Genomic DNA, 72,089 nt, shown 5'->3' with positions numbered 1-72,089 from the left:
GTGGCTATTTTACTTTTATTTATTTTTTTCAAATTTCCACCTTACTCTCCCGTGTTGTTTATTTCACGTGTGGCTATTTTATTTTTATTTATTCTCTTCAAATTTCCACCTTACTCTCCCGTGTTGTTTATTTCACGTGTGGCTATTTTACTTTTATTTATTTTCTTCAAATTTCCACCTTACTCTCCCGTGTTGTTTATTTCACGTGTGGCTATTTTACTTTTATTTATTTTCTTCAAATTTCCACCTTACTCTCCTGTGTTGTTTATTTCACGTGTGGCTATTTTACTTTTATTTATTTTTTTTCAAATTTCCACCTTACTCTCCCATGTTGTTTATTTCACGTGTGGCTATTTTATTTTTATTTATTTTTTTTTTCAAACTTCCCGGGGTGCTGCTGCAGGGGCGCCGCGAGGCGGGTCTGCACCCTGCTCTCTCTATGTTTTTATTTCATGGGAGGCTATTTTTTTTCATATTCTTTCAGATTTCCCGGGGTGCTGCCGCAGAGGCGTCACGGGACGGGTCGGGTCCGCACCTCACTCTCCCTATGTTTGTATTTCATGGGTGGCTACAGAATTACTTTTTAAAAAAAAAAAATTTTTAAACTTTCCAGGGCGGCCACCGGGGGGGGGCGCCGCGGGACTGCACCTCACTCCCTCTATGTTTTTAATTCATGGGTGGCTATACAATTTTATTTAAATTTTTTATTTTACCAGGCGGCCACCGGGGGGCACCGCGAGGTGGGGCGGGTCTGCACCTCACTCCTCCTGTGTTTTTTTTAGTCTCATGGGTGGCTACATAATTTTTTTTTTTTAAATTCCAGTGGCGGCCACCAGGGGGTGCGGGGAGGCGGGGCGGGTCTGCACCTCGCTCACCCTATGCTTTTATTTCATGGGTGGCTATAGAATTATTTTTTTTTTTTTAATTCCCGGGGCGGCCACCGGGGGGCGCTGCGACTCTGCCCCTCACTCACCCTATGCCCCTCACTCACCCTATGTCATTTTATTTTTTTTTAAAAACATTTCCCGGGCGGCCACCGAGGGGCGCCGCGAGGCGGGGCGGGTCTGCACCTCACTCCCCCTATGTTTTTATTTCATGGGTGGTATATAATTTGTAATTTTTTTTTTTTTTTTTAAATTCCCGGGCGGCCACCGGGGGGCGCCGCGCGGCGGGTCTGCACCTCACTCTCGCTATGTTTTTACTTCACGGGTGGCTATTCAAATTTGTTTATTTTATTTTTTTTTTTCATTTTCCCGGGGGGCCACCGGGGGGCGCCGCGGGGCGGGTCTGCACCTCACTCCCCCTATGTTTTTATTTCATGGGCGGCTATTTCTTAAAAAAAAAAAAAAAAAAAATTCCCGGGGTGCTGCTGCAGTGGCGCGGGGCGTCCACCGGGGGGCGTCCACGATTCGGGCGGGCCTGAACCTTGAACTCTCTCCCTATGTTTTCATTTCATGGGTGGCTACTTTAAAAATTTTCATTTTGTTATTTATTTTTTAATTCCCGGGGCGTCCATCGGGGGGCGCCGCGTGGGGGGGCGGGCCTGCACCTTGCACTCTCTCCCTGTTTTCATTTCATGGGTGGCTACTTTAAAAATTTTCATTTTGTTATTCATTTTTTTGATTCCCGGGGCGTCCACCGGGGGGCGCCGCGCGGCGGGGCGGGCCTGCACCGTGCACTCTCCCTGTGTTTTAATTTCATGGGTGGCTGTTTTTCATTTTTTTCAAAATAATAATAATAATAATAATAATAATAGTAATAATTTCACGGGGCGCTGCTGGTGCAGCGGCGCGGGGCGTCCACCGGGGGGCGCCGCGGGTCGGGGCGGGTCTGCACCTTACTCCCCCCAATGTTTTAATTTCACGGGTGGCTCTATTTTTTTTTATTTCAATTTTTTGCCCTCCCGGGGTGCTGCTGCAGCGCCACCGGGGGGCGCCGCCGTGCCGGCGGGCACCGGCCTTCGCCCCTGCCCCCTCCCCGGCCCCCCAGGGGCCCGTCAGGCCAAGGGGCGGCGGTCCACGGGAGGCCGACTCCCCTCTGCGGAGGCCCCGATGAGGTCGGACCGGGGTGCCCTCGTCCGCCCTGCGCTTCCGAGGCTTCGGGGAAGAGAGGGAGAAGTCGCCGCTGAAGGTGGCGCGCAGCACCGGTGGCGTGACCCGTGAGGGAAACCCTCCGGCGGATTGTTAGGAGAGGGAGAGAGAAAGCGAGGCGACTGGCCGGGGGGCCTTCTCCCACCCGAGGAGGCCCAGGCCGGGCTCCAGGAGAGCACGGGAGATTCTGCGAGCGAGGCGTCCCGGCCAGGGCTCCAGGAGAGCACGGGAGATTCTGCGAGCGAGGCGTCCCAGCCAGGGCTCCAGGAGAGCACGGGAGATTCTGCGAGCGAGGCAGCCCGGCCAGGGCTCCAGGAGAGCACGGGAGATTCTGCGAGCGAGGCGTTCCGTGCCAGGGCTCCAGGGGCGACCGGGGAGAGAGCCCCCTCCGCCAGCGCGGGAGCCCCCGGAGGTCTCCCGGCAGGGCCGAAGGGGTACGGCCCTTCCCCTTCATCCGTTCCCTGCGGCGCAGCGCCACCCGGCGGCAGACAGGGGAACTGCAACCTCTGGAAGTCCCGATGAGGTCGGGAAAAAGGGCCTCGTGCCGGGACCCGGTTCCAGGAGGTCGGGTAAATTCCGCCGGCGCCCCGCAAAAGGTGGCGCACAGCAGCGACGCCGTGACGTCCGAGGGAATTCCTCGGGCGGATTCATAGGTGGCGAAGAGGCGAGAGAGAGAGAGCCAGGAAGAGATCCGTGGGGGGCGCAGCGCGAGAAGGCTCGATGCGCCCCCCGAGCCACCCTTCCGATCGATGAGGCACCCCGCGTCCCGGCGGGGAGGGACGATCGCTCGGCCGGAACCCAGGGGTCCCGGCCGGATTCACGGGCGAACCCGACCCTCCCTCAGCCCACGGCGCGCCCGGCACCCCTCCGCCGCGAGGGCGTCCGGTCCACCAGGCGTCCGCCTCGCGCTCCGACCCCCTTTCACCGGGGGGGACCGGGAGGGCAGGCGGGCCCCGTCCGACTCCAGGCGGTCGCGGTCTGCTCCGTCCGTCAGCCCCAACTCAGGCGTCCGACACTGCCAGGGGCTTCCGGGGAGGCCGTCCTCGCTCCCGGGCGAGGCGCTCACCCCCGGGCCCCGGCGGAGCACACGATTTCCCCGGAACCGCTCGAGCGTCGACCCGCGAAACAGTCCCTTTCCCAGAGAAGGGCCCGGCGCGCCGCCCGTCGCCCCGACGGCGCGGCGCCCGCACAGGGCCGCGGCCCGGCCCGCGGAGAGAAAGGCAGAGAGAGACGGGGCCACCACCCCCGCGAGAGCGACAGAGAGAGAGCCGGGGCGAGTCCCCGCGGCCGGAGGGCGCGAGAGAGAGAGATCGACCGAGCCGCGGAGACGAAGAGCGAGGGCGGCCGAGACGGAAACACGGCAGGAGGAGAGGGGAGTCCTTTTCGGAGGGAGCCGGTCGGAAGCTGCGCGCCGAGCGGGCCCGGGCCAGTCCCGCCTTCTTTTTGAAATAAAAGATTTAAAAACACTAATATTATCTTCAATTATCTCAAATCTCAAATCTTGAACAGTACACTTTAATGTGAATGGCAAACTGTAAATGCGAGCCGCAAATGTCCAACTACAATTCAAACTGGGGTCTTTAAATGTTTGTACCTAATGTTTGGAACCCCTCCCCCCGCCCCCAATATACAATCTAAATTTTCAAGCTGCTCTAATGCTGATCATTTAGTAGGAAGTAAATTCAGAATATATTAGTCAGCAGTGGCGACTCCAGAGGTGGGGCTGCAGTGCAGACTATCGGCCAGCCGGGACTCACTGGCAGTTGGTGTGGCTCCCCTATTTGAATTTTGGACTGAGCTGCAGCCCCACCTTTGGAGCCGCCACTGTTAGTCAGTATTATAATTTTTTTTTGCCTTGCCTGATAGAACATATAAAAGATGAGCAAATTTGAGGCTGAATTAAGCTGCACAATGAAAGAGTTCACTTTTTGATTTTCTATTCCACATGCAGTTTGTAAATGTCACATTATGCACTTCACAGAATATAATCTATAAAAAGAGCTGGGGAAGTGATTTGTCAAAAAATCCGGCTATGTGGTGGTTGGAGTAGCATCAGCAACCAAAAATTCCACGTGGGAAATGTAATTCCACAATCTGTGGAGAAATATGGGAAATGTCACTACCAAATGCAGAATGAGGTGAGTATAGAGTTAGAATCTTAGAACAGTTTTGAAAATTCCATTTATTTCTAGTCTAATATTACATATAAATAGAAAAAAATCCAGTAATCTCTTTGAGGGAGAAAATATATAAAAAGTCTAATTTTAATGAGAACATTATTTCATAGTTATAATGTATAGGAAGGAATAATTTACTAATGGCCGATTTTACCGTTGAATTCAGACATGTTGCACATTGCCAAAAAATTTATTATTTTATGTATTAACCAGCGATTTGGAGGTTTAATACTTAAATTCTAAGCAATGTGCTATAATGTATGCCTTGTTTGAAACCCCTAAAGCATCAACAGTTGGCCAAACACTGACCTCAGTGAAGCAGAAGTTCCACGGAAATGTTTTGATTTCTAAGTGGAAATTAAAATAGTTTCTTTAATTTGATTATTCAGTATATGGTGGAATAACAATACATGTATGCACTTATTATAGCAACAGGTTTTAGAAGAAAGGAGATCAATATTGAAGAATATAATAGTATACAACTACATGATATTTATCTTAAGCATTCACTGACAATATTCACAAATGTGTTTATCATTTAAATTTCTTCAGTGTTCTGTAAATTTTCTAATTAGAATTTTTCATTCAAGAATATTATTTAGAAATATGTTTTTCACTAAACCAGATTTTTAAAGTTTCTGTATGAACTAACTCTCTAAAACAATAAAACACAAACTGCAACATATTTTTGAACCAAACACATTACTTCTCTCCAGTATATAAAAACTAAGGTCCTGATTCAGCTTCAGACGGAATAGCTAAGCTGCTCGCAAGCAGCTTAGCTATTCCATCAGTGTTAATATGGTAATGAAGCAGGAGGCATCACTCCTCCTGCTGCATTACGTATCCGAGCTGCATTGTCCAACGCAGCATTGGATACTCTGCAGACCATCGGCCGGCTAAGGTGACCCTTGGGGTCACACAGCCGGCCGTCGCAGCTGCGAGGAAGAGGCTAGGAAATCTCTGTCAGCCAATGGAGATCCTGGCCTCTTCCCTCCCCCCAATGGCGGGGACACACCTCCGTTTTAGGAAACAGATGCTGCCCCGTCCCCACCCCAATCACTGACAGTCTGCTGCCAGTTTAGGTTCCGGCTCGCAGACCCGTTCTATTAGGCCCTAAGCCTATTAACATATTTATTCAGTATCTGAAAATTACTCTTATGATGCTAACATTAAAAACAACAAAAAAGTTTACGGTGTTTAGATATAATGAATGGAGTTATCAAAATGATGGTGAATAAGAAAGGGTTAAAATTATTTATCTCTATTACAAAGGTCTAACAACATCTTGTAATTAACTTCCTTGAAACAGAAGTTCAAATACAGATTATATAGGTGTTCAAAGAGATTAGCTATTCCTATTGTATAGGGATCTATAGCAGATGGTCGCTAATCTATTACTCATTAAAGGACAACAGAAAAAAACATGGTTCATTAACTGTGACTTAACCCAGTGCTTTGTGAGTAGTGAAAGTCTGGTGCGACGGTAACAACAAGGTGCAAAGTGACAAACCCCTAACCTCAGTCTGTGTTGTATGTGATGGATATCTGACCAGGTGGCCACCTGAATACATGAGTGCTTAGCACATACATTTACAGGAGGTGGAAGCAAGTGTTGTCATATTGTACAGTGCAGATGTTGTACAGATGTTGGATGGCAAACTATCTCGGGATGCAAAAATACCAGATTTTATTGACACACCTTTTTCCCCAGCATGTAAATATTAATGGTTGCAGAACATCACATATATTTACATTTTCAATGCCAATGTCATACAGCTCAAATTTCAATAGTTGCACGTACATCTTAAGCATTGCCACTCCTTCAGCACAATACTTTGATGTTATGTGCTGGTCTTCAAACACAGTCTCCTCACTCCACCATAGTGACACAGAATTATAGTACCTTCCCTACACCAGGGATCCATGTTAGCTTATATATATAGTCATTTATTAAATTCCAGGAGATGTTCCTCCAAATACATGTAAATATTTTGTTTGTGGGTCACCGAAATCTGCTACAGACAAAACTGCCTACATTAAAACCATAACCTTATAGATATCTTTTAAAATAACTTCCTAAAAGCTTTTAAACTGTCTAGTTGCAAAGTATAGTAAATATTATAATTAAATAACAAAAGACAGTATACTAACAGTGATTGCTCCAGTAAATACTATAACCTCTCAATTATCCTGAAATTGTTATTGGAAATTAGATATCAGTTGTGCTAATGAACCTTACTTCTCTAATTTTATCTGTGAATGTTTGACCCAAACTTTGACAATTTTGTCTTGCTTTATTACCTTTGACGAAGCAAGACAAAGCTGTTCAGCGAACCGCCTGAGTTTCTGGCTGCACAGAATGTATCACACTGGAAGGAATTTGGTACATGCAGAAGTAGCAGGTTAGAATGCGGCGCTACACCTGTGAGGATAGACCAGACTCCAGAGATCTGATAAGTGTGTGATATAGTGATTGATTAATGGGATACACAAAACATAGAGAAATCCAATGTGGGTCATAGATGAGCATCATAGAACCATCTGTATCTGTATGATGAAAGCTTCTAGCTCCATATGGATCCTCAAACATCGCTCTAAATGCTGTATGCGGACCAAAGTCTTACAGTATATATTATACATTTTTCACCTACAAACGGCATCTGTGCCTAATATGTGGCCTCCACATAAGTTTTGGAGAATGAGATAAAACATTAAAAGTTCCAACTAAGGATTTTACAAATACAGGAACACAGTCTATGATTGAGGAGTAGATGGATAATCATTAAACAAGCATTGAGATACTAGTTTTCTCCACAATATAAACATTGTTTGGCATATGTATAATGATTCAAAAAGAGACCTATCATTTTTAGACAATTAATGCCTGTTATCACAAATTAGAATTGATTTTATTTGCCATACATGTTGACCATATATATATATATGTATGTATATATATATATGTATATATATATGTACATATATATGTATATATATATATATATATATATATATATAAATCCATTAAACGGCAGCACTCCACGGATTTTTAAGTAAAGAAGAGAGTCACTCCGGGCTCACACTGAAGTCAAGCAACGTTTCAGACTTATTTCAAATCTTTCGTCAAGCTAAATATAACAAACAAGTCTTACCTTATATACTTAAGCACCCAAGTGTACAGTGTACACAGCGCCGGGCGGGCATCCTTACCTTTTCTATATATATATGTGTATTTTCTTACCCCTAAAGCAGCCCATGTACGGTGCGATTTTTTGCACGATATGGCCAGTTTAGATCAATTGTAATGACCAATCGTAGATCTTATGGTAAAACTGTAAGATTTCGACGATGTGATACACATTGTATGCTGTTTTGCTTGATGAACGATCCGATGTACGAAGTACAATGTACGAGGTCTTGCAAAATCCCTGGCCACTCTCCACCTCCATCTTGTGAGAGATAACGCATCGGTATCGTATAACCGTATGTACAATCATTCACCATTTGACCAAATCATATAGAGAATTTCAAAGGAAGAATCTCAAGGGAAATCATACAACACATCTTAACGTTAGGAAATCGCACCGTAAAGGAAAACTAAAAAAAAAAATTCAAACATTAACAAAAGTTTTAGTAAATGCACATTTATGTATTATTTATTTTAACTCGTATTGCAAAATATAATTAATAATATTAGAATTTTTTAAATTAATGATTACATTAACATTACTGGATAAGGGTACAAAAAAAACCTCTTATTCCAAATTACTTATTCCAATCATGCCAAAAATGACAGAATCCATGAAGCGAAAAAAATAAGAGGTAAGATTTTGATACATATGAATATTAACCCAGTTTAATTCATTCCTATGGTTCCAGAATTTTTCTGTTATTACAACAGATAAAAATGCAGTAACACATATAATACATCTGTGAAAAAAATAAAAATGCACTAAAATCATAAAAAAGCCTTTAAACAGCATTTTAGCGCAAAAACCTTTAATATACTCTATATTCTCCTGTGTCAGATACAGTATAAAGACACAGATATAGTCTAATCATTGGAGAAAAAGCTGGTATTTGGCACAAAGTTTATATCAGCTGGGTACACAATATACGATTATCATAGGGCCGGCTCCAGCGGTCGGAGCACCCTGTGCCGGCTCAATCAAAAAATGGGTGCGTGACCTAATTACCATAGGCCACACCCCCTAAGTGATGTGATTTGGAGGTGTGCCCGCATGGCACGCCTCCATATAATGTCAGACAGGGGGTAAGCCCAGCACTCTGTCACTAGCTGGGCTTCCCCCAGTCCTCTCCCAGAACTGAATGGATGCCGCGTACATGTGCGCAGCATCCATTCAGCTACTCCGGGGTCAGGCACTGCCACACAGCTGTGACAGTGAGGGCTCCCAACATCCATATATGACCACCCACAGGACACTTCGACCCATGGGTGGAACAGTGGGACAGTACTTTGCTGAAATCGGGATGTTGGGGAGGGTTGCGCCCTCTATGGGGTGGTGCCCCTGTTCGACCGCACTGGTAGAACACCCCAAGAGCTGGCTCTGGATCATCATATACAATATACGATCATCGTATAGTGTGCACCCCAAGTTCATTGTTCTCATCTGTTGTTTATTGAATCATCCCATTGTATGTTCTGCATGCCCAGTGGGACAATTCCATGGATTATGTGGTGTTGTTACATGCAGCATGTAACAATATATTGCATTGTCATATAACGGATCGTGTAGTATGTACAGCGATGCAATTTAGTGTTGCTTGGTCGCACCATCGTTCAGGTGTGTATCCAGCTATAGTCTCTCCGAATTAGCAACACTTTACTTTATCAAATATAAAATACATACAGTATCATAGTGTTTACACTGGGGAGAAATGTATTAAAATATAACCAGTGAAATTATGTGTATATTAGGAAGATAGATGTCTACTGACTCTTGAGTGACTAAGAAGTTAAGAACAATATTATCTTGGTAGATTATTAATACTCTGGGACTGATTCATTAGGCATCATTCATTATGCTCGTTGTACATGCATAAACAATACTTTCTGCATGTTTTATGTGACGTGCCCATTCACCATTGGAGTCCTGTTGTGGTTGCCGTCTTTACATCAAGCTTGACTATAAGTATGAACACCATCTTCAGAAGGCATTAACCCACTGAGCCTCACTTATTGCTATTGGGCGGAGATCCGAAGCATGAAGAGGGTCAATTTTAATTTGATTATACAGTTCACAGACTAATAATTAATAATTATAGTTTTGCTATATATCTCCACAATTGAAAATACAATGTACAGTGAGTTTTACTTTTTAAAGCACAATTTTTCTTATCTGTTCACACACACTATTTTTTAATAGAATTTTTCTAAAGTTATACTATTAGGTGGATCTTTATGCCATTTAAAAAAATAAACTAAACAATAATACAAGTTAAGTATTAAACAGAAGACATCAATTATGTTGTGGCCTAAGACAGATTGATTAAACTACAATCCAAATACTAGTTTCATGTGCACCTCCATATAACCTTGTTCCTTTCTTTTTGTTGTGACATTTCTTTCTAGTAAATTATCAGACTGTTGGCTACTTGTTAATTGTTGAGGTCCTGTAGACTCCTTTCTATGTTTAATACTAACACACTGCCTTATGCATTATTTCAATGTTATTTTATAATTGTTATTCTTTGTTCCTGTCATTGTACAGTAACTATAATTTAGCTGATATTATAATGCATATATAATTTCTTTAACTTTTTTCATGTATTTTTTTTTCTTATATATCTATGTTTACATATATGCCTTAGCATAACAACATAATTATGATATCATAGCAGTGATTATTTTTATCATTTTGACCCAAGCGGAGAGGACGGGTGCATTGCGCAGCTCCGTTCTGGTCGGGCTGGCTCTGGATGCTTGGAGATGATATCATCTCCAAGCGGCGCTGAAGCCAGCCAATCAGCTAGCATGCGGCGTGGCCCAGGTCATTGTTATCAAGGTTGCACCATTTACACTGCAGGGTGACACGGGAACGACCTGTGCTCAACCCTGCAAGCTAGCCGGATTGCACTGAAGCTGCATAATCATGTTAATGCAAAGTATACATACTTTCAGGAGCTATGCCCATGTTCTTGTTCATCAAACTGAAGGGTGACAGAATTACACTACATGGAAGTTTGCAATGGAAGTACATCTAAAGTGTTAAAGATTGTGGGAAGTTACAGTTGATTCTGGTGACAGTCCAAGCCCAGATGATGTAGAAAGAGCCATGTGTACAATTGGCTTAAGTGTAGAGCAACACACGTAATCTTTCATATATTGGATAATGTCTGCAAAAGACATGTGGACAGGACTGCAGGCAGCATATGAAGATGGGGGCCTAATGAAAAGAACAGATTTAAGGCATGTATAATACCAATTTATGTTACTGCACCATTATGAGTAATTACATTGACATAATGATGTCCATATCATGGCAGCTAAGAAGTGTAATGGCAGAGATGTCAGCTTTGAGTGTCACATGCAGCTGCAGAGATGTTTGCTGGTATATTGACTCAGGAGCTACCAGGCATTTCACTTGCAATGAAGAGTGGCTCACCACATTAACCATGTGTGATCTTATAACAATCAAAGCAATTGGAAATTAAGTTTACAGCTATGAAAATTGGAACAGTCACGTTTCACTTTAAAATAGGGACTAAAATTAAAGCCACAGAATTCCAAGATGTGCTTTATGTACCAGAAATGGAAACAAATCTCATAGCCAGCAGTGTCATAGAATAAAGAGGTCACAGAGTTCATTGTGCAAGAGGAACAGAAGAGGGACTGTAATAACAACAGGTGATCGGTGTTGTCAATTATATGTCCTTGATCACAGCAGTATTATGTGGTGATGATGATGACAACTGAACCACAGTCTATGGAACTCTGTCACAGAAGATTTGACCACCTTGAATATGACAATGTCCAGTAATTAGTGAATGGCATTGTTACAGGAATATCTGTGATTGATGCAGAGAAACCTGTATGTGAAACCTGTATAATAGGAAAGCTAAGCTGACAATCATTTCCAAGTCAGCCAGCAAAGCTGAAGCACCACTACAAATGCATACAGGTGTATGGGGTCTGATGGAAGTGAAGTAAAAAATGAATACAGATACTTCATAACATTTACTGATGACTACACAAAAATGGCACACATTCTGTATTCTTCATTAAAGAGAATTTTGCAGTAGTGAAAAAGATCAGACTACAAAAAACTATTTGAAAATCTAACCAATCAACGACTAAATATCTGGAGATCTGACAATGGTTTAGAATATGTAAACAAAGATGTGGAATTCTTCCTAAAGAAATATGGAATTGATCATTAATTGACAATCGCCTACACACCAGAGCAAAATGGTGTAAAATGGTATCAGCAGCTGGAGACGTATCTGAACCACAGGCTACCAGCTGGACAGAAGTTCTGCAAGATTAAATATTGGAAAACCATAGAGAAGATATAGTGAGAAATTTGCAAATATTGTTTTCTGTGAACCTCAAAATATCTGAGAACGAAAGTCAAGAGCTGACTGGTGTGAATGGATGTCAAAAATAGAAAAAGAGACTTTGCATAAATCAAGTTTCAAGTGTGGAAGACATCAACAATGTTGAGACTGTTAGTATAGCCCATACAATCAGTGAGAGAAGTCTTGCTGATTTCCCTACCAAGAAATGTGGACTAGAAATGTTTGTTTCCTGCTTTACCCTCATTTTTTTTTACAGATTTCTAGAAATCTAAAAGTAAATGTTTTTGTAACATGGGGAAGCTTGTAGAGAAGTGGGGAGTGTTTAAACCAGTAGTGCACTAATGCACAGTCTCCATATTAGATCCCTTAAGGAGGCTTCATTCACTAACCAAGATGTACACCGTCTGTACTTCTGTGCATGTGTGGTGCCATCTTGTCACTGTGCTGGAGCATTGCAGAGGAACATGGAAGCATTTCAGTTAGCTCAGTGAGACTCTGCAATAGACTACATCTGAAGCATGGTTCACCACTTGCATCCTGCATCCTTTCAACAAACAGTCCCTGGCTGTTGGTCTATTCTGTGACTTGAGGGTATCTACTGGCTTGTACATTTACTCTCATACACTATCTGTAACAGTACACACATATTCCAACAGAAACGTACTGTACATAGCACACAGCCTTGAATGGCTGTTGCAACTTGGTGTGTACAGTGTATAGCTTGGAATGGATGCTGGAACTTGCTATGTATAGCATACGGCTTTGAATGGATACTAAAACTTGCTGTGAATAGCATTTAGCCTGGAATGGATCCTGGAACTTGCTATGAATTTCACTCATCCTTGAATAATGGCAGAGAAACTTACTGGAACAAATGTAGGCACGCAGAGCCAGGAAGCAGGTCTCATGGAGAGAAGTAGTCCTGGTAATGAGTGCACTACCAGAGGTGGTCTAAATAGGGCACCCTTGTCCTTTATAGGCTGAGTGAACCAGATGAGCAAAGTGTGTAACTGGTTGGCAGTTAGTTGGGTGATAGCAGCCAAGATGGTGACACCCATGCTCTGCCAGCACAGGAGATAACTCTGGAAGAACACCAACCACCCTGATGATTGGCAGGCATGGAAATCAGGGATGTCTCCGGCAGCTAGCAGTAGCACCGATGGCTGTGAGGTGCTACCACCAGTCAGGAAATAGGGTCTGGAACACAGATGTGACATTGTATGGTCATGAAATGTTGCACATTGCTTTAGCAGAATTTGGCAGACTTAACCCAGCCACAACATTCTGCATTATTAATTTATTTTTGTCACAAAATTCTTTTTGTAGACTATATTACACAAAATGTGCATACAAAACAGTGATGAATAGCTCAAGATAATCTGAACTCAAGGAGATTGCTGAAATGGCTTGTTCCCCTGCAAAATGATATGCATGACATTTTCAGTTATTTTTGTAACCAATGATGTACAGTACCCACCAGTGGCAGCGCTAACTAGGGTGCAAGACATGCAGCGAGGCCTAATGCTTGAGATTGCTGACTGTACTTTTTTGGAGTCAGTTACTGTTTACTACCATTACCCTAAAATATGTAAAAAATAGTGCCTCTGGTCTCAAAAGATTAAACCAGGTAGCTGTCTAAACCACAATTACAGAATTTGCTTTTCATTTTCCAATTTTAATCAGTTTTAATTAAATAATTATAACTGTCAGATTTTGACAAAGTAAAAACTTTTTACTTTACTTTTTAGTACAGATGTTTGGTTTGGTTTTCCTAAAAAATTAACACACCCGAGTTCAATCAAGTCCCAGTTCGGAATCACTTTGGGGTTTTGAGTGGAGCCAAGTCCCATTTTGGGTCTGCTGTCAGTTCGGAATTCTGATTTAAAAACGGAACTCGGATTTTGGATTGCATGTAAACAGGTCCAAATTACATGGTTTTAGCTGGGTGTTTTTTAACTGATTTCTTATTGATATTTATTGATTTTTAAGGAATCCAAAACCAAACCAAAACCGAATCTGAGCCAAAGCACTTGAGAGTGATTTTGCCAAAACCTGATGATGAATTAGAGCCAAAACCAAAACACAGGGGTCCAGCCACATCTCCACTCTACAAATATTGCATTCAATAGATGTACTAAATCACGCAACATTAATAATAACAATAATAATAATAATAATTTTATTTATATAGCACTTTTCTAATAAAGGACTCAAAGTGCTTTACATTTACAGTACAAAATACAAAATAAGCTTAAACAAGGGACATTAGTGAAATGCTTGGGTGAATAGGTGAGTCTTGAGTCTATTTTTGAAGGATTCTAGAGTGGAGGCCTCTCGAACTGTGCGGGGAAGTGAGTTCCAAAAGGTTGGAGCCACAAAACTGAAAGCTCGACCCCCAGACAAATTCTGTGAGATTCTAGGTACTGTTAATAGTCCTTCGTCAACGGATTGCAGTAATCGAGTTGGACAGTAAGGAATCAGAAGCTGCTTCAGATGCCCTGGGCCATGGTCATGAAGGGCTTTGTAAGTTATTAATCCAATCTTGAAAGCAATTCGCCATCTGACAGGCAGCCAGTGAAGGGAGTAGAGAATGGGTGTTATGTGGCTGGAATGGGGCTGGTTGGTTAATAGTCTGGCAGCTGCGTTTTGTACCATCTGCAAGCGGTATAATTCTTTTGCTGGGAGACCGAGGTAGAGGGCATTGCAGTAGTCTAGGCGTGATGATATAAATGCATGTATGACTTTAGGCAGATCTTCTGAGGGAATTAAGTGCTTGATTCTGGCTATGTTCCTCAGATGAAAGAATGAGGATTTGATTGTGGCTGATACCTGATGTTTAAGTGTCAAGCCACTATCCAGGACAACATCAAGATTCCACACATGTTTAGTGTTTTGTAATTGTGAATCCCCAAGCGTAAGTCCTGTTGGTTGGCTATGCTGTAGCCTTGTCCTGTGACCTATCATAAGTACCCCTGTTTTATCAGGGTTCAGTCGCAGCCAACTGGCACTCATCCACTCCTGAAGCTCAGCTAGGCAGCCATTTAGGGTTGTTATTGAGTCCTTTGTACCTGGAGGACAGGTACAGTTGTGTATCATCTGCATAGCAGTGGTAGACCAGGCCATAACGTCTTATTATTTCACCCAATGGTAGCATTTATACTGCAAAAAGCATGGGAGTTAGTATAAAACCCTGTGGGACACCGCATGGAAGTGAACCATCTAAGGACTGTGCCATCCAGTCCACAGAAATTTTTCAGGCGCTCAATTAGAATCCCATGGTCCACAGTATCAAATGCTGCTGAGAGATCCAGGAGGATTAAGATTGAACAATCACCTCTGTCTCTTGCCATCAGAAGATCATTAAGCACACATACCAGGGCTGTTTCAGTGCTGTCTTCTCCTGAATCCTGACTGGAATGGATCATAAATATCATGGGTAGACAGGTGGGTTTCCAGTTGCATTGCCACCACTTTCTCAATGACCTTTCCTAGAAAAGGAAGGTTTGATACTGGTCTATAGTTGGTCATGCAGTCGGGGTCTAAATTAGGTTTTTTAAGAAGTGGTCTAACAATTGCTTCCTTTAGTGGTTCTGTTATAGTAATGGACAAGGGAACAAGGATCTTCACAGGCCCCCATTACTGCAGAAAGATCTAGGTTTGCTGCAAGAGCCTGGGGTGTCATGCCCCTCCTTGGACGATACCTTGTCAACTCCATGGGTAAAGTTCTATTTTGAGGGGTTGCAACTGAGAAGTGAATTGAGTGGTGGTCTGAACACGTGACTGGTTTTATATTTAGGTCAGAGACATCTAATCCAATCTGGAAGACAAGATCAAGAGTGTGACCACTTATATGAGTAGCCAAAGGAATGACTTGTGTGAGGCCCAGAGCATTCATTGTGCATAGGAGATCTTGGCCAAGGTGTGAGAGCTCATCATCAACCCATGCATTGAAATCCCCAAGCAACAGCCATCTTTGATGCTCCAGAACTAGTCCAGCAACAATATCTGCAAATTCTTGTAGAAATATCTTTCCATCTCCAGGGGGGCGATAAATGAGAAGTACTCTGAATCCTAATTCTGTAGAACTCTGAGCAGTGATGCACTCAAATGAGTGAGTCATTTCCATTGGGTGGACCCTAAGTTTAAGTGCTTACCTAAAGCAGATGGTCACTCCCCCTCCCCTGCGGTTAAGTCTTGGGTTGTGAATGACAGAATAATTTGTTGGAACTTCAGCTTCCAAGATAGGTGCTGCATTTTCATCTAGCCAAGTCTCTGTAAGATCTGCAGATTCAGTAAGGTCAGCAATTGTGGCAGTCTTGTTTCTTATAGATCTGGCATTACAAAGGACAGACCTGATTCGGCATACCGGAGTGCCTGTAGTGTTCTTTATATTGAGTGTGGGAGCTCTGGGGATGTCAGTCACAGAGCGGGAGTTTAATGATCTGTTCTTCCAAGCACAGGGCCGTTTGATAGGTACAACTTCTATTTGTCTTCTATATGAAACTGGTGAACCTGAAGGCAAGGAACTTACATGGTTACAGCGAATAAGAGATTTTTGTCCTCGATTCCCACAACTGCCCCGTTGAGTGTTTTTGAAAATGCCAAGGGATTTAAGAATGGAAGCCTATGCTGGATCAATAGGAACTGCTGCTCGTGGTGAGCGGAGTGAAAGCATAAAGCTGGAGGTAAAAATACATTGGGTCATTGATGAGAGAGCATGAATTGCATTTGATGATGAGAGAAGATCAAGTAGTTTTTTTTTTTTCTGTTTTCTCAACTCTGTGTATGATCCAGAAGTTATAATGGGATTCATGAGCAGACTAATTTAATTTCTCCATTGCTATGTCCAGTTGCTTCTCTCTTGTACAAAAGGTATATTTTGAATAAGGAGTATCTAATAAGCTAACTTGTCTTTTCAGTTGATGATTTAGTTACACAAAGTATTCCATGGCAAACCAGGCTTGTGGAAAGGTGTTAGAAGCCATTCCTATTGTATAGGTGTGAAATTCCCAGTGTGAGACTCCTTTTGAATTAGATATTCTGTGGAAGGGTAAAGATAACATGTCTCCAGGGAAAAAGAAAAAAAATAATGGGATCCTGTGTTTTGAAATGACCAGACTTCCAGATTTCAGAGACTGGGGATACTGTATTTTAGATTATTAATGCAAGAAATCAGCATTATTTGCTGAGCAGATACCCCTGAATGATGTCTTAGGGGGGAGCTGGAGCCAAAGATAATTTGTATTCCACAGTACCTTGCTCTGGGGTGTCCACTGCAGAGGTAATGCCAGTCTGGGTTCTGGTGGGGAGGGTAGAGGTTTCAATCCAATCCAATGTGAATCTCAGTGCAGGGATGCAATCGGTTGATTTTGGAGAGATGTCCATGTAGTGCAGTACAAGATAAAGGTAAGTTAACACAGTTTCATTCTGTCACTGATGTCAAGTAGGAATTCATTAATTTATTTGAAAATCACAAAATGTTTTACTGTAGTTGAAGTGTTTCGCTTATGTGTAGTTGTGACAAATGACATTTATCAAAGGATTTTAAGTCAAGTATTTTTAGACAGGTGATAAGATGACCTTGTAATGCAACTGTGACCTTTTATTTTATGTATGATCAAGTTAGGTCCAGAGGAGAGGACTGCCTCAGAGGCACAAATCACCTTTTAATGAACAGATAGAAAGTGGCATATAGAATGCATAATTATAGCCTATAGTAATCCATCTGATAATACTTGTTAACCCAAAATGTCTAAACATATTATGTACAGAGCATCCATACTGTTAAGAACTTTCAGAGCTCTTTGTATTACTCGCTATTTATTTAGATTATATATTTTACATCATTATACATTCTTACATCATACATGTGACATAGTTTACATTTTGTTTTTTAGCTTAATGACTACAATTATAGATAGCAGTAAAAATGACAGCCAAATAATATAAGGCTGATTGGGCATAATACAAAAACGAACATGTAGATCAAGTTAATAGAAACCAGAATTATAATGCTCAGAATAGCAAGGAAAAGTATGTAACTTTGGAGGAGGAAATGTGTTTAGTCCATAAAACTTACACAGATAAGGAAAGGTGCACACTGGTGATAGAACAGTGCAAACAGCGGTGGCAGAAGGCATGGAAATTCAAAAAGAGATAAGGATTAAAAAACAAAACATATTGGTTTCAAATAAGCATCAGAAATAACTTCAGTACTGCAATTATGGAGTCTGGTCCAAAGTAGGGATGTGCAGGCTTGGATAGGTTCGAATTTCCATGCCGAGTTCAGATTTTTCCCTCCAAAAATCGGGTCTCAGAAAGAGGCAAAACGTCATCTTTCATGGACAAACATCATCATTCCTGGACAAAAGTCCATGGAAAATGATGTTTTTCCATGAAAGATGAATTGAATGTCTGGGCAAAAAGAGTTGTATTAAGTTAGTCCAACAAGAGCCCAGTAAAAACTGTAAAGAAGTTACAAGCTACAATGGCAGACATGGCAGTAACTGTGCAAAAGCACTTCATACTGTAAATCCGTGTTGTATGAGAAAGTAACAAGGAGAAATACAAAATACCGTGTTGGAACAAACTCTTATCAAAGCCCAGCTAAGGTATGTCCACCAACATTTGTAAGAAATGACCACGTACTGTAGGTAAAGATTCTATTGTTTGCAGAGATCGAACTTGAACTATTCAGTGACAGTGCACATCACAGTGAAGACATCATCCAGTGAAACTTTGTGTTAGTTGCTCAATGTATGAGATAATGGAAAGCTCATTAAAATAGAAAGGAAATGAGCAAAGTACGGAAAAATCCTAGAGAAAAACCTGCTTCAGCCTACAGTAGCGCTTGGACCTGGAAGAAGTTTTATTTTCCAACATGGCAATCATCCAAAACATACAACAAAGGCCACACTGGAGTGATGTAGCAAGTTTAGTGTGGCGAAGTGGTCAGATCTCAATCCAATTGGGCACTGTGGCAACACTTAAACATTGCTGTCCACCAGTGATCATCTTCCAACCTGCTGGAGCTTGATCAATTTTGCAAAGAAGAATGGACTCAAATTCCAGTTTCTAGATGTGCAAAACTGATAGATACATACATATCCAAATAAACTTTATTGCTACAGTATACAGTAATTGCTGCCAAAGGTGGTTCTACTATGTATTCCCTCGGGGGAGAGGGGATAACACTTGCAATCACCCTTTTTCACTTTGTGTTACTAAATAACATTATCAAGTACTTTTTGCTTATTAGTAAAAAATACATTCCAATTAAAACCACCATTGTTCCCTGTTGTTGCACAGTAAAATGTTAGAAAGCCCATGAGGGGTGAATACATTTTATAGCAACTGTATATGTACAGTATATTTCCAGATCAACATACAGTATTGCTTTGCTTGTGTATACTTAAAATATGCTCATGGTTATGTCTAGTCTTATTATCAAACTTAAATTTTTCCTGGTGAAGAATTGCAATAAGAACACCATCATTATGAAACATGCAGAGTTAAAGTGCACATACTGCTTTACTTTTTAGTTTTAAGTAGCACTATATTAAATGTATACTTATCAGTTGTTGTTATTATTATACAGCTAATTAAGTTTAAGAATACACTACAATAATATCTTAACACAATAAGTGGCAAAGCACTGTCAACACTGGCAGCTGCAACTCTTACATAACACTTATTGGTAGAGATGAGCAGTTTAGTTTTGCTTAACACCAACAAGTCCTGGCTTGGATCACTTTGGGGTTCTAAGTAGAACTGAGTCCCGACTCTGGTCTTTTCGCAAAGTTCAGTACTCATAACTAAAAAACAGATCTCACGTATTTTGGATTGCATTGAAGTGCCTCCCTCATGATTTCAGGTGCTGCGAGGTGGTAAAAACTTACTGCAAATGAATGAAAATTAATGTTGTTGATTGTAATAAAACTATAAGAACAAAAACAGGTCAAAGTTACATGATTTTAGCTGTTTTTAACAAGATTTGCACAAGCATAGTTTGGCTTTGCATTTCTTCTCAAAAATGTCTTGTTTTGTTTGCTGGTTCATCTACTTCAGCTTTGTCCATGACAATTATGCCTTTTCCATCCATCAACTGCAGCTGCATTCTTCCCAGCGCCGTAGCTAGACGGCAGTGCGCCCAGTGCAGCACTGCCACCCCTCTCACTCCCTCTCCGCCCCCCCCCTCTGAGTGCTTACCCTAACTTCTGACACCAGGAGGAAGGGCGGGATCTTCCGCCGATTTTCAATGTCCGGCGCGCACCACTGCCGGAGGTCTCTATCTGCAGACCTCCGGCACAGAAAAGTGTGTGGCCGGTGCTGCTGGAGGATGGCACCCGGTGCACATGACCCCTCAGCCCCCCCTAGTTGCGGCCCTGCTTCTCCAACCTATTGACTTCAGCCTCATGACCTACTTCTCAAGACTAAGCAGCTTGACTGATTATGGTGGTTCTCTGATAGTTACCACTGACTAAGGAATTCTATCTTGGAAGCAAACAACACTCTGATACTTGTTTCCAGCCCAATATATATCAGAAAATTCCATGTAACCAACTAGCCATATGAGCCTGGGAGCAGTAAGAGCTGATATCTCAGGATGGACAAGTATCTTGGAAAGTCTTTCAGTAGAGTGACATTAGCAATATAAACAAGATATTGTTCAGAAACCAGGCAACATCATTTAATTTTCTTAAAATGGTATGACATACCCATTTAACAGAAAAAGGGACACAAATAGTTAAATATATACTATTTCAAAGATGACTGTTCTACATACATGACAAGGAGGAGCTAACGGTTCTTCACTCCCTACCAGGTGTTGCTAAGAGGGATATAGTATTAACTTTTATCAATTCAGATCTCAAAAAATAAAACAAGATCTAGGGATCCAGTATTGGGCTAGAATATGACATAACTTGTGGAGAAAAAGGTCTGTGCCCTTATGCAGGATAACTGAGAAAGTTTTACAATAAAACTTTTTAAATACTTAGTTTAAAAATAAAAATGTTTCAACAAAACGCCAAACAGCAGTGTATTAATACACAAAAACTGCATTGATGCCAGAAGTAATCTACACAATCTATATAACAAAAAAATAGAAAGTCCACAAATCAATAGACCTGATTGAGGCAGGCAAATTTGTGAAAAGCGCTGCACAGATCACTATGGGTCTGATTCAGAGCCGTTCGCTATTTGCGGTCGTTCGTTCAAAAACAAGGGGTGGCTATTCAAATGATCCGTTCGCAAATTGCAGTCTGTTCACACCTCTAAGTCTGAACGAGCGAGCAAAACATACGCTCGTTTATTTGATAAAAACGCCCCCTGGCCGCTCGCACCATACGTCATGTCCGCTATTTATTAGATTAATCGAGTACATCGTACAGCGTATGAACTGCTCGCTATTCTTGTGGTTGGTTTTTTCAACCGCTATTTTGCGAGCAGTTCTGAGTTAAAAAAAACCAAGTGACGTGGTCAATGACGCTGCTGTATTAATTATGCACTCCCTTAAAACGCCCGTTTTGACCTTTAAGCACGCCTGCGTTCGGATCTCCACTCCCCGTTTTCAAGCACCTTCCCCTCTTACCACCCACATACGCCTCTTTCTGTCACTCAAAATAGCAGGCACTCGCTATATAGCGTACAAATGATTTTCGGCCACACTGACAGGTTCGCGCATGCGTACTAAAAACCGTATGCATGCGCAGATGTGCGAACATCGCTCGGAACGAGCGTACTGCCGATAGCGAGTGGCTCTGAATGAGGGCCTATGATCTGTGCAGGCTTCATTAGGTGTAAAAGCATAGAAATAAAAAAAAAATGTGTGTCCTTCCCCCACCAATACTTAACCAGCCTTGGACCTCTCAGCCTAAACTGGTATGGGAAAATAAGGGGAAACATGGAGTGGGGTTTTGATGAATTTCCTATAACCAGCACCAGGCTGAATCAGCTGGGGTCAGTTGGGATCCCCCTGCCATAACATTAACCTGCCATGAACTGGTTAGCCCAGGGCTGGAATTCCTCAAAAGTTTTCACCCCAAAATTAAACTGGGGTCCCCATCTCATGAACAACCAGCTATTCCCTGTATCCCTGGTGGTGGTGGCTGCAGGGTTAATGGTTAAATAATAAATAATAATATTGTTTATTACTGGTGGACTAGATGTCCCAGGGATGTGGGGACAGACATGCTATACTGTATGGAGGTTTGCGCACTAGTTGACAAAACCCACATTGGTTCCTGCACTATAGCCATGATTTGCTAAGAATCAGACTGCTCTTAGTCAATCAGCTGGCACTGTAAGAGAAAGTGGCCAATGATTGGGTAGGAGCATTCTGAATCCAAGCAAATCATGGCTAGAGTGCAGGAAACCTTGTGGGTCCTGTCATTTTCTGGGGAAACACAGTAAAGTACAGTAAGTACTTACACTGCTTCTGTGTCCATTGGAATTGCAATTTCCATTTTCTTTATTTTTAGAAGACCATGGATTCTATTTGGACAAGGGGACTAACCACTTCCAGGGTGAAGGTAAGTATGTAGTGTCAGTTCTAGTGCGAGTGTGCATAAATGTGTAATAAAGGCATAAATCCTTCAGTGTCTGTGTACTGTCTTTATTATATTTTCTTTACAGTGGGGGTACAGTGCCAGTAGCCTTCTGGCACTTGTGGTTCTACAAGTGCCGCAGGGCAGGCTTGCTGTGACCTGTAGTCCCATTGTAAAAACAATATTATTTCTCTATTATTTATTTATTTTACACAATTACTCCGCACCCACTTCCACAAGGGGCATGGGGAAGAGTACTGGGCTTTCAGCCCAGGGCTGGTTGATCATTGAGAGGGGGGACCCAATCTTCCAAGGAATGCCAGCCGTAGGCTGACCAGTTTTGGTCTGGAGTACATTATGGCAGGGGGTCCACACACTGTCTGTCTACTTGCTATACTGCAAGCCTAGTGCTGATTACTGCAAATGAGGGGAAGCCCCAAGTCATTTTCCCCAATATTTACAGTACCAGACTGTGCTCAGAGGTCCGGGGCTGGTCACGCATATGGGGGGGACCCCACACTGTTTTTTTTTCAGATTTTAAACCCTTTATTTGCAATACATACAATAACAGATTTAACTGGTCTGTGCAGTGCTTCGGCTGCTCACAGGTACTTCTATTCATCTCCATGCTCTGTCATGTTTTTAAACACGATTCTTAGTAAATCTGTGAGTTGTATTTATGTCTTTGGAAAGTACTTACATGTTGGTTCGATGGTCTATTGACATCTATTCGCACGTTTGGTTATCTATTTCTGTGCGTGATCATGTTTTTGCACTCATGTTTGCCTTTAGAAAATCTCTGAGTTGCAAAAACAGGGAAAACTCGCACGGGAATGCTAACTCAGCCAGACACAATTCTTAGTAAATTTAGCCCTAGGAATCAGTAGCCAAACAGCAAAACCCATAATGATGCACTAAGCGGCACTGAAACTTTCAGTGGATAAGTGTTCCAATCTTGTATGAGACAGTGACTAGTACACTTCCATAATTATATTGACGGTGTTCACCATTGACACACCCTCCCCCCACAAAGAGGTTTGGAATTAGCTGCAATTGGTTAGTACCTTGCATAGCAGGCTGGAGAATTGTTAGATAGCAGGATTTAGTACACGGAGCTAATATACAGAACCCAAAGGGATAAGCAGAGAATAGTGTATCACAAGCTGAAATCATATACAGGAATTGCTGAAACAAAGCCAAGGATAATGCGAGGAACAGGTCAGGAACAAACTTGGTCATGTACATGTATAGTAACTGTAGCAGGAAGCAAGGTATGCTGGAGATTAGGAGTGAAACCTAACACGCTGACAACCATTTCTTGCCAGAAGCTGGGTTTTACAGGAAAAGGATTTAAAATTGTTGCCTTTTGTGATGTCATCGATCATATGATTGCAAGTATAAGATGGAAAGAGAGAAGTATGCTCTATTTAAGTAAGTAAGGTTCTATTTAAGAAAGAACCTTAGGGCTCTATGTAGTAAGCTTTGGAGAGATAAAGTGGATGGCGATAAAGTACCAACCGATAAGCTCCTAACTGTCACTTTGCAAGCTGTGTTTGAAAAGTGACAGTTAGGTGCTGATTGGTTGGCACTTTATCTCCATCCACTTTATATATACATAAACCACACAATCCCTTAACACTTGCTAAATGGGTTATGAACGCCATTCAATATTTAGCAGTTTGTGACAGTACCACTTAAGCCATCTATAGACGGCTTTAGCAGTATGGTCCCAATAGCCCGGCATTTGGGACCCAGCAAAAGCCTTTCCAGGTTTTCCTGTGTTGCCAACAGTTTGAAGCACAATGTGAATGTGCAGATGTCCGTCGCTCACACGCATTAGTTAGCAGCCTGCTGCTGGCAGCATTAGGCTGCTAGCAACTCAGAAGACAGGGCTGAGGAGGGAGACATCACAGGAGTTTGCCAGGCTGGTATGTTTTGTTAAATATCTTTGGTATATTTATTGGTATCACTGGTAATAAGTACCATTCTTAAATGGAGTCCCAAGAGAGAGAATGCTAAGCAGGAACCCCATACACACTGCATCATATGACCTGGTAAGAACTTGTTAAAAGTCCCATGATTTCTGACATTTGGTTATTGATGACAGGTTGTGTGTCATTATGGAGTTAAACTGGAAGTCAATAATACCTCTTTTGCACCAAAGTGTTGGGTCTGATCTGGAGTTGAAACACTGTTCAAATCCGGATCAGAACGGGCACAGAACCCTTTCATATTGTGGCGCCAACCCAGGATATTCCTAAGTTGGTGCCATTCACAACTCCTCCGGCGTTGCAATGGACGCTTGGAGATGACGTCATCTCCAAGCGCCACTGAAGTCAGCCAATCGGGCGGCATGCAACACGATCTGGGTCATCATGACCCGGATCGCGCCAATTACACTGCAGGGTGGCATGGGAACGACTCATAGCCAACCCTTCAAAATAGCCGAGTTGGATCCCCTGGTCCCTGGACCCAGGTGGCTCCATTTACACTGACAACAATCCCAGGTTGATGCACATCAAGCCACGTGTCGTCTGATTGGCCAGCTTCAGTGTCGCTTGGAGATTACATCATCTCCCAGCGTCCACTGCAATGCCGGAAAAGCCGGGTCACTGCAGACCTGGCTCTGGTGTGAACAATGCCAACTTGGGAATATCCTGGGTCAGCGCCACAGCATGAAAGGGGTAAGTTCTGGGTTTGATCCAGATGGAACTTTGTTATAAAAGAGGTATTATTTGGTACTTTTTGGTGAGTTTGGCAGCGTTATGTGAAGGCCTACGTTATTACATCCAACCATTTGTATTTAGAACATGGTAAAAATTGGCAGCAACTTGTGTTTGCAATTCAGTGTCCTGGTAACTTTTAAAACATCTGGTGATTTTATATATATATATATATATATATATATAAACAAACTGCGGTCTGGTGCTCCCTTTGTATAATACTTAGCCGGGTGCCTTCACAGGGTTGGCTAATATAACAGGCATAGGTGCAGCACTCCGGGCAAACAATTCAACTCCATGGGGCATCTTATGTGTCAACGTTTCAATGCACGTTGACTCATAAGACGCCCCACGGTGTTGAATTGTTTGCCCGGAGTTCCGCACCTATGCCTATATATATATATATACTGTATATATGAAATGTAAAAAAAAAAGTAACCATTACATTACCCACACCATGTATTGCACCATATCATAGGCTATATTTATAATATTACTATCAACCATAAAAAAGAGGTGGAACAAATATATTTTGAATATACCAAAAGCTACCTAATCACATTTAACTGATAATCTCTGACAGTTCTAAAGATCACGAGGATACTTGACCATTAGCCACTCTGCAGGTACATCTGGTTATGAATAGACAATCAGTGTATACGTCCAGTCTTGTACAAGCTCTAAATTCAGTTTAATGTTTATGCTGTGCATTACATTTTTTTACTACGGAACACTTTCTTTTACCTAATATAAATAAGGAGCAGTTTAACAAGGGACCTTTCAAATTGTCATTTACACTTTGAACAAGACTGACAGTTCATCGTTGAAACTCCTTACATTGTCCATTTACATCCATCACAGCAAAAACTACTTCTATGGCAAAATTCTACTGGTACAAGGAACTTTTGTGTAACCTTGCTGTCACTGTAAGGACAAATCATCATACTGTACTTTTAGTATAGCATGCTTAAAATTAAGAACAGAAATTGTTATCTTTAGAATAGTTTCCCTACTGCTTGTTTTGCCCTAATTTGGCTATTATGTTGGCAGGGAGGATTGCTATTAATTTGTCTATTATATTGGTAGGGAGGATTGCTATTAATTTGGCTATTATGTTGGTAGGGAGGATTGCTATTGAGTCTACAATTAAGGTATACTTATTTGTTAGTAGGCATCATTCCTTATGTTTTTCTTTTTACAGCTCATTATTTTTTCATTACATATTAAAGGCTAAACATTTAATGCTCTATAAACTGTTGTTTCTTGTACATACTTTAAAGTTTTGTAATTAAAAAAAGGAACAGGGAAATAACAAGGTATCTTATTATGACATTACCAAAATAAATATATGCTATAGCAGCTAGTAAAAGTCACAAACAGGTAATTATTTATAAATATGAATTTTACCCTTCAGGCTTCTTCACTAGGTACCAATATATGTAAATACATATTCTGAATGTTCTTGTGCCTTCAGCAGTATATCAGCCAAGAGCCAGTAAGTGTGAAAGTAGCAACATACTGATAGCAAGTTTGTCACAGTCGAAAGAACTTTATTCAATAACTGAATTGTGATACATTAGATGTTTGGATAAAAGCGTCTCTAAGCCAATTGCATTTATTTCCATTGGAAAACATGTAGAAAGAATTGTAGTGCTAAAAACAGGTAGTTTATTTGAAAATTACATATAACATTTACACCGGCCGGTATATACAAACAAATACAATAAAATCTTTAAAAAGATTAGCATTAATTGCTCAGAACTCAATATGTCAATCTGTCATGCTCATAATGAGAGCATGGTGAGCGCAACACGTGCCCTGGGCGCCGTAGCAGGCTGCTGTTGACCAGGCCTGTGCTTCGAGCCTCCACCCCAATCCCCGGAAGTCTCACGATTTCTCTATGCTACAGCAGATGTGGAGTCATCAGACAGCCCCACTCCCACGCCAGTGCTCAGCTTCTCCAGTAACGCCCAGCAGCCAGCATCACTTGAAATTTCCCATTCCAGTGGCTGCAAAAGACGTTCTAGTAAGGTAAGTGCACTCCAAGGTGAGGAGAGCTGTTTTAATCCCACAGGCTGAGCAAACTTTATGACTCATGCAAGTCATATTAAATCCAGAGGTAGTCTTTTTTTAAAGTGACCATATATATATATATTAGTCAGCCCTCCATTTTTTCATGCAAGGGCATAACTAGAACTTTGGGGGCCACATAGCAAGATGTGCCAGTGCTACTCTTATTCATTCCTTGGCCGGCTGACTGGGTGCCTTGGACTCACAGGAGAGTGATGACCAATCTGTGCGTGACTACTGGGTACAGGGGGAGCGGCAGGCCCTGGAAGCAACCGGGCCCCATAGCAGCTGCACCCACGGTAGTTACGCCACTGGTGACTGGCCTTTGCTTGCTTTTTGGGGGTTCCACACCCCAGACTTTGAATTACAAGTAGAAACCTCCAGTAATTGGAGAACCCATGACGTGGCCTGGAGGCTTAGCCATATTTTTGCAAATATATGCAACTAAGATCTCTGAATTATCTACCACCATGTAGTTTTTCAAATCTTATTGCTGATATGATTCAGAGTGCTGGTGGGTACCCTTTGCAGCAGGAGAAATGTACATACAGCGCTGGTGCAATTTGAAATTGGTGCTAGTCACAAGTCAATTGGAGATTGAGGACCGGCAGCCAATGAGGAGCCACCACTGCTGAATGGCTGTCAATCCACGAGCTATGATTGCCTCTCGACCGGTGGTGGCAGCACCAAATCAACATCACTGACACCTGGGCACTGACTAGACCGGCCCACCTTGTGTGCGTGACTGGGTGCAGTGTAGCAGTGGGCCACAGATGCAGCTCGGCACCATAGTAGCCCCACCTCTTGTCCCCATGGTAGTTATGCCACTGTTTGCATGCATGATAGCAAACAGTGGGGTCCTTTTCAGGATCAATAGAATGGGGTTATAGGCGAGGACAATGTAACAAAGGCTGCAGATGTACTTCAGGGTCAAGTCTTCAACCCGGGCAATGCCCGTTATCTCAGCTACTTTATATAATAAAGTAAAGGTATTTAACATTTATATTGTGTTTGCTCCTCAGCCTGAAAGTTGCTGGTCAGCCCCTGGCACCCTCCTGTCTAGCTATGTGTTTGTGTGGCTTTGACAGGACTTTGGCATGCTGCTAAGTCAGCTTTCATTTAATACACACACATTTTTATTTATTTATTTTCTCTTAATTTGGTCTTTCACTTTCCCATGCTTGGGCTGTACTCATTGCACTGTGCACATTACCATTGATGTCTGATTTTGCATGACTTTCTTCTTATAGCTATTGCAAAGACTCATCTGAGGCAGCTTTTAGTTCTTGGTTTTAATTAGAGATGTGCGGGTTCGGTTTTACTCGGATTTACTCGGATATGTTCGGATCTCAAGCACAGCATTTTATTGACTATCTGCTATCACATGTTTTGGATAGCCAAAAAAATAAATCTGAACTAATTTGAACTTGCGATAATTTTGGCGTAAAGAACCGAGTAAATCCAAATAAAACCGAACCCGCTCATCTCTAGTTTAATTAATAAAGGTTATTTGCTGCTCTCCCAGATACAAGCCAACACAATTTGGTACAAAGCCATGAGTAAGTAGAACATTTTCAAGATACACTATTTAAAAATCAATTTGATTTTAATGACCTTTTCGTACATTAGAAAATGCAGCTAAAGCACATCCTAAGACAAATAAAAGTCAGTGCTACCATTGACACTATTGTATTCTAAAGTTTTCATGCTGCTTTTAACATTTTAGAATACATCATGCCTTAATTCTCATGTTAAGCTGAGCTACAAATAGATTGTATTGGTAGAAGTGCATCACATGAAAAGTACATGGTGCATTAGTTTTCATGTATTTAATACATTTGTACAGATCATATGTGTTAAGGTACATCCAAGGCAATATTTTGTTATTGCTGAAAAGATCTACAGATCATCCAATAAGTAAGTGGGCAACTCCAGCTGGTGTAATAGGGCTTCCTTCTGAGGAAGTCGCTGAGATTTACATGAGGTGAAGAAATGCATAAAGATACCCCAATTACACCAGCTGGAGTTTCCCACTTGCTTCCTGGATGATCTGCAGATGTGTGGCACCTACATTTTGGAAGAGGCTGCAATATAGGACTGTAGCAGCAGCCTTGAGATGCACATACTGCTGTTTAATCTTCTTCCTATTGAGGCTATTGGATCCACAAGCAAAACTAGCTGTTAGTACTCAGCTTACCTGGCCAGGAATGTTCAACAAGAGGAGGTAAATATACATCACCTTAAAAACACCTGTTGTAGCTGCAGGCTTTTACTGATTCTCTCTCCCTTCACACACAAACTAACTCCCCTACTGACACTTCCATTTTCACCTATTGGTGTGCTCTGAAGTTGGTCCTGAAGGCTCATTCAGCCAAAACCCAATCTGATCTTGAAGCCTCTCCTAGGGATTTAGAAGTTCAAAGCCAGTCTTGTCCCATGTAGTACGGAAACAGCTTCAGAAGGTCCATGCACAAATACAGAAGCTTTTTGTGCAATGGATGCAATCAGCCCTGGCGCATCTCCAACAAAAACTACCGTCTTCTGGCATGCAAGCTTCGAGGCCGACAGGTGTGACATAGAATTAAATGCCTTCTCACTCCATCTGGAATTAAATGACTTAACCTATTAGATATTGCCAACAGGTTTTCTGTATATTATTCCATTTTATATAATTTGAAAAACCCCAACCCTCTGTGGGCTCTATCACTTCTTTTTGTCCCGATCCTTTTGCAATTATTTAATGAAGCTTCCTCAACTGGATCCTTCCCGAAGGAAATGGTAGAGGCCAAATTATTACAATTCCCAAACCAGGTAAGGACCCCACCGAATGCGGAAGCTACAGACCTTCTTAACTCAGACATAAAAATGTATGCCATTTCAATCCCCTACTTCCTTATTTAATTCATCCAGATCAGGTAAATTTTGTTCATGGCCATCAGGCCTCAAATAACACATGTAGGGTTTTGGATTTAGTGAAATGGGCATCGAACTCACAGACACATTTATTACTTCTTTCTCTTGAGGTTGGGGGCACATGCAACAGGTCCTCTCTAGATTTGGCTTTCGGGGGGGAAATCTTAAATTCTATCTTTCCTCTTTATAATGGCCCATCAGCACAAGTTTTTAGCACGGTTTTATTTCTTCTTCTCTTTCAATTACCAATGGTACGAGACAGGGCTGCCCATTGTCTCCTATAATTTTTGCATTGGGTATTAAACCTTTAGCACAGACAATTAGCCATTCTGCAGACATCCCAGGTACCCCGATACATTAAATGGATATGTGTTCCGTGATAAGTAAAGTAGCTGCTCCGATGAGAGAGAGGTATCAATAGATATAATGGGTGCGCTTGTGGTGATAGTGTATATGGGCAATGCTGAAAACGCAGTAAAAGATTATTACAATTTAATCTAGCAAAAAGATAAAAAACAATAGTTTTAGCTCTTTGAGCAAGGTGATGGGACCCGTGCAGTGGGAAGTGTAGATGGAATGTTGCCGTGGTGAATAATGACTTCAGCTTGAAGTTGGAGATACAGGGAGTTACTCACTAACTTTTCCTACTCCTACCTATCTTCTGGCAGCAGTCAAGTCCTCGATGCTTCGGCGTTCTTCTCCTCCCACTAGCGCTTGTCCAGAGCACCGGAAGTGGTGTGGTTAAACACTTCCAGTTTCAGCGCATGTCTCAGTGTCCTGGTATCCAACGCCTCCCTGTGCACTGCTATACTGTGTATAGTAGACATTACACTTCATATAAGCTTTGTCTCTTTGCAGATTCCATTCTATTGTTTGTCTTCAGCCCTAAGTCCTCATTATTAGCTCTTCAATTCATTCTAGAGCGATTTAGTGCAGCTTCATACTATAAACTCAACACCACTAAAATAGAGGCTTTGCCAATTAATATCCCTTCTTCTGTCCTTCTGTCCTTGAAGAGATGTTTTCCTTTTACATGGAAAGACTCCTATATGACATCCCTCCCTGTATAATGAAGGTTTTTGATGTAAACTATACTCCCTTACTAGCCCAATTGTCATCCTTAGCTGCAGACTGGATGAACTATGAGGTCTCATGGTTGGTCCATCTGGCAGCATTCAAAATGATGCTACTACCTAAACTGATGTAACTGTTTCCAGCAATTCCATATACAATTCCTCGTATTTTAATAGATGCAATGAAGAGACTGATGCTCTTCTATGTCTGGAAGCGCAAGACTCCCAGGTTAGCCTTCAGCAAAATGAAATGCTATAAAAATTTAGGAGGCCTGACGTGGCTCTCCTTACACAACATAGTGATTGGTCCCTACCCCCTTGCTCAAAGCCCTGGGTTGACTTGGAGCATGCTATATCCTCAGGTTTTCTCCTTTTGGACTTCCTTTGGTCTTCCAGTTGGCCTCAACCAACCTACCGTATACTTCCCAGGGCTGTTACAGATGTCTTAAAAGTGTGGGATGCCAGACTCACCTTCCTCTTTAACTACTTTTCCTACTAAAAATATTTCCCTGCAAGCTTTAGATATGTTTTTGCCACATCTCCATGTCTCCTTCTGGTCTCGTAGGGGAGCTGCCACTTTAGCCAACTTGCTTTCTCCATCTAATACTCTCCCCTTCTCCAACTTATGTATTAAACTTGGACTGGGACCATTTTTAATCCTCTTTCTCATTTTAGCATCCCACCATGCTAAACTATATTTAGTTAGAGCAGGCCATTCCTGAATGCAATCTTGCTATGGTTGCTTTCAATTTTGTGACCAAATAAAAAGAAAAACAAGATGGGCACAGACTTCTGTGTTTTGGTTTTGGTTCTAAATCCTCGTCGTGTTTTGGTTTTGGCAAAAACGCCCTCAAGTGTTTTGGCTCAGTTTTGGATTTGTTTAAAAATTGATAAAAACAGCAAAAATCATGTAACTTGTAGCTGTTTTTGTTCCTATAGTATTACTAACATCAATAATATCAATAACATTAATTTCCAGTCAATTTTGACCACCTCACAACACCTAAAATCATGAGGGAGGGATTTACATGCAATCCAAAACAAACCAGATCTGTTTTTTAGATCTGAGTTCCGAACTTGGCAAGAAGACACCCAAGTCAAGATTCAGTTCTACTTGGGACCCCAAGTGATCTGAGCCGGGACTCGGTTTGACTCCAAAGTTCGGGTGTGTTCGGTTTTCAACAAACCCAAACCACTCATCTATAATTTAAATAAGCTTTAAGGGGTATATTTGGTGGGTCATTCTGAATTTAGCCATTTTACCAGGAAAGATACAGTATCAGAGGTGTATTTTGGCAAAATTTTTACCAAGCACATTCATACTGCATACCTGGTAATTACTTTAATAACTTATTCAGAAAGAAATGTTTACTATGACAAGGATTCAATCTGTGTTGCTTACATATAGTTTTCCAAACATTGAGATTGTTGAAATGCGACTTCAGTGTTGTGCATCTGAAAAAACATAACTTCCTGTGATATCACTGTCCAGTCACGGTATTATGATTTCTGTGGTGCCGAAAAATGTCTCCAATATTCCTTTTGATTGTTGTGGTGGTGGCTGCAATTTTAAGGAAACAAACTTAGCATAAAAGAAAATAATTGTTGTCCATTACAGTATAAATAGGTGCTAACCAAATACATTTTTTCTAGTTAATATATTTTTATTTGTTGTTTCATTTTGTTTTTACTGTCATTGCACTACAGAGCTCTATAGCAATTGGACACTCTCCAACCCACTACCCAAAACAAAAGGACAGACATCATGTTCAATGGTACAGTGCAACAGAATATGTGCCGCTATATAAGTAAATACTAATAAACTAGCTGTTGCCCGCGGCTTAGCCCACAATGAAATTGGTTCTTCCAACATTTTGTTATTTGAGGTGTTCTAGTTGTATTGCTTTGCATAGGGGCCCTGTGTCGGGAGTGGTCCACATGACCAGCAGCGCTATACAGACTGGTAGCAGCAGCGCCTTCACCCACCACTCACACCAATGTCACTGTGTTCCCTGTGCACAGACTGCTATGTAGCTTATCCTTAGCCCAAAACCCCCCTCTCCCCACCCTTTACTGGCCACTTGCATGGCGCCACACCTATCTCCTGCATTGATGATGTCAATAAATTTTGCTTTTGTTATTTCTTGGAAATAACATGAAAATCGGTAAAGTAATTTTTGCACTGACTTGGATCAAACAGACAGACACAACGTTCTTATTATATTAGTATAGATAAATAAATGTGGAGAGAGTGGTATACACACACTGCAGAGTTCTAAGCTCACTGGATTCTGATGTCACAGGAAAATTACATTTTGCCTGGCTTTTAGTTCCCAGATGAATGTGAAATTTTGAGCCAGATTGGTAAAAGTCAACAATGTGGGACTATACAGAATTCACACACTTCATTTCCAATATATAAAAACTGCACATATAATTATTTCATTATTTTTTATTGATTTTAATTTTTTTTTACAGCTTTGATGAATTCATTCTGTCTGACATTAAATACATGAATATTTTGTCCCAATGGCAATTTACCTTGCGAGTGGCAGTAATTTACTTTGGTATCTTTATAAATCATGTCTGCTCTGATATAAATACCCACTAATAAGTTTCAATATAAATGATGTATATTTTTATCTCATACCTGTGTCATCATTGTACATAATTTTACATCATATCATATGAGAATCCCAGCCACTTGACATAACAGACTTCACTACCACAGGGATTGAATTACTTCTTTGAAATTGCTTCTTTTATTTATTTATTTCGACAAATGTAATTTTATTTAACTTCATTTTCATGAAATGTTAAAGTTAGTATGGAGGCAGACAAAGAACAGAAGACAAAACACAAGACAACAAAAACATTCATGCAACTCCTATGTTGGTACTCAACTCTCCAAACAAATAGCACACCTAGATGGGATTATATTAATTCTCTGGAGCGGCATTTGCTTGGCCATCACAAAAACAGGAGGAAAGCGCACCCAGTGATAGCTGCTATTCAAATCTTTCTGCCGTTGTAAACCGCCACAGCAAGGCAACTAAGTGCCACCATACACTGCAACTAACTAAACCAATTTTATAAGACCTCTAAACAAATGTTCACCAGAGAGACAAAATACTGCGTCAACTCTGACCTCTCTGACTCATAAGAGCGAAGAGTCCCCGGAGCTACTGAGCACCACACTACTTCCTATTATACAGAAATCCAGACAGATTACCTGCCAAATATAAGGAGGACAGATATCACCAATAAGCCTGGCATGAGAAACAAACACTCTAAGTTATTCTAGAAAGAGCATCAGCAATAGCATTTTCAACCAATAACAACACAACACAAGCTTAGTAATCAAATAAACCACTGTTAATAAGGAAGCACCTAGCTTGAACAACTCCAAGGTTGTCACACCATATGAATATGCCAGAAGAATCACGCAAATGATTTAAAAAAGTTAAAGCATGAGCATGTTCCTGGGTAAACCCTCTCAAACGTTTTCTTCTGACCGAGAAGCTGCACACCATGTACTCCAAAAAAAAAACAGAGACATCAGTAAAGAGCTGAAAAACAACATTAATTTGCATTGGGAATGACCACAAAAGTACACCCTTGAAATAAGAATGAAGTATAGACCAAATGCACAGATCTCTTCTAATTTCTGCAGACTGGTATAGAAAATGATGAGGTCATAAAAGAAGAGACAAAGAGCTTTCCAAATTTCTTGAAAAGATTCTGTCCATAGGTATAACCCTACAGGCAAAATTAAACATGCCCAGCAATGACTGGACCCGCCACAATGTAACTTTTCCAGCTGCAAGGCTCAATGCAATGGTTACGAGCAACTTAAGTATTTTGTCTTGGGGTAAACGACAACAGAAAGAGAAACAGGTAACAGGTCCCTCCATCTTGTAATGGGCAATCAGAACCCTAAGATGTGAGTATGCTGGACCTATGCAAGGGAAATCATTGCGGTACAAAACTGCCCCAGTTTCCCCCGTACCCGCAACCAGATACCAATGAGAAAAGCTGCTAAAGCACCCATAGAAGATACAATAAATACACCATCCCATTGGTAAAAATTTGTCAATTAAATATTCTCCTTGTAAACTGAATCCCATGAAACAGAAAGAAACAATATATTGGGTCAACAGGCAGAATGCAGATTCAACATCTATCTTTGGTAAGAGGGCTTTAGAAACCAACAGACAAACCAAAGTAAGAACATCATCAAAAGATTGATAGAAAAATCGACTCAAATCAAAAGGAATTGCATCATTTACAGATTTTCCAAATAAGACAGATGTTGAATCAATGGAATTTATCAGGAACTTTTTAGGGACCACCCCAATAGGGGAAAGTACAATATCCACCAAAGGAGGAGAAGGAAAAAGGACAGCCATCCAGCCTAAAGTAACCTTCTTCATGACAGCCCTTGTAAAACCCATCTGTAAAAATTTGCTCTGTCTCTATCTTGGTACATAGCCAGCCATATTTTTACTGGCCATAGGCGAATTGGAGATGAGGCTTTACTTACAGTTGCTGGCTTTTGCAGATCACATGTTCGAGTGCATTCCTTGGCAGAATGGACATCACAGACAAAGGTGTTGAAAATGACAGTGGGGTCCATTGCAGAATACTGATCCGTTGAATGACGCAGTCTCGCTGATGCAAAAAATCATGAAAGGGGTTCTCTTTGGGGGAGGCCCACGTGGATTTGAACACTGAAACAGGTTGAGTGACCTCTAAACATACCTCGACATTCTTATAACCTAAATCTAGAACCACAATGCTGGATTGCTTACGATGTAACTCTTCTTCATAGGTATACCATGTCTACCCCTTGGAAGCACAAATATCCAATGAATTATGTGAATATTCTTTAGCATGTTGAGATGTTCAGAGGAACAAGTCTCCAAATAGGCAGTGGAAAAACATATACCTTCCCACCAGCCATTTGTTATGTGACCTGTAAGCCTCTTCACTTATTTTACCTTAATTTTTTGCAGCTTCCCCTCCATCTTCTCTTTAGAACTAAGGGCAAGTGCATCCACAAATTTGCCCTTACTGATGCAATCATGAATATGGGGACAGAGAACCCTTAAAATAGCAGTATTGTCACAATGGCAAAAGCCACCACAAGGAATCACCACAGACCCCAAACTACTCTCATTTAATGAATAGAAAAAGTAGAATAACTTGTGCCCCCTAACTGCAGCTCAGTCCCGACTCACAAGAGCACCACACCTTGAAAATAGCATACTATCTAAATATTAGAGCGGTCTACAAGCGCTGTTAGGCCCAGAATGAGGTGTTCTGTATCACACTGGATATTTCTGTGTAGTCGTCCTGTATTCCTCAGAAGAAGAAAAACTTCATCAGTTACACACAAGGAACTTTCCCATGCAGATTGAAGGAACCTTAGAATTAACCCCAATAAAAAAAAATGTGTTCATCAAAAGGTTTCTTTATGGTCTCTTTGATAATCTACAGGTATTTCTGAAAATTATGTCATACATTCCATCCCCCAAATAGAAAATGCAGTCACCTAATACCTAATGTTCCCCACATAAAGTTATCTTTTTGGTGTAAAGCCTTCAGCAGTAAACTGGAGTATGGATACTACTTTCCAAGCGTATCCCTTCTTTATCCGCCAAAATAAATAGGATTTATTCTCCAAGGATATGACCAGAAAAAGGTTTTATTGTAAAATACTGGAGGTAGTTCAATTATTCCAAACAGTAATACACAAAAAGATTAAAAAAAATAAAAAATCAGCTAAAAACAATCCTTACATTAGAAATTTCACCAGAAAATGGCTTGATACACTCTATACCATGAGGACCAAACTATGCCCATTTCACCACTTTCCTCCCAAAACTTAGAAATGGGGTATAGAGTACATTTGGGTTAAATGAAAAAAAAAACATGGCATACCAAACCTAGATTGGAATCAAACCAGGGATGTCCTCTTTAGCACCAATGTGTTTTGGATCTTACAGTATATCCTTCCCCAGGATGTGAGGAAGGATATAAAATACCAAACGTACCCTATACCCCAACTGTAATTTTTTTGTAGGGGCATAGTTTGGTCCTCATGGTGTAGAGCAGAACAAGCCATTTTCTGGGGAAATCTCTAATGTACGGATTGTTTTTAGCTGTTTTGTTTTTAGGATTTTTTTTTATTTTCACATTTATTTTTATTTGCATTTCCAATATGAGCATAACAAAGGCATAAAGAAAACAGGATATTTTTAAGTTTTGTAACAGGGTCACAGAAAGCAGGACACACGACAGGCAGTTTCCCAGTGAAACAGTGTCTATTAATGGCAGCAGACACTGCAGTTTAACATATACACACAAAGGCCTGGACAAAGAGGCACAGTGATTAGACATGTAGGTGAAAAAAAAAATGATCCAACGCACAAAGTGCTAATGTTCAGTCTGCTGCAATAGCATGCAGCCAACGTCTGCCATGCTTCCTAGCACAGCCAAATCTGAAAGTCCCTGGCACTACGGAAACTCAGGCCTAGTCGCTGGCCGCTATTCGGCATCAGTGCCCAGAGAACCAGGTTAATGAGAGTTTTAAACTCTTTTACTGTCTTCCAGTGATGACTTGCAGCTGGACCTGTGCAATCCTAAAAGCCCAGAGTTCCAAACTTCCACTGCTACTGCAGACTGCACAGGTTTAACTTTAGTCTCCCTTGGAGGGAGCTGATCCCGCCAGAATGTAGCTAATTCAGGTGAGAGGCTACCCCTCTCACTACAGTTTTTTTTTAATATTTGTGTGTATCACTGTTTGGAACAATTGATCCACCTATAGTATGTTACAATAAAACCTTTTTCTGGACATATTCTTGGAGTATAAATCCTATTACTCTTGGTGGATAAAGAAGGGATACGATTGGAAGGTGTCATCCATACTCCAGTTTACTGCAGATGGCTTATACCAAAAAGATAACTTTATGGGAACATAGTTACATGGAATTAGGTGACTGTATTTTCTATGTGAGGGATGGTATGTACTCCACCGTTTTATGAAATAGATTATCAGACCATAAATTAACCTTTTTATTTTTTGGGGGGGCGAGTCCTAAGGTTCCTTCAAGCCATAAGGGAAATAGATCCTTGTGTGTAATTTATGAAGTTTTTTTCTTCTAAGGAATACAGTACTTGTGGACCACTCTAATATTTAGATTGTATACTCTCTTTTATTGATCACCTATAACCACTATAAAAATATTGCCAAGTCCTACAGAAAAAAAAATGTTTTCCATAAATGGGTTAAGGGGATCTCCTCCACACTGGCCCATACACACATGAGGACACCCTGTCTTGGAAGAAGTGATCTGCTCTTTCAAATGTTGTGTCTCCTAATTAGTAATTACCAGACAATAACTGAAACAGTACAGAAAAAATAAAATGTTCACAGATGAGTAGGGTATATAGCCCTTACTGTATCATCCCCATCTTGTGTCAAATAAAAAAGTGGTCCCTCATATAATGTTGTAGGTTGTCTAGTTTTAAAATGGTAGAATTTGGTGGTCTACTATATGCTTTCTACATACAGTGCCTGATTCAGAGGTGGACCGAGGTGCAGTAGCGGCTGCTCACTGATTTGTCTGTTTCCCTGTTTTGTTTGTATGATTTTCTCTCATTGCAGGTACTGTGCCCATACATTGGATATCTCCCCCCATGACTTGCCTAGTTTGTGGCAACATTATAAACTCCTGATTTCTGAGCTCTGAAAAACTTGCCCTGTTTAGTACTCTCTAATACCCCTTTTATACTGACCTAAAAATCTCGGGATGATGAACCTGAACGCGCACCAACCTGGGAATTTTGTCAGTGTAAATAAATCCACCTGGGTCCAGGGATTGGGGGATCCAACTTGAGTAGTTTACAGGGTTGACCATGGGTCATTCTCATGTCACCCTGCAGTGTAAATGGCGCAATCCTGGCCATGATGACCTGGATTGTGCCACATGCCGCCTGTGGCCGGTTTCAGTGGCACTTGGAGATGACAATCTCCAAGTGTCCACTGCAACCAGGGCTGGGCCAACCAGCATGGAACAGCACACCCCACCCGCCCTCCCTCTCTCTGTACAACTGCAAAGTGAGGGTCGAGGAGGAGGAGAGAGGGGAATAAGTGCTGCTCACCTGGGCCGGAAGAGCAGGGTCAGCGCTGAACTGGCTCCAGTATGAACGGTGTTTGCCGCAGTGTAAAAGGGTTCTGCCTCAAGTCTGGCTGGAAACGTGTTCCAAATGCCAGGTCAGACCTGGGACTTTGGTATAAAAGAGGTATAAATTGCATTTATAGGATCCAGTGGCTGTGAAGATCCCAACTGAGGTGAGTAAGTACCCTAACTCTCCCCTCTCCCCCCTAACCCTCCCTTAGGGGAGCCTAAGCTTCCCCCTTAGTGCCTAACCCTAACCTCCCCCAGGGGTGCCTAAACCTAACTCCCCCTCCCCACACCTTAAGCCTAACCCTCCCAATGGTTGCCTAACCCTAACCTCCCCCTAAGGGTGCCTCACCCTAATCCCCTTCCCGCAGCCTACCCCTAACAGGGGGGTGCCTAACCCTAAGTCCCCCCAGGAGACCCTAAACCTAATCCCCCCCCACGCGGCTATCCGCTTTCGGCTTTCCTACGATCGGTATGCCAGGCATCAGGACTTCGGCATGGGGCTAATGATAGGCATCAGTATTTAGACGTCTATCATTAGTCCTATGCTAGGATTTCACTGTCGGGAAGCCGGCATTCAGCATTTCAACCGCTGGCTTCCTGACTACATACCGCATTTATATTATGCGTGTTTTTACAGTTCTGAAGCCCATGCATAGCAAAGACAACCTACCCAATTTTATGATTAACTGATTTATTGGAATTTTTTTCCTTCTTTTTTTCTACTTTTTAATATACCATTGGTGTCCAACTGCAGTTGGGTCTTCCCTTGTTCTAAACCACTCCCTTCCTACTTTCCTCTTTCTACTTCATCCCCTTGATCTCCCATTCCATTAGGTGCCACCAGCCATTTGGCACTTTCTTTCCTTTTCTCCTCCTACTGTAATTACTAAAGTCTGTCACTCTTTCACTATTCTCTTACTTCCTCTCTCCCAGGGTCCCAATGGTCTTACACTTGTATCAGTGTTTCCCTTCCTGCCCTCCTGTTTTTTTTCTCCCTATCCCATGCTGGAATTGTCTATACTTGCCTTAATGTGTAGCTCACATGTACCCTCTGCTCAGATGCAGAGGAGTTACTCTTGCCTCTCGCATACACCTCTGTATGGTTATGCAACTTTGCCACTTACATTTCTATCCCTTAATGTTGAGTACCCCCAAAAAATGTTCCATTCTTTTACCCAGCATTGGAATGGGGCATGAAGGGCCCACTGATGGAATGCAGTGGTAGGAGTACATGCTAAAGTGGTGTGTGGTAATTATAAACCATTAATAGATTACTCGCATGGCTATACCCAGGAAATACACTTTTGAATCATTAGGATAATTCTATTCAAGAAAGATCACACACAAAATATAATAAAGTATATTTCCTTATCAAAATATATATATGTATTAAATAATATTCACATATATAATAAAACAGTACTACCACATTGTCAATTACAATACAATATTCCAAAATATTTTAATTGTGTATTTGCATGTGTGTGTGTGTGTGTGTGTGTGTGATTTAGGGCGATACAGAGAATACACAAAAAGGTAAAGTTTATTTGTGAAGCTGTCCTGAGGAAGCCATGGGAATGTGTGGGGGAGGGCATGACCCATGGCCTCCATTGTGTTTAAGCTACATGGCCTATACTCCAATTTGAAATGTGGGTGTTATGGTCTCCTAAGACTCACCGTGTAAGACCACTAGAATCACTCAGACGAGATCTTCACCAATAACAGCCACCTGCTGTTCCCTGAGAAATGGACATGTTCACCAGTACATAGGTGACCGTCTGGACTTAACTCGAGATAGTAGTGGCTTACATGGTTATTCTAGGGCTGCAAGATGTTATTCAACTGTAGGATCTCAGTAGGGAATGAGATATGAAAGGAGGAGTAGACAGGGTTCGGCTTTAAGAGCGGATGGATATCCTGGCTGAGTAGCGGCTTCGAGGACTGAGATGCAGCTTTGAGAGCTTTGATAAGGCAGGAGAGCCAATAGATACTCCAATGGCAATGTGGCCTTGAGGACCAGAAAGTGACTTTTAGAGTTGGGTGTGGCTTGAACAGCTGATAGGAGTACTGACTGAGATGCGGCTTAGAGAGCCAAAATGTAACTGCGAGATCAGAGGTTCTGGCAGAGATGCGGCATTGAGGGCCGAGGTGTGCCTATAAAAGCAGAGGTGTGGTTTGAAAATGGGGGTGCGTCTAAGAGAGCAGCTGTGTGGCTGGAGAACCGAGATGTTAAATACAGAGATGTGGGCTTGAGGGCCAAGGTGCATCTTGCGAGCCGAGGTGCGGTTTGAGAGCTGGGGTGTGGCTGGAAATCCGAGATGTTAAATGCAGAGATGAGACCTTGAGGGCCGAGGTGTGGCTTGCGACCTTGGGCTCGGCTTTGAGAGACGGGGTGTGGCTTGAGAGCCGGGATGTTAACTGCATAGGTGCAGCCTTGAGGGTTGTGGGGACAAAGACCCAGACAATACCGCATCTTGCAGAGAAACAAAACTCTAGACGATGAAATTAGAGTAATCGCTGGGAATCTCCGAAACACAGGCAGAAGCAGGCACAGATAGGCAGATACATGACTAGCAGGAAACAGAAGCACATGTCAGAAACGCTATAGCTGGCAAACTGGCAATGAACCAGCAGGCTTAAGAAAGGTAACAAACTAATGGACTAAAAGGGCAGGTGATTAATGAAATTCACAGGTGAGGAGGAAGATATCCTGTGCCACAGTCTGGCATCCCAATCTCCTAACAACTAAGGGTACCATCCCAGTATGGCATGTAAGTTGCACAGGAGCTGAATTCCAGATGTGTGACTTGTGACCCAGAGAAGGAGAGACCACCGGCATGCTGGCAACTTGTGAAAATGGGGAACCACCCCTATCCCATTCCAAACTGTTAGTAATTTAACTCCCATGATACTACATGGACATAGACCACAGACACAGATCCATTACTATACATCTATGATACTATACAAGCTTATCAGACACCTTTGCAATACTATTATAAATACATAAATCGGATATCGGATGTAGAGTGCTATGGGAAAATGGGAACATGGTAATATGCGGAGTAGGTTAAAACTAGAGATGAACAGGTCCAGTTCTCAGAGAATCCGAGTCGGATCCATGTCAGGCTCCACCTGACTCAGATCTGAAAACAAAGCAAAACATCATCCTCACGCTGTCTGATTCTTGCGGGTTTTGTATTCTATAAAGGTCCCGGTGATCAGTGCTATTTTCACTCCAGTTGTGGAGAGTGTGCAGAACAGACATGCTCTGTCTGTGCTGCTGTTGTTCAAGGGTGCAGTGTTGTCCGGCTGGGGCTGCAGTACATAAAGGGGGACTGCAGTACATAAAAGGGTGCTGCTGTGTTGTCCATTAAGGGGCTGAGGCTGCAATACATAAAGGGGGGCTGCAGTACATAAAAGGGTGATGCTGTGTTGCCCTGTCCATCAAGGGGCTAGGGCTGCAGTTTATAAAGGGGTGCTGTGTCGTCCAGGGGTGCTCTGTCAACCCAGGGGTGCTCTTCCCCAGTGTTAAAAAAATAAAAGTTTAATAAAATTATCATTCCACAAAAAAAAAATCTGTTTTGATTATTTTGTATGTGTGTGTGCGCTACTGTAGCTAGTAGCTACGCTATTATTGTTCGGTGACACTGCCAGTCAGATTGCAGTTTATCATCCACGTATTTGTGACTCTGCAGGTGGTCTGTCCGCACTCCACAGGGGTTCTTTGTTGTGCAAAAAGGGATACTGTATTGTTCATCAAAGGGCTGCTGGATCGTTTAGGGGTGCTCTTCCCCAGTGTAAACAAATTAAAGATAAATAAAATTATCATTCCACAAAAAATAAATCTTTTTTTATTTTTTGTGTGTGCTATTCTAGTTAGTAGTTACGCTATTATTGTTCAGTGACACTGCCGGTCAGACCGCAGTGTAAGTTTGTTGATATGGAGGATGATCAAATGAGAGGAGAGCAGGAGCCACATACTAGTGCTGTCAGCAGTCATGATGACGATACAAGACTGTCAACGTCATCAACGAAGGCCGATGCCCAAGGGCTTAAGTCAGGGCATGTAAAATCAAACAAGCAATGTTTTACAGTGTTAAAGAAAAAAAATCAAAAGCTAAGTTAGCTGCAGAGAAACAAAAAATTGTCAATATGCCATTCACTACACAAAGTGGCATGGAAAGGAAAAGGGCTTGGCTTCTATTTATGACTGGTGTTTAGTTCCTCTTATGATGATGTAAGCCCTTCTCCCTGTAGAAGTGTCAAAAATATGAAAATCGTTAAAGCACAGGAACCAACTGTGTGCTCAGAAAAGTCACAGATCCCTGAGGAGAGTCTAAGTGTGTCCATGGTTGCCATGTGTGAGCCTGACCTTTCCAATACTGTACTTGAAGAGGATCCTCCTTCTACCATTTGTGTGACCTCTGCAAATGTGGGGATGAGCAGCTCAAGTCAACATGCTGACATAGAAATCAAGGATATTTCTGTGGAAATGCACCAGGAGGATAAGGAGGATATTTCTGTAGTTGGCGCTAATAAGGATGATGAGGATGTTGATGTTGAGGATGTTGTTTGTGTAAATCAGGCACGGAATAGTTTCCGTGTTGTGAAAGGTTCTCAAAACCTTTGGATTTACCACATGTAAAGTTAGTTCAGACACTGCCAGCTTCAGTCAGGTCATTCCCTTAATCAAAGAGAACAGTACCCAAGCGCTGTCAGAGAGCTGCTGGAAATAAGGGGATGTCAGCTCCTAAAAAAAACATAAACAAGAAACCAAGAGATTCCAGCGCTAGTACTGTATAGAAAAAAGGATTGACAATGGAAAGTTGGAATGAGAATTCTCGTATAAAATTTAATACAATAATATACTAAAAACACATATAAAGAAATTGTACACAAAAATAATAAAAATAATAAAAATTTAATTGAAATAAACTAATATTAAAAAGCCACATAAAAGTGTAAGTGAACCATATCTGATAATTCCTCCTTCCAAATAGAGCACAGTCATGTATTGGCTGATAAAAGAAATGTGGATAACAGGCCCTGGCATTTAAAGCACATCGGGCCATCTCAGTGCTAGCGTCTGGCCCCAGGCGTAGACTCCTCCCCTTACTATTCCTGACTCCTCCTACTTAGTCTATGCTCTTATAAATATAATTAACAACATTAAGTATTAACAACATACAAGTATATATCGTTCTCTGTTTTAAAATATACACAACAGAGCTCATCCTGCATTTGGTATCTGGTTGGTACTGTTAGGTAAAGCTGGCACTTCATTGGTGTAGGTAACATACAAAGAAAATAGAAGGCATTTTCCCAAATGACCAAGCCCTAACTTAGCAGTTGTAGGTTATTAGATGGAATTCACTTTAGGATTTTTTAGGACAGGGGTGCTGAACAAAGAGGAGGACACATCTGTGCACACTAAAGCAGACTTACCTACCATTTTAGTCCCCTGTGTATATAAAGAGCATTGGTGTTCCACTGCACATCATAAAGTAGAGAGAGAGCATGCAAAAAAGGGTGTGGCCTAGCTGGGCAAGGGGCGTGACCTCACAATTACTGCCAATTCAACCTTAGTCACATTACACTGCACAGTAGTGCCCCTTATTCATGTTACATCACACAGTAGTAGTGCCTTGTAACACATTATGCTATGCAGTAGTGACTTATAACACATTATGCCCTGCAGTAGTAGTGCCCCTTATAACACATTATGCCACATACAGTAATGCCTCTTACTCATTGTGGTGCACACAGTAATGCCCCTTAGACATTATGCCACACAAAGTAGTTATGCTCCTAAGACATTATGCCACACACAGTAGTAATGCTCCTAAGACATCATACCACATACAGTAGTAATGCCTCTTACACAATATGACTCACACAGTAGTAATGCCCCTTACACATTATGCCACATACAGTAATGCCTCTTACTCATTGTGGTGCACACAGTAATGCCCCTTAGACATTATGCCACACAAAGTAGTTATGCTCCTAAGACATTATGCCACACACAGTAGTAATGCTCCTAAGACATCATACCACATACAGTAGTAATGCCTCTTACACAATATGACTCACACAGTAGTAATGCCCCTTACACATTATGCCACACACAGTAGTAATGGCCCTTACACATTATGCCACACAGTAATTCCCTATACACATTATACCACAAACTGTAATACTCCTTATACATTATTCTACACAGTAATGCCCTTTACACATTATGTCACACACAGTAATGCCATTTATGCATTATGCCACTCACTGAAATGCTCATTAAACATTATGCTACACAGTAATGCCCCTTACACATTATGCCACACACCATAATGCTTCTTACACATTATGCCACACACAGAAATGCCCCCTTACAATTTATGCCACACACCATAATTCCCCTTACACATTATCCCACACAGTATTGCCTCTTGTACATTATGTCACACACCGTAATGCCCCTTATAACATTATGCCTACACATGGTAGCCTCATTCTTACCAGATTGCTTCCTATCCGAGTGCCCTTTGCTGCAGATGCCCCGCTTCCTTGTACTGCTCATTGTCAGGGGTTTTATGTGCTCATGACCCTTCTGTTATGGTTGTGGATAGATCCTTCTCTTGCTGGCGCTGGTGGCAAGCTGTCTCGACACTTCTGGGTACCACACATGCACCTATTTCTGTTTACTATAGTGCTGATCCATTCTCTAGTATCCGATCCCTGGTGCATGCGTGGTTTGTGACATCCAGGGGGCAATAGCTCCAGCCATGATGGTGATTTACAGACACTAGAGCCCACCTCTCCCTCTGTTGATAGATACTGATACCTACTTGTAATGTATAATAAGCACTGTGACCATTACATTTGATTATAATGCATATTATACTTTATTGGTCTCCTTTAAGGTGGCGGCCATTGGGAGGGATGTTTTTGTTTATTTTATCCCTTTTTGGAGATATGCTCAGCAGGTATCTCAGCAACCAAACCATCTTGCCATCAGCCCTTTTGGCATTTGCCAGAACTGCTAGATGGCCAGTCCGGCCATGAAGACATCTATGGCTTTTGTCTATTTATAAAATTTATAACAGTGGGACTCTGAAAAACAGAAGTATACAGTCACTCATATGCATGCATGGCCCTGTACAGTACTTATAATAAGACACTTATTTTATATGATGTCAACTGTAAGTTGGCACAGACCACAGAGCAGCCAACCAAACCAAAGGTATTAGAAATGTTGTACAGTGCAACACACTATGTCCAGGCAGCATCTGCAGATGGCATATGTCAGGTCACAGGACATATCTGAAGATGGCGTCCATTCAGATTCCCACCCACCCTCACCACACTTTTCATACCTGTCCCAGCCGTGTCATAATGTCACTACATGGCCATGTAATGACATCACTATGCAATGACATGGCAGCACATGATACTCCACACTGAGCACAGTGCCGCCCGGGAGGCAATGTTGCCAAGCAGCCCTTCATGTCAGCTCACAGGAGCCATCAGAACTTGAAGAGGCCATACACCCCCCCTGGCCGCGCCATGGTGTCATCATGTGCCCCATCATGACTTTGGTATGCAATTATGTGGCCACACATGAAACTACACCCGATGTGCACAGTGCGGCCTGGAAGGCAGTGCTGCTGGGCGGACCTGTGGATGGCCAGACCAGCCCATCTGGCCATTGGTCCTTCGGCATTTGCCAGAAGTGCCAGATGGCCAGACCAGCCCTAACGTTAACTAATTAAATACTATATTTCTGTTCAGGAAGACAAACATTATAAGTCTTATTCTGATGTGGACGCAAGACCAAAAATGAAAGCATCCCGTGATTATCAGCAGACTGTACATGCACTAAAGAAAGCAATCACAGACAGTGCATGCGCCACACTATGCATCAGGATGGAGGACACAAGGGTGGATGGTTTGCTCCATGCGTGGCCTGGGACATGCTCCGGGAGATGTAATGAGAAGCCCACCTGCAGCAATGCAAATCCAAGAAGCATCTGCGTACAAAGATGCAGCATTGTCCATAGATAATTCGATTGTCGCAGTCCTGAGTGAGCATATGGTCCTGCAGAATGTCCATGGGAACTGAGACACCAAAGCCATATTTTGATTTTGAATATGGGATCACAGTGCAGGATGTGACACCCTTGAAATGTTTGCAACATGCCTACGTACCTGCCACTCCCTGTTACCTCCCCCAAATGCTTTCTGACTGTCAATCCCACTGCAAATAAATAGTCACTGAGAGCGACTACAGTAATGTACCTTGATATTTGCGCTGTACGACTTAGATGCATGTGAGGTTGCCGATATTGTTCAACCGCAAAAACATCAGTATAGCATACAACTCAGAATCAGGTATGATAGGATAGAGGGGAAGAGATCATTACAGTGTAGAATCAACAGAAATGCAAAGCAGACAGCATATAGCAGGTAAGCTGGCCATCCACTATACAATTTTCTGTCAGATATCTGTCCAATCTGGCTGGTTGGAATGAAAACCTAGTAATGTATGGGAGCAAATGACAGTCGATCATATGGGTTTAACCACTTAACTGACAATTTTTTTTTTCAAAAAACTGCTCCAAAATTGTAGTTCTTTTTATGAGTGAATTAGAGGAGGACCATCCATATTAACTCCAAAATGGTTTCATAAAAAAAAAAAAATTATTAAAATTTGTAAAAGTAATCGTTTTTTCAAACATTGGAACATCTGAACCACCATCGGAACATCAGAAACATCGGAGACATTGCGACCATCGTGACATTCAAGTTGAGATCGGATCCAGGCATCAGGTGCGTAGGGGCATGAGGGGGAGGTTAACTAACTTTTCCCCAGTGGCTGCTCAGTTCTGCAGGTGCTGGGTGGGGGGGTCCTGCTTTGCTCACCGATCAGCAGGGATCGGCAGCACATCAGACACAGGGGTAGAGGGTGCTGGCAAACAGAGGGACCGGAAGATTCTCTTCCTGCAGCTGCCCTCATGTTTATCTGACTGGATGAAATTTTACAACTGCCTGGTGTGGTCAGAAAATTATGACTATGCCAGGCAAGTGATTAAACACTGAAAAAAGGACAAAAAAATTGTTCAAATTGGTTACATTTGTGTGTTTTAACCAATTTGCATGAACAACCATTTGTCTCTATTTTCCAGTATTTGTGAGCAAATGGAAAATTGTCATTTGCTCCCATACATTGCCAGGTTTTTATTCCAACCAGCCAGATTGGACAGATATCTGACAGAAAATTGTATAGTGGATGTCCAGCTGTAGGAGTACATGGTGCAGTAGCAATAGATTAATCACTATAGTTGACATACTGTACCGCAGAGAGGACAGATTGCAATAATAGTAATAATGACAATGGGCCTGATTCAGAGTTGTACGCAAACCTGATGGTTTATGCACAACTCTGAAGTTTGCTGATCAGCACATGCACAGGAACTGTACTGCGTGTCAACCGGCTGCCGACAGCTGTGCCGGGCCCAGTTAGCAGGGAACTTGGCCATGCCCCCTTAGAAAAAAGAAAAAGAAAAAAAAATGTTTGCCCATCTGCCCGGCACACAGCCAGTGGGGGGCGTGATCGCTCCCCCCATAGGCATAAGAGACTGCTCTGGCTGCTGCTTTAGCAGTAACGAGCAGTCTCCCAGTGCAGCCCTGCACACAGCAGCGTGTACTGGGCTGCTGTGACGTAAGAGGGAGGGGGGAGCGGTGCCGCACCCGGGCCCCCGCCAGGCCCCTCCAGCAAGTCCAGGCATGGGTAATTAGTACCTGTCCCCCCCGTCTCGGGGGCCCCTGTGCATGTGCCAATCTGTGTCTGTGACAAAAGGGTAGGGAAGGGACAGTGATGGCTGTAAACAGGGGCATGAAAGAAAACAGGGGCGTGAAAGAAAACAGGGGCATGTTTTTGCCAGTTTTTGTGTGTGCCAAGACCAGTGGAGGCTTCATCCAATGTAGCTTCACTAGCCCTGGCTGTGGGAAAACACTGTGTAACCTGACTGTTACTTACTGTAGATGACCTATGTTCACACAGAGTGATCTGATGCTGTGTCTTTGGATGCAGCCCTTGGATTTGCGATGCAGTAGGCATCTTTTTACACTAGACACCTCCTGCGGCATTAGCATATTATCACACAAAGACCCAATAAAGAGTGTTACTGTATGTAAGGATAACTGTAAAGCAAAGGACAAAAGGGAAAATGGCAAAATATGTAGTTAAACTAATTTAAGGTCAGTGCAGGTAGCAAACAATATAGTAAAAAAAAAATAGCTCAGGTCAAACCAGTAAATCAACATAACCATATACTGCAAAAAACTTTATCATAATTTAGAATGCCATTGGCATAAATCTCAGTCCTAATGACATCCTAACATATGAGGCCATTTACCACTTTTATTGAAAGGTTCTGAACACTGCCAAACTGTTTCTAACCCCAAGGGAATTTTTTATGCATTTAAATCACTTCTTACTCCTCTAACACCCAACCCACTAGCTACTATCAGTGCCCAAGATCTTACTTACTATTTCAAGGACAAGATATATAAGATTCAAAATAAAATGGTATGTTCTTCCTCAGCCAGCAACCTGCTCAATCCTTCCCTGCAGCATCTGGCACCTTCTCTTCATTTGATCTTAAAATGAAGTTGAAGTATCTACACTCTTCTCATTTTCCTACTTTACTACCTCTCCTTTTGATCCTATAACCTCACAAATAAGTCAAGTCCTGTCTTCTGTGCTCATCACAACCTTAGCTAAAATCTGTAATCCCTCCCTCTCCCTGTACTGGTATCGTTCATCATTATTCCAGGATCCAGTGATTACTCCTAATCTGAATACACAAAAATCTGACCCAAACTCTCTGTCTCAAATTATCATCCCCTCTCTCAGCTCCCTTTCTCCTCCTAGATACTTGAGAGACTTGCCTACATGTGCCTGATAAACTTTCTTTTATCTTACAATATATTTCTTACGACCTGGGTTTTGAGGCATAGAGGTTTGCGGTCCTTACCGGTGAGGGCGCTGTGGTGCGGTCATTCTGGTGGGGGAGCTGGCATGTCGAGACTGGCATTGTGTGTACACAGAGGTCTGCCAGCATTGGGCCATCCTGGCAAGGGTAAGTCTAGTGGCGTCTCCGCATCATGGCTGCCTGGGTGCCACCATGTTGTCTTTGTTCATCTGTGGATCACAGGCTCTCTCTGACCTATCACGTTCCGTTACTGGGTACTTAAGGGTGTTGGAGTGCCCTGTAGTTGCAAGTGCAACGTGTTCACAGAGTCAGCTGTGAGAGAGAGTTCTCCGCGTTCCTGAACCTTAGACTTGTGCTCCGGTGCTTGCCCTAGCTCCTTGCCAGCCTCCGGCTTCCTGCATAGCCTGCACCACCCTGCCTTGCCTTGTACTCTGCTGGGATCAGCCCTGCACCTTATACCAGACCCACTCCTTCCTGAACCTGGCTCCTGCACAGTCATCATCACAGCATTACCGGATTCTCCTTTCAGCCATCAATACAGCATTACCAGATTCTCCTTTCAGCCATCATCACAGCATTACCGGATTCTCCTTTCAGTCATCATCATAGCATTACCGGATTCTTCTTCCAGTCATCATCACAGCATTACCAGATTTCCATTCCAGCCATCATCATAGCATTTCCGGATATCCCTCTCAGCCACTATTCAGCATACCATGATATCCACTTCACTCTTACAGACTATTTGGATTCACCTCATTCTTCTCTGTCACTGATCTGGACATTAATTTATTCCCACTCACTACAGTTCCCTCCTGCCACATATATTAGTTTGTTTATTACTGGACTTTAGTTTATCTTATTGTTCATGTCTACCGACATTCACATTAAACAACCCACCTTTCAGTTTAAACCTCTTCTGGTGTCTACTCCTGCTACCACCCTGGGACCACAACAAACACAGACAGTTTGCACTGGCACAAATGGATTTGGATACTGGACAGGAGTCCAGAACAGATTCAATTCACGGCATGGCTTCCCGTCTGGAAGGATTGGAGACCATGCAACAGCAAATAACACAGTATGTACAAGAAATGGCACTCCGTCAGGATAAATTACATGCTACACTAATTACTCCAAGTATGCCTGCAGTTACTTCTGTCTTCTCTTCTATGGTTTCTGCCTCTGGAGTTCCTCCTCATTTGTATTTACCTGCACCTGGCAAGTTTGATGGCAATCCTAAACTGTGTTGTGGATTTTTCAAACAGTGTGATGTACATTTTACCTTATAACCCTCCAATTTCCCTACTCCTAAAACCAAAGTGGCCTATATTGTGTCTTTGTTTTCCGGCTCAGCCTTAGATTGGGTTTCTCCACTCTGGGAACGATCAGGTCCGCTACTGGATAATTACCCAGAATTTTTAACATCATTCAGGAGGATTTTTGAATAGCCCGGAAGAACAATTTCTGCTTCATCCAGTATTATGAATCTGAAACAAGGTATCCGTCATGTCAGTCAATACGTCATTCAGTTCCAGGCGTTGGCATCAGAGCTTAGATGGAACAAAGAAGCCCTAACATCGGTCTTTTGGCACGTACCATCGGATCATATAAAGGATGATCTAGCCACTCGTGATTTACCCTCTAGTCTTAATGATCTCATTTCCCTCTGCAACAAGGTTGATATACGCTAGAGAGCGTCAAGCTGAGAAGCACAGAGCTGATTGTTTTAAGCTTCATCCTCTACCTTCTCCTACCCATTCTCCTCCCTCTCTTACAGATGAAGAACCCATGCAGGTTAATCATACCAATCTTTTTAAGGAAGGACAGACACGCATTCAAATTAATCTTTGTCTATATTATGGAGACACGGGTCACCTGGTGGCTTCCTGTACCTGCAAGGCGGGAAATGCCCGTTCCTAACTAGTCCCGGGGACACTCAATTAGGAGTAATACTTCCGTCCCCAAAGCAGAATGACTCTGTCTTGTCCATAGCTCTGGACATTGTCTAGTCCTGTATTGGTATCTGCCCTCCTGGATTCTGGGGCAGCAGAAAATTTCATGTCTTTTTGTTTGGCAGATAAATTACAAATTCCTTGCATCACTAAGGATCATGCTATCTCCTTCACCTCAATCGTTGATAGACCTAATTCTAATGGACACAGGAACAAACAAATCACAGGTGCACAATTCCAAATTACTGATTAAATATAAATACATTATGCAATAAAATTTTGCAATCAATAGAGGTTTTTAGCATAATCATGGCCAGGGTTATGGGCCTACCCACTATATCCAGGTAACCTCTTTAGGGTAGGTCCCTAACATACTAGGATTCAAATCCAGAGTGCAGGACACCCCTAAATCGGCACAGCCGAGCCACCCCAGGGCATAGCCATAATGAGAAAAGTGAAATGTGAAGTAAGAGCAGCTATGGCTGCATGGAAAGGTGAAAATACAAATATAATAAAAACAAACAGTAAAGTGTTAAAATTGTGCAAAAAAGAAAGAATGTGTTATAATGTGAAGCCCTGAAGCAGACCAACCAAAGCAATCCAGGGGACCCACATCCCACAAATCAACCCAAAGTTGCACTACAGTATTTAACTTGTAGGACTTACAGTGGCAAACGCAGGATTTCTAGAGGGGGGTTTCCAAATTCTTGATTTTAGAGTGAGTGTGGCCAGTCCATGAAGAGGGTAGAATTAGTACTTATAAATCTTTAATATGTGTCATACAAAGTGTATTATGTGTCATAAGCCCAGCATATACAGGATCAGCGATCACAGTAAGCCATTAGATTTTGCAGTAAGGCTATCCTGCCTGAGCTGAATGTTTTTATTTTAGATGTGGGCACCATTCCAGAGTATTAGAGCAAGTCCGGGAGTCTGGGGGAACAGCAGAGGAAGCTAGAACTGCCCTGGACATATATGTACATATTGAGCTCTATAGCAGCACATCCCTAACAGTGAAAGTTTTCCAGATATCCTATTTGGTGCACAGGTTATTTATTACTGGCTGATACATGGTAGAAGATCTGCAGGTGGTGCTGATTATTTAATTTGTGATACTGAGAGCATTGTCATAATGAAAAAGTGAAATGTGCAGTAAGAAAGGTAAGAGCAGCTATGGCTGCATGGAAAGGTGAAAATACAAAAATAATAAAAACAAACAGTAAAGTGTTAAAATAGTGCAAAAAAGAAAGAATGTGTTATAATGTGATGCCCTGAAGCAGCCCAACCAAAGCAATCCAGAGGACCCACATCCCAAAAATCAACCCAAAGTAGCATTACAGTATATAACTTGTAGGACTTACCTAAAATTGTGCCTATTACTAATGTGCATATACAATACTAGACTCCATACTTTTAAAACAATAAGGGAGGGGTGCTAGTCCAGGCTGAAGGCGTCTCCTTTCCTTCAGGTGTGCAATTAAGCACATTAAATGGAGAGTAATTTGGAGTTGTGCACCTGTGATTTGTCTGTTCCTGTGCCTACAAGAAGTCTCAACAGGTAGCATCTCCCATTATATTTATTCAGGGTGTGCAGTCCAGAAATCTTTCCTATTTCTAATGGAACTGTGTCTAAAAGAAACCAATCTATTCTAGTTTGCATTGGAGCCCTTCATGTTGAACATATCAGCTTCTTAATCATACCCAAGGCTTCCCATGAGATTATACTCAGATACCCATGGCTGCATAAGCACAACCCCAGAATTGATTTCCAACACTATGCAGGTTCAGTCATGGAGTGAGGAATGCCAGGGGTCTTGTCTCCCGAAGATCAGACCTGTGAGAAAAATTCAGATGTTAGAGGTTCCATCTATACCTAAAGAATATCAATCATTTACTGATGTTTTCTCTGAAAGACAAGCTAATGTCTTACCAGGATTGTCCTGTCGACTTGTTACCTGGAAAGACAGGACCTCCCCATGGTCGGACCTATCCGTTGTCCCTACCAAAAACCGACGCCATGTCGGTATACATAAAATAGAATTTAAAAAAGGGATTTATCCAACCATCTACATCACCTGCTGGAGCGGGGTTTTTCTTTGTTCCTAAAAAAGATGGAGGCCTAAAACTGCGTATAGATTATAGAGGCCTGAATGATATTACAGTAAAGAACAGATACCCTCTACCATTGATCATCAAATTATTTGACAGAGTCAAGGTATCCACGATATTTTCCAAATGAGATCTCCGAGGTGCATACAACCTCATCCGTGTCCGAGCAGGTGAAGAGTGGAAAACAGCATTCAACACAAGTGACGGTCATTTTAAATACTTGGTAATGCCATTCGGGCTGTGTAACGCACCTGCCATTTGCAAGGTTTTGTTAACGAGATCTTTAGGGATCTCTTATATGTCTCAGTTGTCGTCTATTTAGATGACATTTTGATTTTTTCATCCTCTCCTGAGGAACACCATAATCATGTCAAAGAAGTCTTGTCTCATCCGAGGAAGAACCAACTGTATTGTAAATTGGAGAAATGTGTGTTTGGTGTACCAAGTATTCCATTTCTTGGATATATCATTTCAGGATCAGGTTTAGAAATGGACCCCAAGAAAGTCCAAGCAATATTGGATTGGTCCTGTCTCATGTCTTTGAAAGCCTTCCAGAGACTTCTTGGTTACTTCAATTATTATCAGCATTTTATTAAGGGACTCTCCTCCTTGATGGCTCCTTTCACAGCCCTAACTGTTAAAGCTGCCAAACCTGCTATATTGCCTCCTGAGGCAGAGTCAGCCTTTCAACATCTCAAGCGACCCTTTATAACAGCTCTAGTTTTGAGACAACCGGATGTCAAAAGGCCTTTTTTACTGGAAGTGGATGCTTTGTCTGAGGCAGTTGGAGTTGTCTTGTCCCAGCACTTACCGGATACATCCATGTGGGTTCTTCTCAAAGTAATTCTACCCTGTCGAAAGAAATTACACCATAGGCAAACAGGAGCTATTAGCTGTCAAACTGGCCTTAGAGGAATGACGGTACCTCTTAGAGGGTGCTAAGTTCATTCTTACCATTTTTACAGACCACATGAATCTTCTTTTTCTAAAAAATAGTCAATGTGTAAGTCCTCGTCTGGCCCGATGGGCAATATTAATTGCCCGTTTTCGTTCTACCCTGTTGTATCGCTCTGGGGCTCTCAATCTGAAGGCCAATGCCTTGTCACGGTCACTGCCCAGAAACACTATGAAATACTCCCTTGCTGGAGTGAAAGGTTTTTGCCACTATACAACTGCAACCACCTGTTGGGAAGACCTTTGTGGCCCCGGAGTTGAGGAAACAGTTGCTGACATGGGCCCACTCTTCTGGTTTTGCAGGTCATTCAGGCATTCGTAAGACCTTGGAGTTCCTGAACAGATCCTACTGGTGGCCATCGATGAAAACCGAGATAACCGAGTTTATCTCATCTTGTACCCAGTGTGCCCAGCATAAATCTCCTTGACAGTCTCCAGCCAGTGAATTGGTGCCTCTTCCCGTACCGTCTTTTCGTGGATACATCTGTCCATGGGTTTTGTGACAGACCTGCCAAATTCTAATGGATATACCACCATCTGGGTTGTAGTGGGTTATTTCTCAAAGATGGTCCATTACATTCCGCTAGAGAAGTTACCCTCAGCACCTGATTGGGCTCACCTATTTGTTCTCCATATATTTCGTCTTCATGGACTTCCTTCAGAAATCATCTCAGACCATTGTGTCCAATTCATGGCAAAATTCTGGAGAGCCCTCTGCTCTGTTCTGCAAGTGAAACTTAACTTTTCCACGGCCTATCACTCACAAAGCAATGGGTCCACTGAGAGGGTGAACCAGGACCTCGAGACGAATTTTCACACAACACATCATACCACTCTTCTACTAACCAAACTCCTTTCTACATCATGTATGGTCTTCAACCTAGGGTCCCTGAGTTTGGAAGTTTACCCGACTTTGATGTACCAGCTGTGGATTCCACTGCACAGAACTTTGCTTCAATTTGGGCTCAAGTGCGAGCTGTTCTTGTTAAAACCTTCCTGTGGTACAAGGATCAGGCTGATAGGAAGCGCAGAAAAGTTCCTCAGATGCAGGTCGGGGATCAAGTATGGCTTTCTACCCACAATCTTCACCTCAGAGTAACGTCTAAGAAGTTCCCCAGTTTATTGGACCATACTCCATTACAGAGATAATCAATCCAGTCTCCTATTGTCTTCAGCTCCCATCTTATCTAAAAATTCCTAATTCATTTCATGTATCTCTGCTCAAGCCATTAGTTCTCAATAAATTTCTCAGTGTTCTACCTGTTCCCCCCAGGATTCAAACTGAAAAGGGGGTGGAATTTGAGGTGTCTCAGATACTGGATTCTCGTATCCATCATGGTCATTTGCAATACCTGCAATACCTGCTTGATTAGAGATGCTATGGCACAGAAGAGTCCCAAACTCATCAGAAAATTCCATTTGGCTCATCCCGAAAAGCCTAGAAGGTGTACTGAGGCCACCCGTAAGGAGGGGGGCATTGTCACAACCTGGTTTTCGTGGCATGGAGGTTTGCATTACTTAACAGTGAGGGTGCTGTGGCACGGTCCTTCTGGTGGGGGAGCTGGCGTGTGAAGACTGGCATTGTGTATACACAGAGGTCTGCCAGCATTGGGCAATCCTGGAAAAGGTATGTATAGTGGCGTCTCCATGTCACGACTGCCTGGGCACCACCATGTTGTCTTTGGCCATGTGACATATCAGGCCAATCGTCTGTGGGTCACAGGCTCTCTCTGACCTATCACATTCCATTACTGGGTACTTAAGGGTGTTGGAGCACCATGTAGTTGCCAGTGCAATGTGTTCACAGCATCAGCTGTGATAGAGAGTTCTCTGCACTCCTGAACCTTAGACTCATGCTCTGGTGCTTGCCCTAGCTCTTTGTCAGCCTCCAACTTCCTGCATAGCCTGCACCACTCTGCCTTGCCTCGCACCCCACTGGGATCAGCCCTGCACCTTTCACCAGACCCACTCCTGCCTGAACCTGGCTCCTCAGTTAACCCATTCCTGCACAGCCATCATCACAACATTACCGGATTCTCCTTTCAGTCATCATCACAGCATAACCGGATTCTCTTTTCAGTCATCATCACAGCATTACCAAATTTAGCTTTCAGTCATCATCACAGCATTTCAAGATATCCCTCTCAGCCACTATTCAGCATACCAGGATATCCACTTCACTCTTACAGTCTATCTGGATTCACCTTATTCTTCTCTGTCACTGATCTGGACATTCGTTTATTCCCACTTACTACAGTTCCCTCCTGCCACATATACTAGTTTGTTTATTACTGGACTTTAGTTTATCTTATTGTTCATGTCTACCAACATTCACATTAAACAACCCACCTTTCAGTTTAAACCTGTTCTGGTGTCTACTCTTGTTACCTAGATGCGATCGCTCACCCCCAGCGTATGCAAATTCGGCTAAGTGACGGCATGGCAGGTGCTCGCTCGGAAAGGCATAAGCACGCCCACTTTGTCTTGGCGAGCGATCACTTTGTGTCTATAGATGCCCATTAGCGTATGTAGAGATGCCCACTAGTGCACTTCATCTCCAGGAAGTGTATTAAAACATTGCCTGGGCACCACCATGTTGTCTTTGGCCATGTGACATATCAGGCCAATCGTCTGTGGGTCACAGGCTCTCTCTGACCTATCACATTCCATTACTGGGTACTTAAGGGTGTTGGAGCACCATGTAGTTGCCAGTGCAATGTGTTCACAGCATCAGCTGTGATAGAGAGTTCTCTGCACTCCTGAACCTTAGACTCATGCTCTGGTGCTTGCCCTAGCTCTTTGTCAGCCTCCAACTTCCTGCATAGCCTGCACCACTCTGCCTTGCCTCGCACCCCACTGGGATCAGCCCTGCACCTTTCACCAGACCCACTCCTGCCTGAACCTGGCTCCTCAGTTAACCCATTCCTGCACAGCCATCATCACAACATTACCGGATTCTCCTTTCAGTCATCATCACAGCATTACTGGATTCTCTTTTCAGTCATCATCACAGCATTACCAAATTTAGCTTTCAGTCATCATCACAGCATTTCAAGATATCCCTCTCAGCCACTATTCAGCATACCAGGATATCCACTTCACTCTTACAGTCTATCTGGATTCACCTTATTCTTCTCTGTCACTGATCTGGACATTCGTTTATTCCCACTTACTACAGTTCCCTCCTGCCACATATACTAGTTTGTTTATTACTGGACTTTAGTTTATCTTATTGTTCATGTCTACCAACATTCACATTAAACAACCCACCTTTCAGCTTAAACCTGTTCTGGTGTCTACTCTTGTTACTTAGATGCGATCGCTCACCCCCAGCGTATGCAAATTCGGCTAAGTGACGGCATGGCAGGTGCTCGCTCGGAAAGGCATAAGCATGCCCACTTTGTCTTGGCGAGCGATCACTTTGTGTCTATAGATGCCCATTAGCGTATGTAGAGATGCCCACTAGTGCACTTCATCTCCAGGAAGTGTATTAAAACATTGCTACATCGAGGACCATCGGAAGGGATTGCACCACTTGTGGTTGTCTTACCTTACCGCAAGCACTGCGAGGACTTCTGTGAGAAAAACAGGCAGGTGACGTGTACTATGACGCTGGCTGATAATAATGCACGCCTCTGAAACGGCATTGAAATACTCTGGCATGCCTGCGTTTGCTCCTCCACTTCCCCGCTATTAGTGTCCTGCCCCTGTTACCACCCACAAATGGCCTCTCCTGTCACTCATTACACTGGGCTGTCTTTGCTGGGCGAGTGAGCGGATTGTAATCGCTCTGAGTAGTTTGCGCACGCGTAGAATGAAGTGTGCGCATGCGCGGTCTCTTACCATCAACTGCATACAAGCAAGCAGCTGCTTGTGAATGGGTCTGAATGAGCTCCACAGTCTCTAACAATATTGAACTTCAGACTGGCTTTTGTACCCAACACTCCAAAGAGACTGCACTGACCAAGGTGGTTAATGATTTGATTAGTGCTAAGTTTAAAGGTCATTACTCACTTCCAATTCTCCTGAATCTGTCAACTGCATTTGACACTCCTGACCACTCTCTTCTCATACTAATGCTATAATCACTGGGTCTTCAGGACAATGGCCCTCATTTAGAGGTGGTTACAAGAAGCGACCGCTTGCTCTGAATGAGGGCGGCCGCTTGTTTTTTTAAGTGCGGCCTACTGGTCGCTAGCTAAGCCGACCAGGTTGATGGTCACGATGGTCAAGACCATCGCGACCATCAGGGCTTGCAACGAGACCCTAAGGTTGGGTCTCAGCAACCGCAAGCCCCAGGGAGCTTTCTGCACTGCTGATGTCAGTGCGGCCACCCACAAAATGGCAGGCGTTCCTTAAGGAACACCTCCGTTTGTGAAACCACCCCCTTCCACGCCTACAAAACGGGGAGAGCTGTCAATCAACATCAACAGCTGCTGCTTTTGTAGTGAGCTCCGGGGCTTGCGCATGTGCAGTGTGGCCGCTGTGCGTGCGTAGGGCATAAACAGCGACCCGGTTGCGACTGGGTCTGAATGAGGACCAATGTCCTATTCTGTATTCTCCTGGGCCTCTCCTGGTTCTCATCCTTTTTATGCAATCACTCTGTGTGTTCACCTCTCGTGAGCCACCTCCTCTCTGCTTCCTCTATCAGTTGGAGTACCACAAGGTGCAGTCCTAGGTAGTCTTTCTCTCTCTATACCAATTATCTTGGAAAACAAATCACCTTTTTCAGATTTCAGTATCATCTGTAAGTGGATGATACACACATTTTACAATTCTCTCCAGCTTTCTCACCATCCATGCTGTCCCACATTACTGAATGTCTTTCTGCCATTTCTTCTTGGATTTCTTATTGTTACCTAAAACTCAATTTTTCAAAAACAGAGTAAATATTTCCATCAATCAATAGCAGTTACCATCCTGACATCTCTATTTCTGTTGACCATACAACAATAAACCAAGCTTGCTGCCAAGATGTCACCTGTATTTAGATCATGTTACATACATCTAAGAAACATTGCCAGGATACGGCCAAATCTCACACAAGATGTGGCAAAAATGACTCATTATCTACCACATTGACTATTGTAATGGCTTTCTTACTGGTCTTCCTCTGAGCAAATTCTATCTCTTACAATCTATTTTGACTGCAGCGGGTAGACTGATTTTCTTCACAAAAATGTTATTCTTCTTCTGTACCTCTCAATCAAAACCCTAAATTGGTTGCCTGTATTTCATCAATTTCAATATAAAATAATTCAGCTTACTTTAAGAAGAAAACAATATTACTAAATTAATATAGGTGAATCAAAACTGAAATAATCCCTTTTTTTTATAAATTCTTTATTTTCTTAATTTTCAGAGCAGAAGACATACTTTTGTAACAAAAAAGAATCAATACAAAACATAGTACTGTACATAAAAAAGCACAATAATACAGCTCCATATTTAGACATACAAAAACCAGAAACCAAAACTAAAATATTTTAGTAAAGTTTAAAGTAGAGCGTACTCCACTATAAAATAATCAGAAAAATAAGGAAAAGAAAACAGATGGGGAAGAAAAATAACAGAGAGGGAAAGATAAGGAGGGGGACGAGGGGGAGGGAGAGGGCAAATGTACACTGGATGTACCGAACTCTGAACCAAAACACCAGAAATATTTAGGAATTAAGGTTGTGGAATGAGGGCTGCATATGAGGCTGAGGATTTAAAATCAATCCAGCTGGACCATATAGCAATAAACTCAGAATGTTTCTCAGGGGCTGAGTAAAGGACATCATCCATGGTCATATAAAAGTCAAGGCATTGACAACAATCCCACACTGTCGGAGGAATCTGAGAGTGCCAGCGAACTGGGAGTATCGCCCTAGCAGCATTATTAATATGTCGAAGAAGGGACTTTTTATAAATAGAAATCAGGTCAGATGAATGGGAGAGCAACCAGAAGTCTGGACCAGATGGTACAGAGTAACCTAATATCTTCGAAGCCAAGGGTATTATCCCTACCCAAAAGGGGACAATTAGTGAACAATCCCACCAGATGTGCATCATCGTACATGTTTCCCTAAAGCATCTCCAACAGAGAGGGGACACCATGGGTTAGCATTTATGGAGAATGACCGGGCAGCGGTACCATCTTGTCATTACCTTATACTGCATTTCCAAAATCTCCAAACTATTGGAACACATATTAGTAACTTGAAACACGTTATCCCAATTAATATGAATGTCTTTTCTCATAAAATCTCTATAACAGGCCTTTACAAAAAGAGGGTCACCTTCAAACATGTTATGTAATAAGATCTTGTATATACCCAAAATTATATGTGTGGGAGACTGCCATTGCGAACACATAGATTCAAAGGGTGTCATATCTCTAGCAAATACTGAAGGACCCCCAAGAGAAGAGGCAAAATGTCTAATCTGAGTGTAGGCCCAGAGACTTTGGTTTGTAAGAGAAGTATTGGTACATAAATCTGAAAAGGTTATATATTGACCATTGGACACAAGGTGGCCTGCCCTAGAAATCCCTGCATCAGACCATGTGGAGGAAAACCGCCCTGAGGTCCCAGGAGGAAAAAGGGGATTATAAAGGATAGGAGTAAGAGGAGCTATCACTGAAGAAATCCCAGATTTAGCACGCAATTTTTTCCATATTTCCAATGTAGGGCTGTCTATTGGGTGTGTGGAACGAGCAATTTTAGAGCACCACGGCAAAGTGCTCAAGTGAAGATTGGACTATTCCGCCTCCAGTTCCACCCATTGCTTACCCACGGTGCCCTGAGTCCAGTCCAGAACTCTACCGAGTATAATGGCCTGATGATATGTGGATATCATTGGCAATTGTTGGCCTCCTCGACATTTCCACCTAAAAAGCACTTCATATTTAAATCTGGGCTTTCTACCCCCCCAGACAAATTTTCAGATGAGGGTATGTGCTTCAGACAAGAAGCTAGAGGGGAGGGCAATCGGTGTAGTCTGCAATAGATACAAGAGGCGCGGAAGAATATTCATTTTGATAATATTTAGGCGACCGAGCCACGAAAGCCCTTGCAGACTCCACTGATCCAATTCTTTACGAATGGAGCTAAGCAACGGTGTATGGTTAAGGGCAAACAAGTCACATATACGTCTAGGGATACATATGCCTAAATATTTAAGAGAAGAAGCCTGCCATTTAAAGGGGAAGGAGGCACTAAGTGCAGACACTGTCTTAACCGAAGTGGTGACATTAAAGGCAACAGATTTACTATAATTAATCTTAAAATTAGAGAGATCCCCAAGCTTGAATTCTCTCATTAAGTTAGGGAGAGAGATAACCGTATTAGTTAATATCGCTAGCAGGTCATCCGCAAAGAGGGCAAAGCGATAGTCTCGTGAACCCACTTTAAGGCCAGTTATATTAGGGTTTGCTCTAATTGCTCTCGCCAGGGCTTCCATGCACAGTACAAAAACCAAGGGAGAGAGCGGGCAGCCCTGGCGAGTACCATTCGATATGTGGACCGGGGTCGACAAAATCCCGTTCACTCGTATCTGGGCCGAAGGGGCCCTATATAGAGCCAGAATTTTTGAAAGGGACTTCACCCAAACCTAAGCGCTGCAACACCCCTGCCATGAAGCCCCAATCCACCCGGTTGAATGCCTTTTCAGCATCAGTGGAGAGGAGCATCATGGGAATGTCAGTGGAGACTGCATGGTGTATCAAGTCGAGGACTTTGGTGGTATTGTCTTTCGCCTCTCTACCTGGGACAAACCTCACCTGGTCCGAGTGGATGATAGACGGAAGAAGAGGCTTAAGCCGATTGGCTATAAGCTTCGCAGTAAAGCTTAACGTCTACATTTAAAAGAGATATCGGATGATAACTCGCCGGTAATGATGGATCCTTGCCCTCCTTGGGGACGACCATAATGTGTGCTGCAAACGATTGACCAGAAAAAGGGGTATGCGCTGAAACAGCATTACAGGCCCATAACAAAAGCGGCAAGAGAGTGTTTTGTTACGCCTTGTAGTAAGACAGCATGAAGCCATCAGGTCCGGGACTCTTACCAGAAGGGGAGGACTTAATAGCAGCAGATAATTCATCTTCTGTAAAAGGGGAATCAAGAGCCTTTGTCACCGCCTCGGGGAGAGTAGGGAAAGCTATTTCTTCTAGATACCTCTGGATCTGCGATACCCTAGCTGTATGATCTAAATTCGTATTATCTGGACCCAGATTATATAGGGCAGAGTAGAAGGACTGAAAGACTGCTGCAATATCTTTGTCTGTATGACAAAGTTTGCCCGTATGATCCTTGATACATTGGAGATAAGTCAGGGATCTCTGAGCTCTAAGGGCCATAGGCAACATTTTGCCTGGTTTGTTCCCCCAACAATAGTACTTATGGCGACATCTTCGAACCCCTCTCCTAGCCCCTTCATATAGTAAATCGTTAAGAGCATCTCTAGCCTTTTGAAGTTCTACAAATACGTCAGAGGCCATAGTATTTTTATGGGTAAGTTTGAGCATCCGGATTTTGGATAACAAAGCATCCCTGAGTTCAGTTTTCTTTTTTTAAGATAGGACCCTAACTGAATACATTTGCCTCTGACCACACATTTGTGAGCTTCCCAGAATGAGACGGGTGATACATCATCCGTTACATTATGAGAAATGTACTCTCTCAGGTTTCCCCAATTTGATCTTTACAGTAGGAATCAAGAAGGAATTGCTCATTGAGCTTCCAGTACCACTGGAGCAGGGGGGGATCGCGAAGGTACAAAGTTAGAGATATTGGGGCATGGTCAGAACAGGAAATCTGCCCAATCGTGGCATCTGCAAGAAGGTCTAAGTGGGAATGGTCTAAACAAAAATTGTCAATGCGGGAATAAGAATTATGTGGGGAAGAATAAAAGGTGTAATCCCTCTGTGCCAGGTGAAAGAGTCTCCAAGTATCTACCAATTGGAAATCATGCAATGTCAGTCTAAATTTCTTAGTCTCTTTAATAGAGGTATGCAGAGAACCAGAAGTGGTATCCAGAGAAGGCTCCAAGACCCAATTAAAATCTCCACCAACCACTCGAATGCCCTCCAACTGGTCCTCTATGAATTCTAGTGACTTACGTAGAAAGCCAGAGCAATATCTACCTTATCCATATGCAACATATGTAAAAGACTGGATCAATTCTCCGGTATATTAAGACCCTCTACATTGTTAGAGAAAATAGATAACTTAGCCATAATTAAAGTGTGTGGGTGAGCGTCTTGAATGTTGGGTACATAAATCAATTACCTGCATACAGATAGTGTCTATCAGCAAAACAATACCAAGGGAGAAAGAGACACAAAAGGGAAGGAAGGAAAAAAGGAAATGAGAAAAAAAAAAAAACAATAACAAATCATAAAAAACAGAGGACATAACAGCAATCTCAATTCAAAACTGAAAATGGTAGTAGCATAAAAACGAAACTCCTTAATAAAGGCCATGAAAGCCCCTAAGGGGTCCATGGACATTGTATACACAATGGAGTAGGGGGAAATAGGAGGGTAGTAATGAACATGACACCCCAAATAGGTCCAAAAACAAATGGGACCTATCTAAATTAATATACATACAAATAATCGCCTAGAACAATAAAATATGTAAGCTCAATAGAAAGACATTTAGCTAGTATATTAGAGATAACCATGGAAAAAATCAAGCTAAACAGAAGAAATGCTCAATGCCTATTGGGACCTATGTAAACAAATAACAGGATCTCAAATAAATGTACATATAACAGCAACTAGCATCCTATAATGTATAGAAAAACATCATATATCAATGAGAAGTCCACAAAAAGGCAATGAGTACAAAAAGGGACATTACTGATAATCATAACTTTCCTGATCAGGTAGTTTCCTCGCTCTCAGCCACAGGATCTCTTCCCGGTCTACGTCTGGAACCTCGTGTATGCTGCCAGGTCTCCCTATGAGGTGGCAAGGGGACACTGGTATCCAATAAATCCAGCCAGTTAGGGACCAAAACAGCAGGCAGACAAAGAGAAGAACAGAATTGGGGCAGTTCAGCAGATTCTCGAAGAATATGGAGCTTCCTCTCATGCATTACTTGTATACTCAGCGGAAAGCCCCAGCGGAATTTAATGTCCTGCTTATGCAATTCCTCTGTGAGTGGGCGGAGAAGGCGCCTCTGTTGAAGCGTTGACCACGAGAGGTCCTGAAAAATCTGTACTGAACATCCATTGAAGTCGATCTCTTTAGTTTGTCTGGCTTGTCGTAGAATTTGCTCCTTCACCATATAGTAGTGCAGTTGACATATAATATCTCTGGGTTTTTCAGAAGGCATACCCTTAGAGCGCAATGCCCTATGATCTCGGTCAAATTGGATCCTAGTATCCGGGTCAACTTGCAGAAGTTCATTAAATATTTTAGTGAGAGTATCTTCAATTCCCGACTGGGTAATATCTTCGGGGACCCCACGGATCCGCAAATAATTTTGTCTACCCCTGTTGTCAACATCATCCAGTCTACGCTGCATTTCCAACAATATACGAGAGTGGAGAGAGAGCAAAACGTTGAAGTCCCCAAGCTGGGAATCAACAGAATCCACGTGATCTTCCAAGGAAACCACTCTCTCTGCTACGTGAGTGAGGTCCGAATGGATGGAGAAGATGTGAGTCTGGACTGTTTCCTGAATTCTTTTTTCCAATAATTGTAGATCCTGTTGAATGTCCTGTCGAGTCGGCAAGGACCGTATATGTTGCAGAATCTCCCCAATATCGGATGAAATAGCAGGAACAGGTGGGGTAAGATGGGATGAATGAGACTGCGGGGTAGAGCCTCCATCAAAGCTCCCTGAAGCCATATGTGGAGAGGTAGGACCTGGAGGAGTACCAGCCACTGGTGTGGAAATGCCAAATAGAGTATGGAACGCAGTGTTAGGTGGATGTTTAACTGGAGTGGCAGCAGGGCGTTTAGCAATATTCCATCTCTCCATGAGGGAATATATCAGAGCAAATTGATGTAGTAAGGAGAATGGAAATGGGTGTCATATTACACTTTCCCCTCAGTGCCTTATATTTATATCATGGCTAAAGCTGTCAGGACATGCATTGTAAGGCTTAAGTGTCCACTGAGTGCAGGGAGGACACAGATCTTAGACAGAAGCTCCTCCAAGGAAAGTTAGTAGTGAGAGTCTTGTTTGTCTTATCCCTGTAAGAGGCAAGCCAGTAACATCAGGAGCCAGTATAGGGAAAAGCAAGCTAGTCAATTACACAGGCAGGACAGTAGATCAGCCTGGCCAACCCTCGGATGCACCCCCCTCCACTCGATGATGAGCATCAACCATGGCAGCACAGGCCCGGGAAATGCCTTCAGAGTCCAAAATTTAGCCCGCGGCTTCTGGAGGTAAAGTAGGCCGCGGGGTCTCCGGAGCCACAAATCCACCCACGGAGCTCAGACTGAAGGGGAGCAGATCCACAAGAGGCCAGTTAGGGGCAGAGGAACCTCAGAATCAACGGGAGGGCCACGGGGACCGTATATTAGAGGGACTGTCCCGGGAGCAGTGCAGATACACGTCCAATCTGCCTGACAGCTAGGCCATGCCTCCAAATAGTCCCATTTTAAATTAATTATTTGTAATATAATTTTAGACATCTATACTTATTCTTTCATATCCTTTCAATAGTAATTTTTAAGACACAGTACTTGTAGTGCAGATAGACATGTCTCTTGATTAGCCCAGGTCCACTTTGTTGTACACCATGGTATTATTTGCACAAAACGGCAAATTAAATTAATTTTAGAACTGTTTCATAGGTTTCTGGCTAAAGGACATTCACACAATACCTCTTGATTTTAGCATGGGGAAATCTCCCACCAGTGACCAGTATAATCATTCAACACACAGGGCCATTTACAATAAAATGTGAACTCTTGTCTTACAAACGTCTAGCATGTAAAAATGGTAAGAAATGGCTATTTCTGGAAATGCTTTAACATTCCCAATAGCTTAAGCACAATCAATAGAAAACAAATAACAATAGTCAAGTTATTATTTTCATTCTGAAAACATTTATCTCTCTTGTATTGATTGTGGTTGTGTATCCCAACTTCTCCAAAAACATGTTGGTAGTTTAAGTGACTTCTTATAATAGTAATCATTTTATGTGTTATGATAGAGAAAATTATTTGCAAACTCTGTAGGGATAGAGGCCCTCATTCAGAGGTGGTCGGAGGATGCAAGCGGTCGCTCAGAAACTGGACGGCCGCTTGCATCCTGACCGGCCGCCTCTGTTTCGGTCGTTAGGCTGTGGGTTTACACCCACAGCTGTAACGACCACTAGGGTGATGGTCGCGATGGTCAAAGACCATCACGACCATCGGGGCTTACGACGAGACCCTAGGGTAGGGTCTCACTTGTCGTAAGCCCCGGAGAGCTTCTGGCTCTGTCAGAGCCAGAAGCTCTCCACTGACATCACTAGTGATGTCAGTGGGACCTCCCCCAAATGGCAGGCATTCCCAAGCCTCCGTTTGGGCTGCCACCCCCCCGGCCCGCCTTCCAAATGGGGCGAGCTGTCAATCAACATTAACAGCTCGCCCCCTTTGGAAAGAGACCCGCTATGACCGGCGCTGTCGGTCGTAGCGGGTCTCACGCATGCGTACGAAGGAGCCGGCTCCCTCGTGTCCATGCGCACTGAACAAACATCGAGGCCGCCGTGCGGTCGTAGACCATATGGCCGCCTCTGAATGAAGCCCAGCGACTCATGTGACTAATTAAACATGCTCTGTAAAGCATTATGCAGGGGCAGATTGGGCCGCCTGGAAATCGGGAATGTTCCTGCTGGGCCGGCCCCATGAACCCCTTTGCTGGGCTGGCAGATACTGCTAGCCAGGCTGGGCAGACACTTCAGCTGCCTGCATGCTGCCCGCGGCACTTCTGAGATTTGCATTCGGCTATAGAGCATAAACCAGAAGCTTCTGGCTCTACTATCAATGTGCACCGCGATGTCCTAGACCCCCCCTCCCTTCGCCGCTGCTGTCCGCCATCAGACCCCTCTCTGTAGGAAGGTCGGAGCTGGTCCGGGCCTTACCGTCACCTGGAGCTGCCGGAGATGAGATGAACCACGTAGGGGGCAGGGTGTGTGCAGCTGTGCCTGGGATGGACTAGGAGTAGGAGCCAGAGGAGCAGGACACGGATGGCAGAGGCACACTCACTCTGGCTGTGTCAGCACTGAAGGACGGCAGCTGGGACCCGTGAGCTGCGATGACCCTGGAGTGGAGGTGGTTATTGTGCAGCTTCTTCATGGTGAGTCTCTTCCACTTCTATCCTGTCTGCTTAGTCCCAGCATTACAACCACCCTGGTCCCTGCTTAACAGTACTACTCCCAGCCTGCCCCTGCTTTCCACTATTACCCCCATCCTGCCCCTGTTCTGAACTACTACTACTACTCCCAGCCTGCCACTGCTTTCCACTATTACCCCCATCCTGCCCCCTGTACTGAACTACTACTACTCCCAGCCTGCCCCACACTACTACCACTCTAAGCCTGTCCTGCTTTGCTATTACTACTACTCCAATCCTGTCCCCACTTCCCACTACTACTCCCATCCTGGCCACTGATCAGCACTACTACTACTCCCATTCAACCACTTGCTTCCCACTACTACTTTTCCCATCCTGTCCCCACTTCCCACTACTACTCCATCCTGCCCTCTGCATCCCACTACTATCACTACTTCCATCCTGACGCCCACTTCCCACTACTACTCCTATCCTATCCACTGATCAGCACTACTACTACTCCAATTCAACCACATGCTTACCACTACTACTTTTCCCATCCTGTCCCAACTTCCCATTACTACTCCCATCCTGACCCCACTTCCCACTACTACTCCCATCCTGCCCTCTGCATCCCACTACTATTACTACTCCCATCCTGTCCCCACTTCCCACTACTACTCCCATCCTTCCCTCTGCATCCCACTACTATTACTACTCCCATCTTGTCCCCACTTCCCACTACTACTCCCATCCTGCCCTCTGCATCCTACTATTACTACTCCCATCCTGACCCCTGCAGCGGCAGAGTTTATGAAGCTCGCGTGCCCAGGTGCTAGTTCCGGAGGGGGAGATTTGCTCTGGCCTCACAGTACAGCACCCACCTTAACTACCATCCTTGCCTCTGGAACATACCCGTAACTGCCCTACCCCCCTGCCTCCGGATCATACCCTACCCCTGGCCCCCTAGACATACAGTACCCCAGCCAGGTACATACACTACTCACCAACCAACCCCCCTCCTTTCCATCCAGGCCCCAGGGACATACACTGCTCACCCTATTTTTTTTCTTGTGGAGGACAATGTGTTTTTAGTTTTATCCTGCAGGGGCCAAATATGTTTTTTTTTTCCTGCGGGGAGGGCAATATTTTTGTTTATTTAATGTCAGGGGTCAATGTGTTTTTTTTCCCCATGGGCCAGTGTGTTTTATTGATTTCTGTAGGAGCCAATGTGTTTGTTTTTCCTTCGAGAACCAATGTGTGTATTTTTTTCTGTGGGGGCCAATGTGTTTTTTGCCCTGTCAGATGTCAATATGTGTATTTTTTTCTTGTGGGGGTGAATGTGTTTTATTTTTTTTTGTGTGTGGGCCAATGTATTTTATTGTTTTCTGTGGGGGATAATGTTTTTTTTGTTTTTCCTGTCGGGGTTCAATGTGTTTGGGCCCCACAGGAAAAAAACAAAACATATTGAACCCCGACAGGAAAAACAGAAAAACATTATCCCCCACAGGAAAAAATAAAACACATTGGCCCACACAAAAAAATAAATAAAACACATTCACACCCACAATAAAAAAAATACACACATTCACACCTGACAGGACAAAAAACAAAAAAACACATTGGCCCCCACAGGAAAAATTGAAAAACACATTGGTCCCCACAAAAAAAAAAAAAAACATAACCCGCACAGAAAAAATATAACACACATTGGTTCTCAAAGGAAAAACAAACACATTGGCTCCTACAGAAATCAATAAAACAAATTGTCCAACAGGAAAAAAACAAAGTGTTTTATTTTTTTTCTTGTGCATTGTTTTTCACCTGCGCATGTGTCTGAGTGGCAGTGCAGATTCAGATGCTTGTAACAAAAAGTGTATTAGAAATATGTTGGGTGTTCCTAGGTGGTTACCGGTGGTTTGGCTGCAGAATTGCTTACATTGGAGGCCATACTTAGATGGATGATCTGCACCTGGCATAGGGTCGGTGAAAGTTCAAATGTTGCGACCGATGCTGGAGTCTAAAGACTTAAGGCCGGTACACACTAGACAATGTCTAGTGTGTACCGACCTTGTTAGCGATGGGACCCTGTGGGGTGCTGGCATCGGCAAGTGCATACACACTTGCCAATGCTGGGAGCAACGGCGCGAGAGTGGGGAAATGCTGTATTCGGCAGCATGACCCTCGCTTACGATGTCGACCATCGGACCTGCATGCAGGTCCGATGGGCGATGTCATTCACAACGTGCGTGAGCGCGCATTGTCAGTGACATAGTGGGTACACACTGAAAGATATGCCAGATATGTCCCTTCGATCTGCCAGTCGCTTAGTGTGTACCCGGCGTTAGACACTGACAGTAGGCGCCTTAGTACTTGCATATATTCGGACGCACGGCAGTACACCAGGGGAGGGCATTATAGCGTCATTAGCCTAAAGTCACAGACACAACTGCAGCAAAAGACACAAATCAGGCCCTATGACAAGGGATCCTGCCCCCCTCAAAAGATCACATCTCAACAGACCCCACCCCCATTAGGGCTGCTTCCATATATTTCCTGGGCTGGTTTTCCATCCCAATCCGCCTCTGGCGTTATGTGACATGGTGTATGCGTAAAGGTGAATAATAATAATAAATTATCATTTGTTGCTAATTCACTTGGCAGCAATGCTTATTACCAGTGGCGGCTCCAGAGGTGGGGCTGCAGCATGGTCCAAAATGCAAATAGGGGAGTCACCAACTGTCAGTGCAACTGCTGCCAAACATCACAGGCCGGGACTCACTGGCAGTTGGTGTGGTTCCCCTATTTGAATTTGAGGCCCATAGGTTTCTACAGGCAACACCATCTATTGTTTGTTGGGTACAAACTCCAGAAAGCTCAATACCTGATACAACCTGACCCAAGTGAACTATGCATTCTGAGCTTGCTGCTTATGACTACATCGCTTGCTGTGCCGCAGCTCTGCAGAAAGGAGTTATCTCATAAATAGATGGCTAAGGGTGACAAACATTTGTTCAAGCTGAGAAAATATTAATCATGTTGCATACAATATTTTCAATTGGCCACAAGTACAAAATATTAACTAATATAGCTAAAAACATACTATCTTTATCTGATGCATTTCCAGAGTTACAGTAGCAGGCACATGGTTGTGTCATTCAGGTCATTTATAGATAATTGGAATTTCTAGTATAAATTACACCGTGAAATTCTGCTTTATAAATGCAAAGTTCCCTTCTACAATAATGTCTGACATTTCTTTTAAAAAAAAAAAATATTCTCCTATGTAATAGGTTTTTATGTGTCTTTTAAATAACATTCAACATCAAAGCCTAAAATGACAATTGGATTACATGGCTGGATTCATTCCCATACCCTTCTGGTTGGCTAGCACTGATTTCTTCATTGTTATCATTTAGATGACTTAGTATCCTATTCATTCAAGTCAATTAAATGTATATTGTATAAATACAAATTGATCTGC

This window comes from Taudactylus pleione, unplaced genomic scaffold (genome assembly GCF_031769625.1).
Source record: "Taudactylus pleione unplaced genomic scaffold, aTauple2 ptg001032l, whole genome shotgun sequence".
In the NCBI taxonomy this organism is placed as follows: Eukaryota; Metazoa; Chordata; class Amphibia; order Anura; family Myobatrachidae; genus Taudactylus; species Taudactylus pleione.
This window is presented reverse-complemented; position numbering follows the sequence as displayed.